This window comes from Gossypium raimondii, chromosome 6, assembly GCF_025698545.1.
Source record: "Gossypium raimondii isolate GPD5lz chromosome 6, ASM2569854v1, whole genome shotgun sequence".
Taxonomy (NCBI): Eukaryota; Viridiplantae; Streptophyta; class Magnoliopsida; order Malvales; family Malvaceae; genus Gossypium; species Gossypium raimondii.
The window spans coordinates 21402434-21474522 of NC_068570.1; the positions used below are offsets into that span (position 1 = coordinate 21402434).

Consider the following 72089-nt stretch of genomic DNA (forward strand, 5'->3'; position numbering starts at 1 on the left):
AAAATCATTTCCAACTTTTCCAGCGTTTGATTGGCGGAAAACATTTTCCATTTGGAAAATGAACTCCAAAACAAGGGAAAATGGGTTACATTTTAGGGAAAATGTCTTACCCTTTCAATTTCCGTAAGACATTTTCCGTGCTCTCCTCTCTATTGCCTCCTTCATTCCTTCCTTCATTTCCGGTAGAAAACTGTTTCTGTTTATCGATTTTCCAGTAACTTGTTTTTTTAATTATTCAATACTTGTTTTTTTAACACAATTACAAATAATTTATTTGATATTAGTTTTTTTCAATTTATAACGATTAATATTGTAGCTTAATAATTGAGTATTATTATAAATAAATCATTGCAATATATGTAAAAATAATTTAAAATATAAAAATTTATTAATATATATTAATATATGTAAAAAGAACTTTTCCGAAAAATATTTTCAGGAAATCTACCAGCAGAAAATATTTTACACAGATTCAATCAAACACCATAAAATATTTTCCAGTAAATCATTTTACAGAAAAGTAAAATATTTTCCAGAAATCATTTTACGGAAAACATTTTACTGGCAATCAAACAGACCCTTAGTTTAAAAGAAACCTTGAAGTTATAATATTTTTCATAAAATAATTTTACCAAAAATCAATCAACAAAGGAGAAAAACATACAATGTAAGGATTATATAAATTTCTTTGCATAATGATTACCCATAATGCGCAGGCCTCAATTGAATACTAAAATAACAGCAGCTCTAGAAGGCAATCGACAACAACTTGAGTAGCAAATTTGAGTGATCGGCTGTTGCGTTGATTGTTGCTTGAAAGGGGCAAGGCTTGGTGAAAGGGAAAATTTTTTGAATTATGGAGAAAAAAATAAAAGAGAATCGTATTGATAACATGTTATAAAATAAATAGATAGAGAGTAAAGAACAAAGAAAATGGGAGAGCAAAAGAGAAAGCGCATTTTATTGATCAATCAAAATATTTACACAGCTTCTCCAAAGTCTCAATTTATAGGCATAAGAAGTATAAATGAAGTAAAACTCTACTTCTAATGACTATAAAAATTGAAAGTACATCAAAACTTATCTTGATTTTGATGGACATCCACTTAATAAGATATTCATAACAATAACAACATTATTTGTTGGATTAAATTTTGAGGATACCTCCTTATTTAGTAATTTATGCGGATTTAGTTTCTCTACTTTTATTTGCTTAAAGTTGGTCCCTTTATTTTTTGATTTGCTCACTTTTAGTCCCTCCATTAACTTTGTTAAAAAATCAGGTACAACCACAATTTTAGCCTCTCAACCTTTACAACTTTTCTCAATTTGGCTCCTACTTTTTTTTTTGCTTTAATAATTTAAAAAATTATAGAATTTTTAAAAAATTATAATTTTTCTCATATGTGCCAACAAATTAAAGATAGAAAGAAAAAAAAAAACCTAAACATACTATTAATTAAGAGATTTCAACTTGTAATTCTCATTTAACAACACTAAGTACAGTATATATTACTTTAAAAATAATAGGATATCATTAGGTGATTACGATACATATTTTTTTTTAAAAATATCAAGATAAATCACAAAAAAAGAACAATAAATTTAAAATGAAAAACACTTCAAAAGTTAAAATTGAGGTAGGAGTTTAGTTTGGGTGGGAATTTGAATTCGAATGGGCTTGGAAGTAAATTTAAAAAATTTTGATAGTAAAAGGGACTTTAAATCTGGTTTATAAAAGCGAGGGGAAACCAACAGTTTAAAAACATACAAAAAGACATTCCAAACAAATATATGTTCTTTTATTGAAAATGTCTTTTCACTTTTTTTTTTCTTTTTTCAGTTTGCATGTATTATTTCATCGAGCACAAAAAAAATTAAAGGCCCCTTTAACCTTTTTAAAAAATAATTTTAACCCTTCATTTAATTTTTTGACTCTTTTAACCCTTAAACTTGTATTTTTTTCAAATCACCCCAAAATGGATGGAAAGTTATTAACTTTGCTAGTGTGGCATACACATGGATTGCCACATAGATAACACATCAACATTTAATTAATTTTTAAAATATTAAAAATATTTTTAAGATTTTTAAGAATTTTAATGATTTTAATTTTAAAATAGTTTTTATAATTTTTCAATTTTTTTAAAAATTTTAAAAATTAATTAAATATTGACATGTCATCCACGTGTATGTAACGTCAACAAAATTAGAAAAGCGTTAACTTCTTCATTTATTTTTGGGTGTTTCGACAAAAAAAAAGTTTAAGAGCTACAAAAGACGAAAAAATAAATGAAGAGCTAAAATGACTTTTTTTTGTAAAGTTTGAGGGCCAAATAAATCATTTTGCCAAAATTAAATAAAGTTCTTGAATTTTTTTTTTTTTTGAAAATCAGAAACAAGAATTAAAACTTTTTTACTTTGCACAAAAATCGGAGAACAACCTTCAATAAAAGTGTTGCTTCATCATATTTCAAGACCTTTACACCAAAGAAGGTTGTGGGACATAAATACTTTTTTTCCTCTCTTCTTTTTGAGTTTCAATTTTTTTACAAAAATGAAAAGTGAAGGTTTTGTTTGTTAGTTTCAATTATTAGGGGAAGTCAGGGGAGTTGAGAGAATATGAAAGAAGAAAGTGGGAAGAGTTGAAAGAGAGGAACTTTTACAAAATTTATTACTAAGAAAATTAGTTTTTCAATAGTGTAAAAATAAACTTATAATTAATTGAATAATGATTTCTAATGTAGTGTTGGTTAATATTAAGTTTCAAAGTTTTTTATTATTACTATAACTAAATAGGCCTATCACAATACTTTTTTTTTTACTTAAGACAACAAAAAAAAGTTGGCATAGGTCATCCCGACGTTTCTCCCAACGCCTCCAAAAATGTTGTCTTTAGTGCCGTTGGCATAGTTGCCACGACGCTTTTGAAAAAGGGTTGGCATAATTCAACATAAGCCGATCTTTTATTGAATGGTTGGCAAAGACCTAGTCAAGGCCGACCTTTAGAAAATGTTGGCATATGAGGAAATAGACAACGAAAAAAAAGCTAGGATAGACTCGTCTAAAGCAACCTTAAAGAGGTTAGGATAGACCCGTTTAAGGCAACCGTAAAAAGGTTGAGATGGACCAGTCTAAGGCAACCTTAAAAAGGTTTGGATAATCCTGTCTAAGGCAACCTTAAAAAGGTTTGGATAGACCTTGTTTGCACCAACACCTTACATAGTTGGCTCAAGTGTCATGTTATTTATGACTTTTTTCCCAACTTTTGAAGAGTTATTTGTTGGAAAATGTGTTCATATTGTAGTAAACAGATACTTGTTTTTTATTTATTTTAATAATGAATAAATAAAATTAATTTCACATTTCACTATTATGACTTTTGTATTTATATCTTTTATATTTTGCATGTATAGCGAAATTGTGATAAGGAAATATTAGTTCATTGATCGTCTAAAGTTCAAACTGAAGATAAGTGGCATTGTAAAGAACGTTTACATTGCGAAAAAGACAACTTACTTCAGTAGATAATCTAAATGAGTCCGTAATCCCATAAAAGAATCGAAGTGAGCATTTGATTCAAATACTGAGAAGGATTATTATGTTGTCTACAACTCCAATTGGGGAGATGGCTAGTCTTGGCTATCGACGCAGTTGACTCCACGAGTAGAGACATAGATGTATTCATTGGAAGAATGATACATTGGATTAGACCCAAGATGAATTAATTTAGTTGTGACGTTCATGGTGTGATTTACCTAAATCCTGAGTTAGCCATTGACCATGCGTATACAACTTATGTGCTTTGGTATAAGTGGAGATTTATGCTCTAAAGATGATCGAGCCCATAGCCGTATCTTGGGTACATGACTTGTGTATGGCATGGCTTTACTAGAAACAGTAGAATTCATAGCTCAATTAAAGAGTTAAAAATATCCTCTCATTGGCATTGTGTGGATTGATAAATATGGAACATGGCCACGGGTTGCTTGTTCTCAAGTGAGCAATTTATCACAGTCATTTGTTGACAATGGTCATATTAATCATTAAACTACACAATGGTGAAAATGAGATAAAATAGGATTGTATTGAGTGAACGAATTTAACACAAAGGAATCAAGGATATCATATGAGGGTAACATACACATAACGAGGTCATTGGAAAAAGCAATTGCATGAATGCTTTCGTAAAGAGTATACAATAAGGAGTTTTCAATCATGGTACTTCTTGTGGACTGACTCCATGGTTAAGTAATTGTGAATTATCAAAACGATGCTTCTGGACATAATTGCAATCACTAAAGCCTAATTGTATGCATCCGATTAGTCCCTGCGCTAGCTCAACAAAAGCTCGATCAGACCGCATTTGAATCATAATAAAATTCTACAACTTTGGGAATAATTTAATTGAGTCGATTTATTCGATGTGGAATTAAATTAAATGATCATGAGAATTATTCAACTAGAGAATTTCATTAAAGAATTTTCTTGAAAAATTAATTTGACAAATCTAAATGATTTTTGGAAAAATTAATTTTGATCAAGTAAAGTTAAATTAATCAAATCTGTTAAAATTAATATGATATTTTTGGAAGTTAATTTTCAAGTCAGACAATTGGCCTAATGGGTAGTTGAACTTGAAAATTGGATCTGAGATCGAAAATTGGGCCTGGGAGCCCAAAACCGAGACTAAGACCCAAAAATTGGTCGAACTGGGTCTGATATCTAAAGTCGGGTCAATAGTACAATTAGTGGCTAAACCAGACCGGTCGAGTCATCACAGGCCCAAATCGAACCGGAAGCAGCTGAACCGGCTTAGGTTGTCGTAAAGGTGTCGCACCTACATCACGGGACATGGCGGTGCTAGTGGTTGTGACGATGGCATCTCGGTGGACAGCAGCGGTTGGTCATCAGTGGTTGAGTAGTGGAAGAGTTACACTCTTACTGGGACTCTACCAGAGAATTTGATTTCAGATTAATTATTCCAACAAAAATATTATTTTAATAGTTTAATATTAAATTAAATTAAATACTTATCTTAATAATATTTTATTAATTTAATATTAAAGTGATTATCTTAATATTAAATTTAATGTTTATCTTTTAGATAAACATTCTATTATTTTAACAAGATTTAACATTAACTTTAATCAAATATTTATATTATATTAATTTAATATTAAAGTGATTAATTTTAATTATAGTTGAACTCTCTAAACTCTCCCTATATAAAGAGAGCTTTGGGTCATTATTTACACACACTTGAATTTAAGATAAAGTTGTAGAGAGAAATTTCTCTGAAGAGATTATTCTAGAGAAGATTTTTTTTTTGATTTACAACTTGACCCTAAAGTTTAGAGAAATTAAAAAATTACCCCATTGATAATTTTTGTGAAAAAGTTTTTCATTCAAAGTGAGCCCACACTAGGAAAACGTGAGCTTGAGGATAGCGGAGAAGACTGCTCGGTCCAAACGTTCATCCTAGACGAATCGAAAATATACAATTTTGATTAAGTGTTTATTACTTTAGATATCACAACCAAGATCTTGTTTTGAAAAAATTTTTAAAACTTTAGTTTTTCCCTAAATTTATTTTTTGTTGCATTTTCTAAACCCATTTTTCCAACAATTAGTATCATGAGCCAAGTTGTGTTCTATCTATAAGTATAAACAGATAATCAAAATAAGTTTCTCTTCTCCTTAAATGATTTGATTACATAGAAAGTGGTATTCTTTATATCTTATGCATGTTTTGAGTTATATATGTGAATGGATGTGATATTATATATTTGTTATATAATTGTTTTTTGCCAAGGTTGTGGTTCTTAGGAAATAGACCGTGGACTATCATCTCCACGTAGGGCTATTTTTAAAAAAATTCATAGAATTCTTGTGAGCCAAAAATGGACATAGGACTTAAATGTAATTTTTCCCAAAAGAGTCCATGACGAGAAAAAGATGCGATGCGGAAGAAGTCCCAAGGAATGCCTTGTGGTGAAAATTTATGTAATTTTATTTTTCCATTTATTTTCTAGAAATAGAACCATGAAAACATTGGCTGACAATTTTATTTTAATTACCTATCTCATTATATATCTCTTTTATAATTGTTTCTAATATTTATATTATGTAATGCTATAATTGTGATATTTATATGAGATGATCCACAGTTGATCGATTAAAAATAAGAAGTGTGGTAATGAGAAAATACATGTGTTGTATTGTTCTATTCATTTCTTTAGGTTATTTGATAACAGTGCAAAGTGTGGTAAACAAAAGGTGCATGTCCAGAATTGGCTCTAGCTAGGAAAGGCTTGGTTTTTAAGCGGTCAAATTTGACTCACCTCGTTTTCTTGGGACCCTACCTGGTGCACAGTTTGCATTCACTTCTTCGGTTTTTCCCTTAAAAGAAAAACTGTGGAGAATCAAAATTATTTGTTTTAAGATTGATTGATTGATTCTTATGAATGGATATTATAAAATTTTCATAGTCTGCCATGCATATATTGGAAGCATGTCATTTAGATTAGGTAAGAATGTCACTAGGACTATTGTATGATCATTATTGAAATTTGGGATAAAAAAATCTTGCATGTTTTTAAAATATTGAATGGGAGATGGTCCTTGAACAACTAGTCATGCATGACTTTTTCATGTGGGTTCACTAGATGGGATTTCCTTACATGATAAAGTTTCGAGTAGATTCCTACCCTTGCCGCACCCCAAGGTAATCTTTGTCATGTGGGTTCATTAGATGAGATTTCTTTTTAAAGACAACTAGTCATGCATGACTTTCTAAGAGATTTTCCTAAGATGACTCACAAATGAGAGCTTGTTCATGTTGGGTGCTGAGTTAATCGTTACTCACTCAAGATCATCTCTTATTAAATAGTTTCCCAAGAAACAATATTTAAGCTAGAGATGATGGTCAAACGTTAAATGGTCGTTAGTTTGTGTGGAGTCTTGAGAATTAAGTTTCACGAACTGATTGGATGTAATCCATGTTCTTGCTAGTTAATCATGGGACCTCAAGGCGACATGGTTGATGGGTGTGATAATGATTGTAGCAACAAAAAAAATTCAAGATTTTAATACAAGACGCATGCATCATACTGCATTCTTGATATGTTACTTAAACGAAAAATAACTGCTTAATACAAATATAGTAATTAGTGAATCTTTATTTTTTTCAGTTCAAATATGTCTCCTACTCCTATTATTAGCATTCTTACTGAGAATAAATTAAATGAGGATAACTTTCGAGAATGGAAACGAAACTTGCTGATAGTTTTCAACTGTGAGAAACACAAATTCATTCTTGCTGAAACGTGCTCTCATGAAGTTCAGCGCAAAGCGAGAAATCACTGCAGAGATTCTGACTCGATTGCTCGATGTTATATGTTAGCGAGCATGAGTAGTGTGTTGCAAAAGCAACACGAGAATTTTAGTACTGCTAAAGAGATCGTGACAAATTTTGAGGATTTACTTGGAGGCCAAGTCGCATTGGCTCGACAATCCGCTATTACAAATTTAATGAATTCTAAACAAAAATTGACTTTTGAAGAGCTTATTTTGGCAAAATATAAGCAAATTTGTATGTGTTGGGTTTGGAAAAGTTTGACGCAATATTAATTAAACAGTTAATTAACATAAATGGATCATATTAATACAAAATTACCACTAAATAATGCACTTATTAATTTATAGAAAAAATCCTAATAAAAGTAGTCAACACGTTGAAAACATGTTGTCAGCTTGTTGTCCATTACATCACTTAGTAATTTCATTCAGTGAATGTGTTGCCAAAATGTTGTCAACTTGTTTTCAATGACATCAAAATATTCTGGGACAATTGCATTCTTCAACTGCTATAACATATATGTACCTTGGAATAGTCGACATGCTGAAAGGCTAGAAAGGAAAACAAAATGAAGATAGAAGCCAAATGCCACCAATTTCACATATTATTATATATCACATTAACTAACATCAAAATGGTCTCAAAAGTACAATAGACTCACTATTCTATTATAATCTACCTCCTACATCTGAAACTTTTTTATTTTTAAGGATAGGAAAAACAGACTAAAAGGGATTTAAGAGGGTTAATTCAAGTATACCATATAGCCTAACAATTCATTTTGTTTACTACCTACTTGTAATATATGCAGTCTTCTCTCTTTTCACCATTCTTGCTTCCCAATTCTTCACTATATTTGATAAGTGATAAAAATAACATATTTTAGTCTCATTCTTAATGCGTGTTTGGTTGATTAGTCTATATAAAATGGTGAATTTTTGTAACGCCCTGATTTATTAAATTTTGTTTGTACAAATTTCATAATAATTAAGTATCTATATCAGTGGTCAAGTGCCTTAATTTTGTGTTTAAGTTCTTGGGTTCAAATTTGATTTGGGAAATTTCAATCATTTTTGGGTCCTAGCTTTGTCCTTGTTGGTTAGACTTAAATAATATTTTTGATCAACTCATGTCAGAATGAGCCTGCTAGTTTAAGTGGTAAGGTGTTAGCTTGTCTTGAAATCTTATGATCAAGTCTCAGCGTGAGTGAAGTGTCAATATTTTAGCTTTTGTTGGTGAAATTGCTGGATAGTAGAATTTGGGTGTGTTTGAGTTAAATAATAAGTCTGATAAGTTTTCAAAATAGGGTGGTTATTATCTTTTATTTTATTTTATCATAATTTATTTGTTTAATTTTGGTTTCAAATTCAAAAGAGTAGGGTGGTTAGGCACATTTCCTCTCTTTCCATGTTTCACTCAACTTTTATTTTATTTTATCTAAATTAATTCTTTTCTTTTCCTCCTTTCAAGCCTACTAAACATCTTTCATCCATCCAATTTCCACGTTTTTTTTCTTTAATTATGTTTACCTTTCTTGTTGAGTTCTTCGGCGTAGATACTCGATTTTTTTCTTTTTGCATTCAATAAATTGCTTGGAGCTGTAATTCTTGATCTGTTGACTACAAGTTGTGGTGGGTAAGCTTTCTTTTTGTTCGTTCTTATAAGTTTATAGGTTGTAAATATTTTTAGATGATGGGGTTATGAAGTTGTGTTTTGGGGTTCCTATTAATTTTGATATGTTTTTGGGGGAAGATCAAGAGGTGATCGGTGCTCCTCTTGCGATTTAAGTGGCGTATGGTTGCAATTCGTTGGCAGTAAGTGTACGTGTGCATTGTTTGGGTTTGAGAGGCTAAGTTCAAGATCAATTCGTGTTTGAATTGTAAATCGATTACTAAATTAATCGTTGGGATATTGTTTTTAGGTACTGGCAATCACATGGTTACGTTCGTATCAAAGTCGAACTTGGTGTGTAACGTGAAACTCGAAAAATAGTGACTGGCGAAATCAAAAATTGGGGTCTGTTCACGCCACACAGTCGTGTGATATGCCCTGTGCAAGGTCGTGTGTCACACAGGGGCTAGGCTACTTTGGGCCATGTGGGCCACACAGGCATGTTCGGACCGTGTGATCCCACACGAGTAAGTCATTTTGGGTCGTGTGGGCCACACGGGCGTGTGAGCCCAAATTTTAGAATTTTTCCCTATGGTCGTGCATGTCGTCCCGATAGACTGTGGGTCTTCCATGGGGTCGATATATGTGGTATAAGCCCTAAAGCATGAGATCTATCACTCTGTTAGATTGAATTCTAAAGCAGGAGATCTGTCACTCTGTTAGATTGAATTTGACGTAAATAACGTCTATATGAATATTACGTAATATGATATGTATGATCTGTTCTGTTATGTATAAGAATGTGTAATATATGTTATATGAGCATGCATGATATATTAATTCTGATATCTATTGTTACTGTCTGTATTTGGTTATGGAGCGGGATATGTGTTATGTGGAGGAAGTATTCTATGTGAGGCGATATCTCGCCAATATACTGACAGCACTGCTGCGATTATTCTGAAAAGTGTCGTATAGACACTATATGGTGTGTAGGGCTAGGTGGGTGTTTTTATACCCCACGTGATGTGTTGGGATAGTCGAAGTTGGAGTGTAGAGGATGGGGGTAGGACTATGCATATCTGTATCTGTAGGATTTTGTTATAAATTTGATGCTGTAAAGGATTTATGCATGTATATGTTCTGTCATGCAATTGAATCTAAATTTATGTTTCTATTGAGCTACACGCTGAGTTTTAAAAATCACCTTCTGTTTGTCTTTTACTTTCAAGTAATCCTCAGACTTAGGTGGGTCGATGCGACGGGAGCTCGAATATGCCACGATTGCATAACACATTATTTACATAATTTTCTTAATTAATATTTTGGTTATAAGAGTTTTGAAATTATGGGACTTTCTGGACATTTGTGTTTTTAATTCTGATTTGGATTTTAATTTCGGATATCTTGCGATGACGTTTGATAAAATGATTTTTGAAAACAATCATTTTTCTAGAATTAATTATTTTAAAGGAAATAAACTCGGTTTTTCAAAATACAACGATTTAAGCACTTCCACTTCATATTATTTGATTTACTTGAAAATGTAAACAATTGACGGTTTTAACTGATAAGTATAACAAAACATTTTTTTTAAATAAGTGGACTCTTTTATAAACAAAAACATACGATGTTTTCAATATGATAAGGTCAGATTTATAATTCTTCTTCGTAACATTCCCAGATTCGGCCATAACGTCTAGGTTGGGTTTGAGGTGTAACATTTAATGGTATTAAAGTCAAGTTGTAAAACTCAGGTTGTGAATTTTGGGTTCAAAATTTATAAAAACTGTATTTTCGAGCAAAGTTTATTTTTGAAATCTAAAAATTAAGTTTGTGGTATATCAAGTCTCTGGCGCCGATCGTATAAGCACTTCTAATTTAGATATCCCTTAGTTAGAGAACTCTGAAATGATTAAAACTGCATTGAATTCGTTAGATACTAAAAACTTCTGAGACTATTGAAACTTTTGATAATTATTTGAAGCATAAAATACTTGCTAATAAACACTGAAACTGATGCATAAAACTCGGTAATGTAGTTAAACTTGAACACGATGAGTGCTCGTGGAACGCGTGGTCATCGTACTCGTGGGCGCGGCGGGCGCCGTAGAGTGACTTGTGCTGAGTCATCCTCGATGGGCAGTATGCCTAATCTGGGTACGAGTGAGACACTACCAACGCCTACTGTTTAGACCAGGTCTCACAGTCGCTCAGCTGGGGACGGTGCATTGTCCCAAGCCATGCTAAGAGTATTAGAGAGGGTCGCTAAACCCCATTCTGGTTCTAGGAGCTACAGGTCAGTAACAACTCTGGTTTAATGGAGCTTAGTTATTTTGGGGTGTCAGTAGAGTCGTCCCGTCCGTGGCTGAATACTGGTTGAAAGCCACTGGGAGGATAATAAATGACATTGACTGCACATTGGGGAGAAATTGAAGGGCGCAGTATCTCTGCTTTGCGATGAGGCGTATAAGTGGTGGTTAACGGTTGAGAAGGGTACTCAGCCAGATCAGATTAATTGAGAATATTTCAAGGGAGAGGGAAGAATAAGAGGGATTCAGAGCCCTCTAGTTCTGTTCAGAGGCTTAAGAAACGGGCCAGATCTGATGGGCCTTTTAGAGTTGGAGTTCCAGTTGCTCCTACTATGGCTCAGCCGTGCAGTGATTCTGGTAGACGCCACCCGGGCGAGTGTTAGAGGAGGTTGGGAGCGTGTTTGCGATGTGGGTCAGTGGAATACCATATTAGAGATTTCCCATAACGTTCTAATCAGATGCAAGCTACAACGTCAGGTTTTCCTCAACCTCCGAAGGCAGTTCAGTAGCTGTATAGGGGTCGTGCTTCGGCCGAGGGTGGTAATGGTATAAGTAGAAGACAGAGAGCACCGGGCAGAGGTGCTAATCAGACTGAGGCGACACAGCCTGCATTTGTTTATGCTGCTGGATGTCGTGAGGACAGAGACACCGCTAATAGGATTACAGGTTTGTTTTTTATATTTGAGGCCCCTTATTTTGCACTGATAGGCATAGGGTCAACACATTCCTATGAAGCTAGTTTTATTTCTATAAACTTGGAGATTCCTGTTGGTATCACTTCTAGTGAGATTTTTGTACTAAGTCTGTTGGAAATCTGTTCGAGTGAATAAACTGTATGGGAATGTACCGTTCAAAGTACAAGGGGTTGTGTTCTCGGCTAATTTGATGGAGCTACCGTTCAGAGAATTTGATCTAATTTTGGGAATGAACTGGCTTGTGAAGCATCGAGTCAGTTTGCAAGTTGAAGATCTAAATACTTATTTAGCTAACTTTCTAGGGATTTGTGACACATTTAAGATCAATGGTGCTACTAATGACGCCATACGCTTGCGGTTGTTCTCATTCTCTTTGATGAGTAAGGCAAAATAGTGGTTAAATTTATTTCCACAAGGTTCTATCACTATTTGGGCTCAAATGACTGAGAAGTTTTTGTTAAAATATTTTCTATCGGCTAAAATAACTAAGTTGAGGAATGACATCTCTTCTTTAGTTCAATTTGATATTAGGACTCTTTATGATACATGAGAGAGATTTAAGGAATTGTTGAGAAGGAGTCCTCACCATGGACTACCTTTGTGGCTCCAAGCTCAAACTTTTTAAAATGGTTTGAACCCCTCAACTAGATAAATGATTGATGCAATATCTAGCAGAACATTGAATAACAAAACACCTGAGGCAACACAAGAATTTATTGAGAAGATGGTACTGAATAATTATCGGTGTCAAGTTACGAGAGTAAAACCTGTCAAGGCAGCCAGATTTTTTGATATTGATGCAATTTCTATGTTAGCAAATTAGGTTGAAGCTCTTCGTAAGAAAATTGATGGTTTTTTTTTGTGAAAAGGTGAATCCAATGGTGCCATGTCCAATGATGCCATGTGATGTGAATGGAGTGGGGATGATTAATTCAGAATATTCACCCTTCAACTCTAACATAGAGCATGAGTAAGTCGACTTTATGGGTAATAATTCTAGACTTTAAAATAACCCCAATAGCAATAGTTATAATGCAGGTTGGAAGAACCATCCAAATTTCTCTTGGGGTGGTTAAAAAAATCAAAGGTCACAACCCCCTCCAGGTTTTCACCAACCTTATCAACAAGAAAAGAAATCGAACCTTGAGGAGATGTTAGCTAAATTTATGTCGGTGTTAGAAACTCGATTTAAAAACCTAAATTTATGTCGGTGTTAGAAACTCGATTGCAAAACACTGAGACAGCTCTGAAAAGTCAACAATCATCAATTCATTGACACGAAAATCAGATTGGACAGCTTGCTAAACTGGTTTCGGAAAGACAGTAAGATATCTTACCTAATAACACTGAACCCAACCCAAAAGAGCATGTGAAGGCAGTTACATTGAGGAATGGAAAAGTGTTTTGTGATCCTGAAAAGAAGCTAAAACAAGAAACTGATGAAAGAGATGATGGGGTGGCAAAAACCAAAAAAATTCAAACACCGGTGCTTAAAGAATACAAGCCACCAATCTCATATCAAACAAAGTTGAAGAAGACTGCATGGATGAACAATTTTTTGAAATTTTGGTACAATTACATATTAACTTACCTTTTGTTGAAGCTCTTTCATAGATGACCACGTATGCAAAATTTTTAAAGGAGCTATTAACAAATAGAAAGAAGTTGGAAGAGCTGTCCACTATGGAACTCAATGAGGAGTATTCAGCCATTCTCCAAAATTAAACTTCTAGATGGTGGACTTATTTATCCTATATCTGATAGTACTTAGGTGAGTCCTATCCAGGTTATTCCTAAGAAAAGAGGCATGACTGTTGTAGCTAATGAAAAGAACAATTCTTTGCGATATTAGAGTCCTGTGCAGGTTGTTCCTAATAGTACTTGGGTGATGAGTATATTAAAAGGATGAGTTATTGCCGAATGAGGATGAGTTATTGCCCGAAAAATTTCTTGATAGTACTTGGGTGATAGTCCTTCTTAATGAGTATATTAAAGGGATCAGTACTTTGGTTACACAAAAGACTAAAAGCCGAATGAGAAGGATGAGTTATTGCATAGAAAATTTTAATGGTTAGAAAGATCAGTCCTTCTTTTTGCACCCACAAGATTTTAATGGAAGATGAGTATAAGCCATGTGTGCAAGCTTAGAGGAGGTTAAATCCCAACATGAAGGAAGTTGACAAGGTTGAGGTAATTAAACTTCTAGAGTTGGACCTATTTATCCTATATCTAATAGTACTTCGGCAAGTCATGTGAAGATTGTTCCTAGGAAATGAGGCATGACTATTATGGCTAATGAGAAGAACAACTCTTTGCATTAATTGATTCTGAAGGCCCTTGATTTACAAATATTGCGAATTACTTGGTTACTAGCACTTTACCAAAAGGTTTAACTCATCATCAAAAGAAGCGATTCTTTACTAATGTGAAAAACTATGTTTTGAAGGATCCTTTTCTTTTTCGCGTGTGTGCAGATCAGGTAATTCAAAGATGTATTACGGTACCAGAAGTGAGTAAATTTTTTGACCATTGTCATCCGAGATCGACAGGATGACATTACAGTGGGATTAGTACAGCACATAAAGTACTTGAATCAGGTTTTTATGGGCTCACACTGTTTAAATATTCTAACAAGTATGTTTCTTCTTGTGATAGATGCCAAAGGACAAATAATATTTCCAAACATGATGAAATGCCTCAAACTTACATGCTTTCTTGTGAAATTTTTTACATTTGGGGTATTGATTTCATGGGAACATTTCCTAGTTCTTATGGTAATAAAAACATACTGGTAGCGGTAACTTATTTGTCGAAATAGGTTGAAACTCAAGCTTTACCAACTAAAAATGCTGAGGTGGTAGTTAGATTTCTTAAAAAACTTTTCTTTTTGGAACACATCAAGCAATCATTAGCCACAGGGGTACACATTTTTGTAACAATCAATTTGATAAAATCTTTAAGAAATACGATGTACATCATAGAATAACTACCCTATATCACCTTTAAACTAGTGGTCAAGTTGAAGTGTCAAACCGAGAATTGAAACACATCCTATAGAAGGTCATATAGAAAAATAGGAATGACTGGGAATTAAAATTAGATAATGCTTTATGGGCTTATAGGACTACGTATAAAACACCCATAGGAACATCTCCTTACAGACTTGTTTATGGGAAGGGTTGTCACTTGCCACTAGAACTTAAACATAAAGCATTTTGGGCAATAAAATTTTTTCATTACGATCCTAAACTTGTAGGTGAAAAGAGAAAGTAGTAAATAAATGAGTAAGAGGAATGGCAAGCAAATGCTTACGACAGATCGAGATTATACAAAGAATCAACAAAGCGACGCCACGAAGCTTGTTTAAAGCAGCCCAAACAATTCACAGTTGGCGATTAAGTGCTTTTATATAAATCAAGGCTCAAATTGTTTCCTGGAAAGCTAAAATCGAAATGGTCCGGCCCATTTGTGGTAAAAACTATTTTTCTATACAGTACAATAGAGGTAACACATCCTGAATACGACACATTCAAGGTAAATGGTAACCGACTCAAATCTTATCTTGCTAGTGATATTAATCACGAGATAGAGGAACTCCAGCTCTAAAATTTGAATTAACAGTAAGCGTGAAAGGGAAAGTCGAGCTTAGACTTTAAATAAGCGCTTATTGGGAGGCAACCCAAGTGTTCTTATTTTTTTAGTTTACTTTCATGTTATTTAAAAAATTAATAAATAAATAAAAAGTGAACACACGGTTTGAGGTGTTCCATATGGCCGGGACACACGAGTGTGTCAGAGGCCGCGTAGGTATTGGAGTTAATTTTTTTCAATTTAATTCGAGACACACGGCATCAGAGAATGACACGACCTGGAGACACAGTCATGTGAGACACACAGCCTCGCACACGGGCGTGGGAAAAACGAAGAATCATCGTACACAGCCTAGACACACAGGAGTGCTCAAGCCGTGTTGATACTAGGAGTATTTTTATTTTCTTTTTGAAGCAGCACACGGGCTAAGATGACCTACACGGCCTATAGACATAGCCGTGGGAATCCTAGAACTTAATTCTTTTAGATTTCGAATTACATACAGCTGATAAGGAACACACGGGCGAGAGACACGGGTCTATACACGATCGTGTCCCCCTTAAAAAATCTAAAACCCTAGTTTTCTAATTTACTTTTGCCTTTTACGCCGTTGACTCTTTTATTCGGCCACTGCTTCCCTCTTTTCTCCCTCTATTCAGCCACCGTTCCCTTAAGCCTCATCGATTTCCGCCGTCCCTTCCCTTTTCCACCCCAACCAGTCATCTCCTCTCGTCGATCTCGTCTCCCTGTCGAACAGTCCTTCCCTATTCACATCCTTCCCTCTCCATCACCATTCGCCGGACCCCTTTCCCTCATTAACCTACCCTAGATCTAAGCCACGTATAGCCCTCCCCCTTCCCCTTTTCCTCTCATCTGAACCAACTCACCGGCCATAAACACCTCCTCATTTATCTCTCCCGCACATCACCATTAACACTAGTTTCTCCAGTTCACCTCCGCTCCTTCCCCATCCTCTTCTTTTTGCTCAGTCTCCCCCATTCTCGTCGTCGTCAAACCCTTAGATTGTCACACCTTCATCGTTGTCGGCGACCACCCAAAACCCCATCGTTTGGCCCCTAACCTTTTACTTTTTGTTTTATTTATTATTATTATTATTTATTCTTATTCTTATTAGTCTATTGATTATTGTTTTAATAAGTATTAGTTTTTATTTTATTTAATTTAAATCTAAATTTATTTATTGGTTATTATTATTAATACTATGAATATTAATAGTCTGTTTAGTAGTACTAGTTATAGGTTGTTTATTATTAATATTCGTTTTATTATTTTGTTCTTTATTAGTATATTTTCTTTTCAGTTAGTTGGTTAGATTAGTTAATTTATCTTTTCCTACTTAATATTAGTTTTAGTTTTAGTTTCGTATTAGTAGTCATTCTTAGTTATAAACTGTGATTTGGATCTCGTCATGAGATGGGTTGGTTGTTGATTTGTGTCTCTATTGTTTTGTACTCTATTTATTTGTTTGTTTATTATCTGCTTTTTCAGACACATCATGAGTAACACTCACACCAAATCCAAAGTCGTCACCCCCGCTTCAAAAAAGTGAAAGACTCTGGGCACGACCTCATCCTCGAGCCCCACCTCCGACGCACGCCATCTATGTCTCCAGTTTCTCCCGGGTCCTTGAGGACCAATATCAGCATCACCGGCAGCAACCCTTGGAATTGGGTTGTTGTATCGATTGGGCAACTTTACAAGAGATTAACTTAGTCGACAGAGTGCAAGCATTGATGAGATATTCCATGTGATCGACTTTTCTCCATCGTCGAGCCTACCTACAGTATGCAATGTTACGATATGATGAGTCATGCACCGTCTCTTTTTGATTGGGTGGTACGACATATTATTTGAGCATTCCATGTTTTGGAGCGGCCCTCGATATTTACACTGATGAGTTTATGTGCACTACAGGGTTCTCCAACTTATATCGACATGTTCATAACTCGGCGCATCTTTGTTGGTCCGATATAGCAAAGATAGCGACACCTTATAACCCGAGCCAGTCGAAGGTCACATGCCTACCTCCTACCCTCTGTTACATCCATGCTCTTCTCGGACATGCACTGACAGGATGTACTAAGAGTATTGGGATCGTGAGCACGACTGATGCATATTTTCTTTAGTGCATGAAAGAGTGACGTACCATTGACGTTGCCTACTTCATAGCCCTCGTTTGTTTCCATCAAACTGACCGTAGTAGGAAGGGTCCTATCTGCTTGGGGCCTTACATGACTAGACTGACACGTTATTTTGGACTACTCAACACTTTGGAGCAGACATCCTCTTACACACTAGTTGGGCAGATAACCCCACAAGGCCTATCTATCATTAGTCACATGAGGATGATTCCACAACAACATGGAGTGGGTCCTACTCACTATACTTTATTCCATTCTGACCCTCAAGACGAGCCCAAGTACTTCCATGATGATGATGCTCCTCGAAACAAAGAGTCAGCTCGTTCCCCATCTCCACCAAGTCACCCTAGTATTGGTCCTTCCATGCCTTTCGATGATATTTCTGACCGGTTTGATTATTTTGAGTAGAAATATTTTCACCAGTTTGACTGCCTCGAGCAGCAACAGATTGAGAGGATCGATCGTTTCGGGCAGTTACATTATGAGCACATCAAACAATAGTTTGCACGTTTCAACGTTTGCTCCAAAAAATACACTTCATTTAGACTTGCTTACATTTCCAGTTTTTTCCAATTCAGACGAAATCATCTAAATTCAGGGCAGTTTCAATTACCTTCCTCTCTTATGATATTATGTTTCTTCTGTGATTATATATGTTTTTCCATTGAAGATAATGTCCATCTTAAGTGCGGGGAGGTTGTTTGTATATTTGTGATAAAATTCTTGAATTATTTGCTGTGATTAAGTAATTTTCTCATACCCTCTATTAAAGTGAATTATTTTTATTTTGGAATTTTTATTGATGTTGTTTTGGATTTGTGGATTTTTGTACATTGCGTGATTTATACTTTAAGACATGAGAAAGTTAAGCATGATAAATTATTTTTCAGAAATTATTATTTTAGGTTGTCTCCTGAATTGAAATATTATTTTAAAATTTTAAATTTGCAAGTTTAACATCAAAACCATAATTTTTGTAAGCTTTTGAGCCTATAGAGCATATATTTTTATTCATGCTCTTTTTATTTTTGGTTGTGAGTATGTCAACTTGATTTGTTATTCTAAAACTTGTTTTGATTATGCATGTCGAGATCACAATATTGATTTGATATACTGAGATGATAGAGGCACTTAGGATTTAATCCATTTAAACTTTAACCACCTTAATTGTTGCATTAACCCATAGTAAATCCCATTGATCCTAACTTTTTTTTTATTAATTCGTTAATGTTAACCCATAACTCATACTATGTTGTAAAATTATGCTTTTATTTACTCCTTTTTTGTCAAGATTTGATTTGGTTACTTACCTAACTATGTTTCATTATTCAATTGTTGCTTTTTTCTTGTTATAATAAAAATCAAAATAAAGAAAATACTTGATTGAGCTTGAATAATTAGTTTCATATTCTATTGAAAAGTTCATTTTTATTATTTATCTTTTGTTGATGCGAATTCTTTTAATTCAACATTTGAATTTTTTTCTAATTTGGCAACTTATCAACTTTATTCTCTATTATAACCAACTTTTCTAACCTTTTCCATACCAGAAGCCCCATTACAAGCTTATGGTAAAAACATTTCTCATTCGACTGTTGAGTGCACAATATTTGAATCTTAAACACTTTGAGGGCTTTGAGTGATCTTTAGTGAGGATGTCAATTCTTGTTGATTTTGAATTTAAGGTAATTATTTAGATAAGGGGAGACACCTGCGTTTTTGTGCTTTAAAAATTTCGGCTTGGACTACTTGATTCTTTAGTGTCCTTTTAGTTGAATTTCTAATGCATGATTGTTTTTAAATTATCTTGAAACATTATTGATGAAAATGAAAAATTGGGAAAAGTTAACTTGAATGTGGGTTGATAATTTTGCTTGAGGAAAGCAAATGCTTAAGTGTGGGGATATTTGATAAGTGATAAAAATAATATGTTCTAGCATCATTCTTAATGCATTTTTGGATGATTAGTCTATGTAAAATAGTGGATTTTATTCTCCTAATCCTTTAAATTCATGTTTCTATACTTAGGAGAGCATTTTGGAGCAAAATGAACGAAAATTAGAAAATCAAAGCAAGTTTTAAGAGCCACACGAGCTGAGTCATTCCAGACGAGCTTGACACATGGCCCTGTGGAAATCACGAATCGCACTCCAAACCTGCGAGAAAATTCTTTTTTTAGGTTTTTCGAGCATTTTAAGACCTATTTATGACAAAGATAAGAAAAGGGGAGTAAGTCGTCATAGAATATTAAAGAAAACAACTCAAAAAACACCGTTGAAACTAACTCTAAAGCAGATTTCCATCAAGATTGAAGATCTCCTTTTGATTTCTTTGAAGTTTATTATGAGTTTCTTTATTTCTTGTGGTTATACTGTTTTTGAGATGTTTTTATTTGCTATCATGAACTAATTATTTGATTAGTTTATTATGATTTTCTATTATTTGATTTCTATTTTTAGACAATAAATACTTGGATCTTGTTCAAAAATTATGTGTGTTTAATCCTTGGTTTAATATTTCTAGACTATTAATCCATGTTTGATATGCTTGAATCAGAGGAAGAATAGACCCTGTTTAAGAGGATATCTAACGTAATTGAGTGGAGTTGCAAGCAATCCTAGAAATAAGACAACATAAATCTACCGAATTAGAGTCAAATCTAATAGGGGGATTCATAGATCAAGTTAATGTGACAATAGGGGTTTTAATTAGAAATAAATTTCAATTAATCAACTTAGAGCCAGTTGCTCTTAATCTTGAAGAGATATATTAGCATAATTTAGGGATTTCTACAGATCAAGAAACTAAGTGAAGAAATTGCGTAATTTAGATTGATAATGACTCATGAAATCTAGGTGGATTCTTTCCTAGGTATTGTCTCGCTTCTTTATTGTTAGTCGTTTATTTTCTTGATTTGTTCTTTATCGTGTTCTTTAGTTAATTAATTTAGTTAATTTTAGTTTTAATCAATCACTCCAATTTTTCGGTTAAAATAATAGAAAGATAGTAATCACTAGTACTTTTAGTCTTCGTGGGAACAATATTTATGCTCACTGTAGTTATACTATTAATTGATAGGTGCACTTGCATTAGTCAGATTTTTGGTTGGTTTACAACTGCATCAATATTTAGCGTTATCCCTCGAGCCCCAAGCTTGTTGTAAGCCAATTGCATACCTCATTCATCTCTTTAGGGATTGTGTAAAGACCAATCCTGCACAAACCAGATCAAAAACTTAAAACTTGCCTGGTTTTGTGAATTAACAATAAACCAGTTGAAGTTGGACATATTTAACTAATTTAAATATGTAATATAAGTATTCTCAACTTACTACTCTTTATTATGCATAAAAAATTTCCTACCTTGTATAAGATACAAAATAAAAGCAGAATCAACTAAAAGAAACAAGTGAATAAACAAATAAGTGCTAATAACATAATAAAAATATTTAAAAGGATAAAGAAAACAATAGTTACCTGAACATAAAGAAAAGGATCACACACATTAGTAATCACTTAATATCTCACCTTTATTTGGCAAAGCAGTTTATAGCATACAAATTGTTAATGATAAAAAAGGGTTCATGTTTCCTGTCTTTACCTATTTGAGACACTGTCTACTCTGCTTATTTCAGGGTTCTTTTACAAATTGAAAATGAAAGATTTACCCATTCAAAATTTCCATCAACCAATTAGAGATAGACATTCTACGCAGAATAAATGAATCACCTTGATACTATACTGGCTAAATAAAAGATATCACCAAGCTTCAATTTAGCAATAACTTGAAGTCGACTGGTAGAGAAGAATCAAAAAAGAAAAAAACCATGATAAACTCTTAGTACAATTGTCATAGCCCATTTTCAGTGAAATCAGAACAGTGGTTTCGGGACCACAAATTCGAGTCAAAAAGAAAATTTATTTTAATATTATTGCATGGACTGCATTATGATAGGAAAAATGCATGAAAATTTCGATAAGAAAATTTTACCGATTTCATGTTTAATTGTTAGAAATAATCAAATTGTATAAAATGCAAAAGTTGAATTCTAGTAGCTAGAAGGATTAAACAACTATAGAATTCAAAACTTGAGGTCCTTATATGGCAATTAGACCATTAAATGTGTTAGTAGATAAGCATGCTTAGTTATCAATGCAAAATTAAATAAAGAAAATGATGAAATTGGAAAGAAAAACATGATAGGATGATAAATAATAAAATAAAAGAAAATATCATTTTATCATCATCTTCCCAATTTACTTTTATGGAAACCCTAGCTAAGAGAAAGTGAGTTCAAGCAAGTTGTTTTGACACAATTAGGTATGAATTCTTATCTCGTTTTAGTAATTTTATATTTTCGAGATCGTATTAACTTAATCTAGTTAATTTGGGGATCAATTTTCAAAGTTATCAAAGTATTAAAATTTTTTATGGATGAGTATGCTGAAATTTTGAAATTTATAGTAGAAAATGAAAGGTTGTTGATAGATAAACAACTTTTGTAAATGAAATTTTCATGAAATTGTGATTTAGGGACTAAATTGAAAAGATTTAAAATTTATGGAAATTTTATTATTTTGTGAAATACATGGATAGTTATTGTTATATGAAAAATTCGGTAGGCTTAGAATAAGGATTAAATTGCATGAATTTCATTTTTCAAGCCTAGGGACGAAATTGAAATTAATCAAAAGTATAGGGTAAAATGGTACTATTTTCTAAGATGTAAATTGAATTGAATTGAATATGAAATGTGTTAAATTGATGTTAAATTCATTTATATAGATCCGAAATATCAAATAAGGAGTTAAATCGAGGAAAAGAAAAAATGTTACATTAGTAGAAAATCATATATGAGCAAGTGTTGAGGTAAGTTCGTGTAACTAATTTGTGTATATTTATATGTTTGAATTGAATGTTGTGTATATGTGAATTGTATAAATGCTATGAAATATGATTTTGATTACATGTTCGATAATGCCCGATAAGTAATGAGTCCCGTTTGAATAAATGAAATTCGATTGATACAAGATTTCCCGTATTGGTTCTGGTCCTATATAAGTTGTGGACACACCATAGATCGGAAGAGCGTCCTGCTATAAGCCCTCTCGAGCTTCCTGTTATATGGTTCCTGCAAGCATCCCAAAAGGTATTGATTCTGCATGTGTTGCGGACATACCGCAGCTCTTTATGAGCGTCCCGATATAAGGCTCTGAATGAGCTTCCTGATATGGCTCGTTTGAACTTCCTGATATATGAATATCCGGAGCTTCCTGATAATAGCTCTTCGGAGTTACCTGTTAAGCTCACATGAGTTTTCTGTTTCAAACTCTTATGAGTTTCCTGTTATAGCTCGGATAAGCTCTTTGTTACATGGCTCACATTAGCATCCTGTTATATGGCTCGAGAGAGTACTTCCTGATTATATACTCTAATGAGTACTCCTAAATATGAATTGACGGATTACAGTTATGTGAACTTCGAGTGTACTACATGTGTGTTCATTGGTATTTCAGAAAAATTCAACGGGCAAACTTATGACATGGTTAAATTGCAATTGAAATGATTTGTCATGGAAATGTATATGTTATGTGGAAATATGACATGAAAAACATATGTATATGAAAGTTATTACATAATGAGCTCATTCTTGTTCTTGATATTTGTGTGAATTACTTAACTAACATGATTAGTGAAATTGTGTGTTTTAGGCTTTAAGCCAAATTGCTTCGATGCCAATTATATGTTTATTTTAATGAAAATAAATGGTAAGTTAATTCCAGTTATACGAACTTTCTAAGCATTTTATGCTTACTTTGTTTTATTTTCTCTGTTTTATAATACTTGAAAGCTCGTGAAGGTTGGAACTTGGTCAGACACACATCACACTATCCCTTGGACTTCTTGCCATCTAAAGCAATCTAAATTTTGGTATAATGGCATGTATAAGCTAAGTTAGGCATAATGATGAAATATTTTGGTTGTAACTAGCCATTGGAATGGCTAGTGTAAGGCATATTTTAATGTAATTATATAAAGCCTTATCAAGTTTGGTGTGTGGTAAAACGGTGATATGATGGGAAGTATACAAACCTATTGATGAATGGTTTAGAATTAGCATAATTGATAAAGTATGCTTATAAGTGTAAATATGTTTTTGGTAAGTTTAAAACACTTGCATATATGAGATAATATATCATGCATAAAATTTAGTATTAGCATTGATTTGAGGGTTATGAATTGGCTTGTGAATGTGTTTGGATGATCTTGTAGGTGAAAGGCAAATGGGGTGAAAAAAGTGGCCTGAAAATGGCCTATTTTTCATCCACACGGGCATGTGTCTCAGCCATGTGTGACACACGGCCATGCGCATGGGCGTGTGAATTGGCCGTGTGTCCCCTACACCTAATTTTCAAAAATTAAATTGTCCACACGGCCTAGCACATGAGCGTGTGACTAGCCGTGTGACCCAAGCTAGAGAGTTACATGGGGATGGACATGGACTGGGACACGGTCGTGTGCCTCACATTGGATGCCCACACGGCTTGGGACAGGGGCGTGTCACTCACACTGCCTGGCCACACGGGCATGTGTCCTCTGCACCTAAGGAAAATTTTTTAAATTTCACAAAAAATTCTTTGAGTACCCGATCTAGTCTCGACTTGTTTCCAATGCATAATTTGGGACTCGAGGGCCTATATAAGGGACATTATGATTGATTAGGTTAGATTTCGGATATGAATAGTAAATGATATGATTTGATTATATTTGATGTGTAACTGGTAATGCTCCATAACCATGTTTTGGCGACAGATATGGGTTAGGGGTGTTTCAACAATAGGAAAACATATAAGGGAGATGGAATGAGTTAATATTTATAAAACCTTGGAATTGAAACCTTCTTAATTGTACAACAATTACACTTTAGGTCTAAAACCAACAAAAATGTCTATGTGCAAATGGCATGAAAAATATAAAATTGATGATATAAAAAAGGTAAATGGAATGAAAAATATAGATAAAAAAATAGCCAACGCGCATAAAAATGGCATGTAATTTTGTTAAATAAATTTTGAAACTGTGAAAATCTCAAATTTGAGATCTGAAAAAAGAAAAACAATGGCATAAACAATTAAGAAGGCATGAAAAATGAAAAAAAAAGAAAAGAAATGACTTACTAGATTTTGAAGCAAGAAGACTCACAAAAAAAAAAAAGATAACCTAGGTCACTTGAGGAATCACCATCGTCGCACAGAAGATAGCCTAGGTGTCAATAATTACGTACAAATTATTCACAAGATATCAGCTTCAATCCAATGCCAAAATTTAGCTAGAAATCTAATCATAACAAATACCTTCCTCTTCTACAAATTCCAAACCATTGATCCAAAGGAAGAATATATGCAAACATATCTCTAACTCGAAAAAAGAAAAAAAAATGAAAGAAAGAAAATGCTCAAAATCACATTTCAAGATCGTCGCTTATTGATAACAAAATTTAAAATATAAGTGAAACTTAAAAGAAAATGATTATACTTGATAATCAACCTCTTTTGTGAAATAAGTAATTTGAGCTCTTGAGCTGACAATTATTGACGATTATGATTTTTTTATATGATATAGAGAGGGAAAAGAACGAAATGAGAAATAAAAGAAGAGAAAAAGTTGAAATGGTGGGGAAAGGAGCATGGCTTACGGCTGTAGCAAGTTACAATTCAGGCATGCAAGAGCTGACATTATCGAGAATTAAGCAGCACCATCGACATCCTCATTCAAATAATAAAAATCATGAAACAGATCCTCATTACCTATTAGGGATTTGATTTTGGGGAAAATTGGAAATGGTCGAATAGGGTAGACTGATAGTTTTAGGAATTTGATCTTGGGGGGAAATTGGAAATGGATTGGTGGCAAATGGGAAAACAATTTAGCTGTTTAGGAAGGGGAAAATCTAAAACGACGTAGTTCAAAAAGGTTGGGATAAATCATGAGCAGACAAAGGCAACACAAAAAAGGTTGAGTTAAATAAAATATTTTTCAGCACATAAAAAAAGTTGGGAAAGGTATAACAAAAGCTAGCATAGTGTTGGACAAAATTGACACTTATTTAAGCATTGTCTTAGGCATGCATATCCCGAACCTTATACCAAGAGTTGGCCAAATCGTATATAAGCAAGTCTATCCCGACACTTAGGAAAGTGTTGGCCCAAAAGTGTTGTCTTAAGATTATTTTGTTGTAGTGTTAATTTATTGACTCATTTCAAAAATTTTATAAAATTTTTGATTAGTTTATATCTTTTTATAATTTTTAATATATAATTATATCTTTTATATTTTATAACTTTTTATAAGGAAAAAAAAAGAGTTTGTCATATTGGTAGAAACTGTAAAGGTTGATGGGCTAAATCGTGATTATACTTATTTTTAATAGAGTTAACGAAAAAATTAATGAATGGAAAAAAATAGACAACCAAAACATAAAGGGAACAATTTTGAGCAAATAAAAATATAGGCATTAAATCCTCACAAATTACTAAGGTTGCTTTTTGAAAGAATTTCTATGAATACAGCTATCAATTTGAACTTGATTGATGTATGTATGTATGTATAAACACTAATTTCACCATGCCTTTTACTGTTTATTGTATTATTAAATTGATTTTAAAATAATAATTTATTAATATATGTGATAATAAGAAGTAATATTTGTAATGACCTAATTTTCAGAGTGTCGAATAGTGATTTGAGATCACTAAATTTGATGAAAAATTTAGAAAAATTTATTAATTAATAATTATAAGTTAAGCGTGATTTTAGAAATATTTTTGAATTAGTGAATTTTATGATTTAAAAGAAATTATTAGGTAAATTGGGTTAAAACGAGGTATCGAGACCTCAATATTATAATCGAGCCGTAAATATTTTTATAAATATTTACGGAGTGTCATTAGGTAGTATTAAAGTTTTGTTAAGAAATTTTAACGTTTCGATGGTTAATTGAAATAGAGATAAAAGTTTAATTAAAGATTAAAGAAAAGTTAAAAGGATCAAATAGAAAATTATACCTTTTTCTAAAGTTGAGACTAAGTAGATTTTTTTGTAAAATCTAAAGTTAAAATATATTATTATAATAATATTGCTTAAAAGTATATTATATTATATTATATTATATTATATTATATTATATTATAAAAGAAATAAAAGATAGAAAAGAGAATAGAAACAGAATTGAAAAACGAAACAGAGAAGGAGAAAGGAGAAAGAAAAAAAAAAAAAAGGAGATTGGGGTTTTGAGGTTGAAACTTAATTTGGTAAGTCAATTTAATTCATTTTCTTATAATTTTGAGTTTTGGAATCCTAGAACAAAATACTACTTGATTTAAGTTAAAATTTTGAAAGTTAGTAAATTTTTAGATGTTGTTCATGTTGAATTAATTGATGAATTAGGGTTAAATTGATTGAATTTCAAGTTAGAAGTTAGTAAAGGGTTGATTTGTAAAATAAAACATAATTTTTGAATTAATAGGGACTAAATTGAGAGAATTTCAAAATTAGAGATTTATGGTGAAATTAGAGAATTAAATTAGTTTAAAGTGGGAATGGAATGAAAATATGAAATTAGTTTTGAGAATGAAAATTAGTCTCGGTTCAGGGACTAAATTGGAATTTAGGCAAATATTGAGTAAAAATTAAAATATTTAATGTGAGATTGAATGGTGTTGTATTGATGATTTTTAATTGTTTTAATTCCGTAGCAATCCTCGTACCGAAATTCTCGACTAAAAAGGAGAAAAATATAGTCGACGAGAAATAGCTCGGAATTCCTGGTTTGTATTTCTATAATCTGAATCTAATTATTAATTGTTGTATTTTTAATTAAATGTTATGGTAAGTGATTGATGTGAGAATTTTTTTTTTTTTTTTTTTACAATTGAAATGGATTGTCTTGATATGTGATGAAATTATATTGGTTGAATTAAAGTGGAATATATATTATGAATATATATGTGTAAATGTGAAATTGTGCAAATATGATAATTGAATTATTTTTTATATGTATAAATTTCAGCCTTAATGCCTAAGTAGATAAAATTTAGAACTACTGGGATATTAGTGGCATGCCATTAAGGAACTTTAGCGCACTATCTGATTATTAGCACGTTGGTGCTCTCTGATTATTAGCACGTTGGTGCTCTCTGATTACTAGCACGTCAGTGCTCTCCGTTTAGCACATCTATGCTCTCTGTATAGCACTTTAGTGCTCTCTGTTCATTAGTGCATAATAATGCACCTCTGTATTTGTTCCGTATATCCGGCGTGTTCTATAAAATCTACTTTGGGCTTAGAATAAGAATATGAGATAGTAAACTGAAAATAGAATGTGAAATATATTGTAAATACATGGAATACACGAGTTATATACTCATAAATTGATTGTGGAATGGATAGTGCCATTGTTTAAATGATACGTGAATAAATTATGGAAATGTATTATATATAGCAAGTGATGAAAATTGAGTATTGTGTGATTTTAAATGTTCAATTGTGCTTAACATTTTATTATACATATTTTATTGTTTTATTTTTAAATATTCGGATTATAGAAATGCCACTGAGTTTTTACTCAGCGTACGGTTTTGTTTTCCGTGCGCGGGTTAAGTACTTAAGTTTGATCGCTGATTCAGCATCCAACAACGATCCCGAACATAGATATGGTGATGTTTATTTCTTTGTGTTGGCATGTACCTAGAGTGTCTAAATATTAGTTATTTTATTGTTTGATTGTAAATGAAGTTATAAGATCTATTTTGGAGAGTTTATAATTTAGATTAAAATGATGCTTTGATGACTTGTTTTGATGATATAAAATGTTTGAGATTTCTGTCTATTTGATCTGTAATCTCCAGTAATGCTCCGTAACCTGGTTCTGGCGAGGGATACGGGGGTGTTAAAATATTAATTAAATTTTATTCATTAAATATAATTAAATAAATTAAAAATAATAAAAACTTCAATATAAATATTGCATATATTATTAATAATAACAAAAGTAATCTAATCGTCTATATAAATTTTTTTCTTTCACGTTTATTTTCCAATAAATAGGATAAAATATTATTGATACAAAACAACATAAATATGATCATAATTATTTTATTAATAGTGTTTTTATATAAAATATAAAATAATTTTAATTATATTTTATTATTTTATTGTTAGTGTTAGTGTTATAATTATTAACACTTAATTAGACTTTGCATTTATTTTAAATTACACTTATTATTTTAAATTGGATATCACTTAAATCAATGTTATGGTTATATATGAATTATAACTAATGTTTAGTACTATAAATAAATGCACTAGCTATTGGCAAATATTGCACCAAGTTAACGAATCAAGAATACGAGTTAAATAGTTTGAGACATGTTGGAAATTGTCATTAATGATATTTCTTTTCATATAGCGTATCCCTCAAGATTCAACAAACACTTCAATTATAAAACATGAACAAGAATCAACAATAGACGACAACAGAAAATACTCCGCAAACTCAAAAGGGGAAAATAAGAGCGAGAGGAGAATGATTTTTAAGGTGTGTTTAGAGTGTAAATGAATCATGATATATATAGGATTTTTATTGATAAAAATAACAACAGTACGTAGATTTGGTTTAGCCAAAAATAGTTTAGAAAAGATTCAATGAATCTGAACTTGGCTAAATGTAGCTTTACAAATAAAAAGGTAGACGCCACAATATATCACACACAAGAAAATTCACTAATTTACATTACATTGGCCATTTGAGCCCAATTCTCATGCACAAGAAAACTATTTGTCTATTCATTCTATATGTATAATTTTTTTTGACCTAACATTCCACATCAACATACAACCACATGGCAGTTTTTGATGGCTTTCGTTTATCACATCATGAGGTTATCAACCAAATTGCTTGACAGACGATTTTCGTTAATGGAAAAGGTTAATTAATTTTTTTATTTTTTTCATAAACACTCAATTGCTTTTTTTTATTTTATTTTTTATTGAGGATTTTTTAACCTTTAATCATAAATTTATTTTTAATAAAAATTACATTTTATGTTAATATAATACAGTAATTAAACTTACCAAAAGTTATAGCAGACGAAGTGACAGCAACTTTTTATTATCATATAAAACTATATCTCTTTAAGATAATTTAGTATTATATTATTAGTTATTAAAATAGAAGACCTAACCAACAAGTATAGGTACAATTGTAAAGCGGAATCGTAAAATAGACATGAAAATATAAAAGAATTTTAATACATAAAATCGTTAAATATATTTAACAAAAATATAATTTAATAAATTTTAAAATAATAAAATCCAATCTCAATTTTATTCTTTAGAAAATATCATCTTATCCCATCAGTGATTTATTTGGTTTCAATTTCTTAGTAGATTTTTATCTACATTCAAGTTTTTCCTGTAAATATGATGAAATACTCTTAATATATAATTAAACTAGAAAATAAATCCTAATTATAATTAATAGAATCAATGAAAATGTGTTTTAAATAGATAAGTCCCCATATTTACGCACGAAATATTTATGAATCATTATCAATATTTTATTATTATGAAGATTAAAAGTACTACACTTGTGATATAATTGTGCATTTTTTAGTAAATATTGTAAAATATTATTATATTAAAGTTTAAACTAAATTAAATCGTAATATTTTATAGGTAATCTACATCACAAGTCACTTTAAAATAGTATCATTTTTATTTTGGTTAGTTTAAATTTTTATCAATTTAATCTTTTAATTAAGATAATTATTTAAATTAATTACTACTGTTAAAAATTTCGCTAGTTCACTAGCTGCGTAGAATCTTTTTGACTTTTAACTAAAGTTAACTACCTTTATATAATTAGTTCAAAAACACTTCAAAAAAAATGGAAGTGTTTGCAAGAAAGGGTTCTTAAGTAGGGTAATTGTTCAACATTCAAATTGTAATGTCAACCAAAACGCAAAAGCAATGCATAATCGACAATGATGTGCATAAGTCAAAACTCATAATAGAGAACATGAATGGAATAACTAAATTCTGAAGAATAATCAAATACAAGTGAAGTGTTATTGGAATAACAATAAAAAGCCACAAACTAGCAGCAGCCATTGTAAGCGTGGAAAATGATGGTTATGAAATTTTCATCTCTGTACATACAACATTCTCTGCAACCTACTCTCTCGTCCATGCCATTTTTATTTCACAACTCCAAATACCGATAACAATTTTCTACTTAATATAGAATTCTCCTCTTTTAATCCTCTCTCTCTTTTTTCCACCATCTTCAATAATAGTCATGGAAGATGTCAATCCTATGGTAGACGTTCTTTTCGCATGAATATCTTCAATGAGCAATGAGAATTGCTCCCCAAGGAGAAAGAATAGTTGTTTTTTTGGTGATAATGAGGCGCAAATAAGAAGAAGAAAAATAAGCCGTGATGATAGCCAAATACAATTTTGTGAACAATTTTTTTTTTTGAAGAAGGTTATGAGAGGAGGAAATTTCTCAAAAGAATCAATAGAAAGGTGGAGGAGGAGGTGAAGTGTACGACACTAAAATTATTGGTGGCAATGGTCCCTCATACACAGGAGCTGGAGGTGGTGATGATGATGGTAATGAACTGGTGGTGGTGAGGAATATGTTACAACGGGTGGCGGTGGTGCAGGTGATGGAAAATACTTTAAAAAATAAGCCAAAACCAACAATTTGTAAAGCTGAATTACATGATTTAATCATTAAAAATACTTTAAAAACCTTGAAGTTGCTTCATACAAAAGAGGGGGTGTTTGTTTGAGTAGTGGCTCCCATAAGCCCCGGCTAGACTTGAGAACAGCAGCCCAAGGAGGAAAGATGAAGCACCTAAAAACCCAGAAAAAGAATCATGTTTGGATTCCAATAATACCCAGAAAGAATAAAACAAAAATTCAAACTTTATGCGAAAAATTAAACAAATTACCACGTCCATTGGGATTCAACTCTATGCATCATCCGATTCATTCTTGGGTTTTTTGGTTCTCTAAAACTGTAAAAACTTAATGATTCATTATCTTTTTTTTCTTTTCCTTAAGTGGGGGTGTTTAAGTTTGCTTAAAAATTTGGGTAAATTCAGAAAAAAAATTCACTCTTTTGTATGAAGTTATCTTGAAAGATTTTTAATTTTTTATGATTAAATCATGTAATTCATGGTAATTTAGTTTTGGAGTTGTTGGTTTTTGCTTAATTTCAATCTGTAGTTTAAAGGAAAATTAGGGTTTTTTTTGTTTTATTAGAGCTTAGAACCATAATCAAATGATTTAAATTACCACAATGTATAAATATTAAGTACTAAATTTATTATTATATCAATTTTAAAACGGTTATATCTTTTTTTATTTAGTTAACATAATTAGATAAATGTGATTAAATGAGTAACCAAAAATAAACTTAAGAATAATTAAATGAGTTACAGTGCAATTTACCTATGGATACAGGTAGAAGATAAAATGATGCAGATATGAGATACATATCCCATAAAATAAAAAAGAGTAGAATATTTTGTGATATGATGGAATATATGGTATTTATTATCCCATAAAATATGGAATCATGTTTTTTCTGTTAGCAAACAAAGTTTGAGTATTATATACTTTGCTATAATAATTGAGAAATACACCCATATTGCTATTATATTTTATTATTAAAATATTAAAATAATCAAATAAACTTAATCGTTTTTATTTACAGTTCAACTTCAAGCAAAATATTTTAATTACGAATCATAAAAAGTTTCAAAATATAATTTTGTTAAACAGTAAATGTTAACCCCATTAAAATTTAGCTTTATTCGTGATTCTTTTAATTATATATGGGCTAAATTGTTCTATTAATTATAAAAATAATTTAATCGATCCTGAAAAAACTTGCCAATTACATTGATCACTTAAATATATATACTATTAATAAAACTCCTTAACGACTATTGTTATTATTTTGATTTTTTTTATATTTTTCTTACTTTTATATAATTTTAAATAAAAAACTAAATTAGCATATCTAAGAATTGAACCCATGTTTAATGAATTTATAAACAAATTACTTACCACTACACCAATAATAATTTTAGAGTAAAGTTTACAAAATTAACTTTTAACATAAAATGTTTTCTCTCACCAAATTTATATGTTATTTTAATACAATTTTATTCTAAATACGTGATTTTTACATACATACACATATGATAGGATTTCTAGTGTTTATTATGCACCTTGCATTTGTAATGAAACTAATGATCGACATTATCAAGACATATGTACACATATATATATTTGTATACATATTTCATATGACATTCGCTTAATTAAGACGGAGAAATATTGCACTATTATTAAGTATGCTCATCAACATGTATGTTATTATTTATCGGTTGAGTACTCGATAGAAAGAATCATGTGCATGATTAGACTCGAACTTATTTTATATAGTATATACAACACTTATGGGTGAAATGCTAGATGTTAAAGGGCACAAGTTCAAGTCCAACTATGTATAATGTGTATAGTTTACCTTAATAGGCATCCGACAAAACGCTTTTATCTCATAAACTCATCATCATCACCTCTTCAAAAACTTGAATTTTTAAAAAAATCAAAACTCAACACTTAAGCTTTTCATTGAAAATAATGCAACATGGTTTTTGTTAATATATTTTGTTGGGTAGATACTTTTTGTTAATATTTAATTGTAATTTTATTAAATATAAGAGTAGAATTTCATAAAAGAAAAGTTTGTAAAATTAGAATTTTAACGTTAAACTTATTAGAGTTGATGGAAATAAATCAAAATCTATATTTAACTTATAACTTTTATTTATTTGGTATATTTGCAGTAAAAATTTGGATGGTTCTTAATTGCTCTCCCTTTACAATTTTGGAATTTATATTTAATCCAAAAGAGTTGTTTTGTGTTGCAAGTTGTAACGAGAAGATTGCTGGTTTTAATTCTGTGAGATAATTAATTAATTAATTAAGGGCACTTTGGAGAATTCGCTTGAAGTTTTATAGCCAACCCTAGTCGCTAGTCTTTCTTAGTGGACAGTGGCAGACCACGCGAGAGAGACCTCGGAGTCCGAGGTGATATACCAATCTCACGCGATTATTTTCAACGTGCACTCAACAACTGCTTGGGAAACATCTGCTTATACAATGTAAAAATTACACGTTTAATCATTTATGTTTAAAATGTTACGTTTTAGTCACTTACGTTATCGTGTTGTAATATTTTAATCACTAAGTATTAATTGCCGTTAACTAGAGTAAATTGACTTGGCACATTAAATCATCTTTTCAAAAAAAAATTTTAAGTTAAATTATATAATTAGTCCCTATATTTTTTCGTTTTAAGCAATTTAATTTTTTCTTTTATGTTCTTTGAACTTTCCTTCTTTTTTCTTTTTTTCTTTTTCCATTCTCTTATCCTTCTCCCTCTGTTTTCCTCCATTATCCATTTCTTTTAACGTAGTTTTTCTATGTTTTCCATTTGTTAAAACTAATCCCTGTACTTTTTTTTGAACAATTTAATTTTTCTCTTTACTTTCCTTTTCTTCTTCCCCTTTATTTTTCTCTCTTCTCATATTCTTCACTGTAGAAACATGATCTTTACCCACAAAATAAACTAAGTCCTTGTTTCTTTCACACGATTCCTAAATTGAATTTTAATGGAAACCGAATATCGATCATTCTTAATCAAATCTTGATTTGAATATAACCTAATTTTGAAACTAAAAATAGATCTAACTAATCAATTAAAAAAAACACATATCCTCTAAACATAAATTAAATTCTTTATATTCAAAACAATTTTTTCCCTTTTCCAAACTTTTATAGAATCGTGTAGATTATTCCTTTCATTTTCTTCTATTTTCTGAAGAATACAATTAAGCAAACGATAAAATTGATCTAAACTTTCTTGGATATTCCCCAACAAGCTTAATTGAAAGCCGAACATGGATAAACGAAAGGGAGAAAGGGAACATGGAACCAAATTGGTTTGGGTAAAGTTGAGGGTAAGTTTCGTACGGTGGTCGTTTTAATCATTGAGAGTGTACAGCTCGTTTGAAAATTTCGTGAAACAACGTAGCTTCAAGAGGGCGAGAATGTTGTAGGTAAGATAGATAAGGTGGTCGTGGGGGTTAGTTAAGAGGTTAAGGGAATGGATTCGAGAAACTTTGTTGAGGGTAGACTGCCACAAGTTATGACTGGCGAGGTCTTCGAGTGAGGAGAGCTTATGGACTAGGTTATTGAGAGATCCAAATTGATTCGTTAAAGCGATAATGGATGATGGATGATGGATGATGAGGGATCGTAATTATGGGGTGAGAATATTCGAAGTAAGTTTTATTTTTGTTTTAGCTTTTGCATTTTCTTTTTTCGTAAACATAAAAAAAATTTAACAATGGAAAGCATAGAAAAACTACGTTAAAAGAGATGGAGAATGGAGAAAAAAAAAGGGAGAAACAGAAGAGAATGGAAAATAAAAACAAAAAAAATGAAAGTTAAAAGAACATAAAAGAAAAAATTAAAATTTTCAAAACGAAAAAATATGGGGACCAATTATATAATTTAACCTAATTTTTTGTTTGAAATGATGATTTAATGTACCATATCACCATCTTTACACGTTAACGACAATTGACTAAAATATTACAACACATTAACATAAGTAACTAAAACGTAACATGTTAAATATAAGTGACTAAAATGTAACCTAAGGTACAAAAAAGTGATTATTTTGGTAGTTTACCCTTTTGTATTGGTTTAATATATTTATCATATCGTTTTAAAATACTTTATATATTAATATATATTCAATTATTGAAATTTTTAATGTAAAAATAGGTAGAAATTTTAAATTTACATCAAACTTGACATTCATGGTCTACATGAATAGATTATGAAATATAACAGTTGAATAATATATACTATATTAGTGTATCTCTCCCATTATTATAATAGATTCGTTTTTTTAATTTCCAAGTTAACACTTTAATAAAAATAATTAATTAACAGCGTTAATATATTTATATTAACTAATAATAAGCATCAAACTATATTAAATTAAAATATAAACAGTAAAGCATATTTTTTAACATAGTGAAGGAACTAAACTCATCATTTAAGTTTTGTAATATGATTGGAAATAATTCAAAATATGCTGCTAATAAGATTTGAGATTTAATTTAAAATTAAATCTTTTAAATTTTTAAAAAATTGATATAATCTTTGACATGCTATTTTTTTCAGAATTTGTTTACTAAGGGTTTCAAAAGATATATATTTGTATTAATTCTTTTAGGAAGTATCAGATTAAATTTTAAATTATATTGCAGCTTAATACATATTAAACTTATTTAAAATTTAACCATATAATAATTTTTGAAATAAATATATTAAAATACATGCTTATTTAAAACAACATTAGTGGCAAAAATAATATAATGTAAGCATGAGAGCTTAGATTCGATCCTAAATAGTTTCATTCCTCTTCCCAATGATCAAAAATAAAATAAAATCTACTTATATTTTATTTGACTTAAACGAGATAATCTCAAAAATTAAAAATACATTTCTAATAAAGTAATTATGAATCAAACATATTAATATAATTTTCTCATAATTTTAATAAAATAACTAAAATTACTCATATATCTTAAATATGGAACTTCATTCAATTACAAAATCCGCCACATATTTTGACTTTACAAATGCTTTCATGTTCATTTAAATGAACTTTGGTTCACGCGCTTCTAGTGGGTTGTTGGAAAAAGGAGTTTTGGCTTTCAACATCACATAAGTAGAAATTTCAAAACTCAACAATCTTTAATCCCTAAATTTGATGGCATTTTCAATTTGGTCCTTATATTCTTTTACACATTAGTTTTAAATTTTGGTAAATTTTATTCTTAATTTTGTATTCTATTAAGATATGGTGATGTGACACATCATCACTTAAATTCTTTCAAAAAATTGTATAAATTTTAAAATACAAAATATAATCTCAAAGTGTAATATCATTATTCCTTAACATAATCCAAATTTAGTAAAACGAAAAATTTGTCAAACTCTAAAGTTTATTGTGGATTAAAAAAATTTAGGGACCAATCTGGAAAAATTGACAAATTCATGTACTAAATATTGCTTTATCCCAACTCCAAAACAATACCAAAACAAAACTACAAAAGCTATGCATACAGAGCTCCTCTCTATATTTAGTAAATCCAAACCCCAAAGCAAAAAGAAAAAAAAAGAGAAACTCGTCCCTTCATCTTCAATCTCATTCATCATCAAAGCAAAAAAAAAAACCCTAATTATGCAGCCTTGTAGTCGTGAAATGCAAGCAATGAACTCTCTCTTAAACCCGACCCAACAAATCCCTCTCCAAGACCTTCAAATCAACGGTAACAGACACCACCATCAACAGATCCACGTCCCATCATCATCGCAGTTCCAGTATCCCACACCCACTTCAACAACCCACCATGACGACAGCTTCTTAGAACAGATACTCTCCTCCACCACGTCCTTCCCGTGGTCCGACGAAACGGGTCCTCCCAACCCCGAGGATAACAATAACGCCGGCTTCAACTACGATGAGATGGTTCTAGCTTCCAAGCTTCGACAGCATCAAATCAACGGCGGAGCTGCTGGTAACCCTTTTGCCGCTATGAAGATGATGTTGATGATGCAACAACAACAACAGCAACAGCAGATGATGTTAGCGGGAAGACCCACGGTTGCCTCCGCCGCCGCCGGAGGCGGAATCACCACCAATCATCAGGTTCACATTAGCTTTCACTTAGGGTAATATAAATATTGGCATGTATATTACAATGAGTGATTTTATATATAATATGTTGCAGGGTGGAGAGGGTTCCATGCAAGCTTTGTATAATGTTTTTGGCGATGGATCTTTGCATGGAACTATGCAGGCGAAAAGCTTTGTGGGGGCTAATTCAGCAACAGAGATGACCCAAAGTCAGGGAAGTGGTCCGACGGCCGGAGAAGCGGTGACGGCGCCGGAAAAGCCTAAACAAAGAGTTAGGGCAAGGAGGGGTCAAGCTACTGACCCCCACAGTATCGCCGAAAGAGTAAGAGAAACATTTCTTAAATCAGTTTTTTTTCAAGAAATCAAATGGATTTAAAATGATTTGTTTTGCAGCTACGTAGAGTTAGAATTGCAGAGAGAATGAAAGCTCTTCAAGAACTGGTTCCCAACGCCAACAAGGTACAGTTTCATTTTTTTTTTAAATGATTAGGAGCTTCAATGGCTCCGGTCACCGGCTCTCATTTGGTCAATTCCATCTTACGCGTAAGCTGGACAGGTGTCGATAGTAGGATAAATAAATCGTCACAGTGCAGTGTCTTTAATATTGCTCTCTGACTCTTTTATTTTAATTATATATAAACCATCCGGTTTTGGGAAAGGCCTAAAGAAACAAATCAATAATTGCAATTAATTAATTTGGTGAAATTATGGCTTAGTCCCTCCATTATGTTCAAATTTACAGATTTTCGCCATTAGCAAGTTTGGTTAAAACGTAGGCATTGATTTGATTTCTTCAGAAATAATCCTTTTGATGCTAAAAAAAGTTAATGTGGGCATAGTTTTTAAGGAAAACTCACTTTTAAACGGATAATTAATTATGCTAATTATTTAGCCACTGATATTATGAAAAAGGGAGTAAATTAAAATATTCAATTTGAACAAAGTGGAAGACCTAAAAATAGGATTAAACCCATTAATTTAAACAAAAAGGAGTGTGTAATTAAAATTTGAATATTTAAACTGACTAATTAGTATTTTAATGGATGTGGGATTTGGATTTGACAGACAGATAAAGCTTCAATGCTTGATGAGATCATCGACTATGTCAAATTCCTCCAGCTCCAAGTGAAGGTTTAAATTTTTTTCTATTAATTATGATTCCTGTCAGTCTGTCTTGGTTGACATGTTTTATTTAATGTGTTTATTAATCATTATTTTTTAAAAATCCAATTTGTTGTATGGGCATCTCTGAATTCCATTTCTTTTGCTTTTTCCAGGTTCTGAGTATGAGCAGATTGGGTGGTGCTGCTGCTGTTGCTCCCCTTGTTTCTGAGGTAATTAATCTCATGACTAAAATTTACGCTAATTCATTTTGTTAAAAAAATTTGAGAAATTTTTACATGTGACTATGATGAAAAATGTTCAAGTATCTTGTCTTGTTCTTGTTTAAATCATTCCTTGTCTGAAATCCGACCATATCTCAATCACATAAAAACGACAAAAACAAAAGTAGCACGCGTGCCATCACTTTTATAGATTCCTTTTCATTTTTGGTCATATTTCGGTTTTGGTCCCTTTATTATTTTAAAATTTTAGTTTTAACTCTTATACTTTAATCCTATTTAATTTAATAATGTTGCTTCATCAAGAGAAGTATTTGAAGTGCTATTTGTTTGGAGTGAACTGACCTCGATAGCTCAAGTGGTAGCATAATTACCCATAAGTATCTTATATGCTGTAAACCTTACTCAAAATTTTTTAAACATGTTGTTTCTCCATAAAATTAGGAGACAAAACCCCGATCGGGGAGAATATTTGCTCTCTTTTGAACACTTCATTAAGCGCTTTAATCTACTTTAAATTTCTTTAAAAACTTGAAGCCTTTTATGAGAATAGTTAGCGGTATTAATAATTTAGGTTAGCTAATAACAATACAATGATTGAACTATGTCAATTAAAACATAAATTTTAACAAAGTAGAGGGACCAAAGCCAAATTTTGACCTTTCTTTTTCAGTGATAAAGACAATTATAAAAGTTGTACGACTTTTTGTTCCTTTTGAAGGGAGGTGGCGATTGTATTCAAACAAGTGCCAATGGTGGGTCCCATCCACGAAATTCCAACGGTGACCAAACGCCGTCGGCCAACGACAGACTGACGATGACGGAGCACCAAGTGGCCAAGCTTATGGAAGAGGACATGGGCTCCGCCATGCAGTATCTGCAAGAGAAGGGTCTGTGCCTCATGCCGATCTCTCTCGCCACCGCCATCTCAAGCGCCACGTCTCGTTCAAGGAACCCCATGATCAACCATGAAAACCCGACCAACGGCAGCCACCTTTTGATTCAATCAAGCGGCGGCGATGGACCTTCCTCGCCTAGCATGTCGGTGTTGACAGTCCAGTCAGCCACCATGGGTAACGGTGGTCTTGAAGGTGGCGCAGCGTCGGTTTCCAAGCCCTGATAACGGCGGTGAGGGACATATGTAGAGAGGAATTGAAGGGAAACAGCTTTTAGTCTATGAGAATAAGGCGGTCTTCTTCCCATGTATTTTCTTAAAAGTACGAAACGACGCCGTATTTGACGTAGACTTATAGGCTAACCCCTAAGACTGACCTCATCCAATCAACAAACAATTACGTAGAGGGAACAAGTTTTAGTATTATAATGAAATGGGGTTTAATTTCTTTGTATTTCAATCTTTTTTCTTTATTTCTTTGCCTTGTTAGAAGAAATATTATTCAGAAAGTAACTAACAATTATATTATATAAAAAAAATTAGGGTGAAATCAAAATCTAAAATGTTTTGCTGCCCACTTCTTTTATTTTAGGAAAGCAAATCACCCAAAAACTCAACTCCCTCTTAAGTCTTCAAATAAAAGAGAGAATGATGGAGTCAAATACGTGGACTAACTTTTTGCCTTCTTTCTCCTAATCCAGTTACGTTAAGGCAACAACTCTATTTTTTTCTTCTCCAATTTTACTATCATTTCGCACACTGGGTTTTATTTAATCTATCCTACTTTCTACTATTTTTATTTCTCCCATTTTTAAATTTTAATTTTTATTTAATAGTAATAATTAATTTGTTTCATAAATTTTCTTGTTATGCATCAAGTTATAAACTTAATTCATTTTTTATTTAATCATTCTTAATACTGATATTTTTAAATTTTGAAAATTTCAATATTGATGCAAACAACAATAATTTAAATACATTAACTTATTTGTGAGTGACATGTGAAAATAAAACAACTTAATCAATTTCATAATTATCATGTACTCTAGATTGAAGTTTCAAAATCGAAAATATAAATACTAAAAATAATGCGGAATTTAACCTATATATATTATCATAGACAATTATAGTGTATAATTTTAAATATTGATAGTAAAGCAGATATATTATTAAATGTTTTAAAAGGAAAATATATATATATATCTAAATTGGTATTATCATCAAATTCATAACAATGTATAGAATTCTTTTAATTTTAACCCAAACTTGAAAACTCAATCCATTGAGCTTGAATTTAAATTCGACTCAACATAATTTGATAATAAAAAAAGTCAACAACCCAAACTCGTCAAACTCTAATGAACTTAAAAATAACCCTAACAAAAAATGACTTAAACCCAAAATGTCTCAAACTTGAAATGATCAAAACTCAAAATAACTTAAACTTAAAATGGCTCGAACAAATATCCTGAAATTACTCGAAATTGAGTGTAAAACTTGAAATGAATCCATCAAAAAAACTTGAATGATCAATACCCAAAATGGCTTACACCCAAAAGAATACAAACCCAAAACTAATTTGAACCCAAAATCATCTCAACTCCCAATTGTTGAGGGGGATCGACTCCTTCGAGAGAAGACTTCAAAGTGTTTTCCACCAGGCAATTGATGTTGCCCTCAACAATCGAAGGTATTGTCCTGTGTCGGGGGTTCTGTCTCTCAACTCCGCAGAAAGCCTTGTGTGTTCATGTAGTAGAAACGCCTCAGTTGGTGGAGGAGATACACGCCTGAAGGTGAAGTCGAATATTAATTGTGAAAGATGCGCGCGCGGGGGATTGAACCCCTCTCCCCTATCGACACAGAATAATACCTTTGATTATTGAGGACAACATTGATTATCTAACAAATAACATTTTAAAAACTTCTCTTGAAAAGTTAATCCCCTCAACTTCGATTTAACCCAATTTAAAACCAAAATAACCCAAATTCAGGCATTAGGACCACGGCAGAAGTAGGGGTTGGGCTAGGTTTCCTTTGCACGTTTTGGCTCAACAATTCACAGTCCCCAACACCATGAGACCACCTTTCATTATTGATATGGGTTAAATTTTACTATTATTCTATAGTATGCGTAAGTTATAGATTTAGTCATTATACTTTAATTTGATCATATTTAATTCATGTACTTTTTGAATTTTAAAATTTTAGTAATCACTAAATTGTAGTTGTTAAGTTTATTATTTCCAAAATCTTTTGCAACAAATATATTATCATATGTGTAATGCAATGTCAACTTATTATTTTCACATATTATTAAAAAAAGTCAATTAATGAATTTAACGACGGTAATTTGTGTTAAGACAAAAAACTTCAGAATTCCAAAAGTACAAGAACTAAGAATGTTCAAAATAGAGACTAAATCTACAATTTTATGTATAGTACAGATTAATAGCAAAATTTAACCAGTCAATTTAATTGCTTGAATCAAGACTAGACTCTTAAATTTTGAAAAACATAACAACTAAATCCATAATTTACGCATAACACAGAGATTGATAACAAAAACTTTTACCTATTATCTGTTGTATACTTAATCTAAGCTTTAAGTTGGCCTCCCCTCTTCTCCCTTTGTTTAAACGGAACAATAACAATTTTAGTCATTCATAATTGTCAATAGTTCAATCTGATCCCTTCTAAAATATATATTTCTTTTTTAACTTTGAGTTCCCAAAAATTTTATAATTTTATTTTAACTCCAGCAGGCCTCATCCCTGAGTTGTGAAAAATTTCTGGAAACAATGCTAAATGAACATTGGTTTCAATGTTACCCTGAAATGGTAGGTAACCTAGTTTTAAATAGCTGGGGAATCGTCCCTCAAATCATTTAGCTTAATGGTTACACTGTTACTGGTTACCTAAACCTACTCCACATTGACTTAATCACCCTGCAAGCATGTCTTGGAGCTTAAATATCAATTTCAGCAGATTTTATCCATATTTATAGAATAAAATTATAAATCCACATGAGCCACATGGGGGTCTCAAGAGACATGAACTCCACTCTTTTTTTCAATGCAATCTTTGCATGCATCTAATTGAATCGTTTTCATATCAATTTAATAAATAATTTAGGTATGAAATATTAATATACGTGTGTACTTATCACATAAATAATTTGAGTTTTATGTGTTTAAAAAAAGTTTTAGTAAAATTAAAATTATTTTTTTAACATACTAGATTCAAGTTATCGGTACATATATTTATATTTTTAGTCAATATCTTAAATATATTCAACATCTTTAAGATAACATTTAACACTAGGGTAATAAAAGAAAAAATCCTCATATTTTAAAAACTCAATTATAATATTTTAGAGTTTAAAAGCAATTAAGTGATTGGGAATTCCATGTATTCTTATTTCTTCCACAACTACATTCAATGGATTAGCGGTCTTGAGAACATCATCACCCCTTTCCCAAGAACTACTTTTATGATATATATCATGAAATTTAATGCTATGCCTGCATATGTCCAAACATAGTATTACATGACAGATAGATTCATAGATTTCATCTTTAACAAAATTTTATACTCATTTTACATGATAAATTAAATATTGAAAAAATAAACAGTTGAAAATTTAATTATTAAATTTATTTGATATGTTACTTAAGATTAATTATGGAATGTAATTAGATTATTTGATAAACATATATTTTAAATTTTAAAATATACTCTATATTTTGTTTTTAATTTTAAGTATTTCACCTTATTTAAATTAAATTGTTTTATAATATAATAATATTAAAATAAATAAAATAACTTTTATCTTCTTATTGTTTTTATTTTTTATAGAAAAGATTTATCAAATTATTTTAATTTTATAACCATTGAAAATCCTTAGTGGGTCATCACATCTTTAGGCCCATGTTTATATGGAGCTTGACCAACTATTGAAATAAAGGTTCATAGGGATATACAAATACAATGAGTGGATTGGGTTTAAAATACCGAAAACTTGTTTAACTCACCTCTCCTGAATAATAACCGATTTTAGGAAAAACCAGATTAAAAACAATTAAGTATGGTTATAGAAGTTGGTATTAATATTATTATTGGTATAGGAAACCATGGATTAAAGCGTAATGCTGACACATATTTATCCTTTTATTTAAAGTTAAAGTTAAGAAAGAATTGTGGGTAATTTTCGTTAAAAAAAATTCCTTTTTTTCCCAACAGAAGACTTGTATGCAAGTGGGGCGGCTTTGCGAGCGTTGGACAATGCAGTGCAGGCTTGTATCAACACCATACACACTGCAAGTAATGGAGTACTGCTGTACCCTTCTCACTGCCTAGATAGCTATAGTTTTCATTCTCTCTTAAAATGCGTGCATGCCGTGAGTGCAATATCAAATATGGAAATACTTTTGCAGTCTGCTGATCCAGAAAAAACCCTTCTCCTTCTGTTTTTAAATGAACTTGATTTTCATTTTTAAAAGCCTTCTTCGACCCTTTCAACCTAAATAAACTGAAATTTCAAAATACATTATTGACCCAATAGGGCATTTAAATGGCTGGTCATGCAAGGATTCCATCAGGGCTTACAATTGGTGGAATGCATTCATATTGGACTTTATCTTCAATTAATATTAAATTGAAAAGGGAGGTCACAATCTTGAGAAAAACACATCTGAGTTTGTTCTTTGAATGAGTGCTTATGGTTATGTTTGATGCATATCATGCAATTCACCAATAAATAATGGACTAGTTGATAAATCTTTTAAGAAAATTGAGAAATTAATGTTTCATATATCCAATAAAATTTTATAAAATAATATCTATTAACTCTTAATTCAAAATTTGGTCCTCCTCACCTACTCAGGTTTTATTATAAAGTTAACATGATTTTTACCTTGAAAATGCGGTAAGTAAAGCATTCAGTGTCAGTGGGGTTTAGCTTTAACTTTACTTTTGTTGATTTCTAAGGATTCTGGTAATCAATTTATGTGCAAATATTCTTTTACACAGCACTTACCAGTTGGCATTATGAGGAAACAAACTTGTTTTGGTTAATGCTGTTTTTTCATTGTTCAAATTGATTGGTGGCTCCTTCATATTAGACAAGTAGGCAATTTTCCCTGTGTTGGAATTTGAACACCAAGTTGCAGTTATACTAACACTTGATTTTGAAGTAGATATAAATGATCAAAGATGGGATCCTGAACTGATTTAGCATGAATAATTAGAGACACATACATCATAATGAAAACCTACATCATCATCATCATCATATGTAAGTCCCTAAAGTAGCCACATTTCCCACTTTTCTTATAACCTTTTGAAGTCACCATTGCCTCTCCTTTCTTCATATCTTTTTCTTGTTTTTTTGGTTCTCACAGCTTTGAGAATATAGTATTTACATAAACGATGTCTCCATTGATTAGTGCTTTATGCTTCAAAAGGAAACATTGACTGTACTAGAACTAGACAAGTCCTGTATATGTATTTATCAGATTTCAGTTTATTGTTGTATTAAAGGGGGAGCGGGGGATGCTAACGACTGTTGCTTATCTAAATGAATCTGAAGTCGAGATAAGTTGGATCTCTAAATGAGAAGTAAAGTTTTTTCAATGTTATTTTCTCCATTCACAAGACTCAAACACAAGACGACATTGAAATTCATATTACTCAATTTAATCCAAAATGCGTACAGATTATTTGCCAAAAATGTTATTAGGTAAAAGTGGTTATATTTACGCACAAACACACACAAATGTATATATATGATAATATATATTGTATCTCAAACAATATAAGAGTTCTAGTTGTGACATTAGGCATTGATGGAGGGTGCCGATAATATTATAGTTATAACGCTGGTGTTAGAAGTGCTAATAAAAGGGACTTAATCTCTATTCAAAAGATTATTGACAATTTTATGTATCGATATTATATATTTTAAAACAAATATAAATTTGATGGATTCCTTTTAAGTGTTTCCATGCAAATTGTGAGTAATTTGCTAATTCGCTATTTGCATGAAAGCTAAGGTATTGTAACACATAGTATCATTTAAATAATGCATGATTGTTGATTTGATGCACAATATCATATATCAATTTTAGTTTATGTGGTTGTATACATTTTAATTTAGTTTTCAACTATCATTAACACCCTTATCAATGTGATAACAAATAATAAATTCCCAGGTTTTGCCTAGTGGTCAAAAATTGTTCACTAATAAAACTCATTTAGTTTTGAGCCTTCGAGGAAGTAAGTGGTGAGCTTTTATTCAGACAACTCCTTTTAAATGTAGTGTGTGGTATGAGTATATCCCCATCATATTTGTTTAAAATTCTTTTAAGTATACAATTAAATTAAAATTAAAATTAAAATTTTATTCTAGATAAAAATAATTTAGGATTATATATCAAAATTTGTGTAATTTTGATTTTCTTTTTAATATGGTGTCTTGGCTATTCTAACATATTCTTTGTTGATTGTGAATAACATGTTTATTTGTCTGTTGTGGCTTAGGTTGAGAATGAAAGATTCAGTTTTGAGGCCCAAATCATCAACTTTTACCCCAAGCACCTATTTCTGATAATTAAGGGTGGATTTGTTTTTGATAATTTGATTATCAAACACAACACGGCTTCTTTGTGAGTTTCATATGAAAACATACTACAGGTGATAATAAATTTGTTGCATAAAAATGGAAAATAGCATAATTTAACTTGAAAATTTTTAACGTTAAAAAATTAAAAAAATTTAATGATTATTATTTGATATTATTGAAATTTCAAAATTCAAAAAATAAAAAAATAAAAAAATTAAATTAAAATATATTTGTAACGCCTCAAATTCTGAACAATTGTTTGATAAATTTTGCCTATAAATAAGCATTTGTTTCTATGGTTAAGTGCTCTACTTATGTTTTTGAGATTGGGGGTTTGAGTTTTCTCTCTTGAATTTTTCTATTTATTTTGGTTTAATCCCTATCCTTGAATTCTTAATTTAATTTTATTTCTACATTAATTTGTGTTAAGAATGAGCTTGTTGGTTCAATGATTAAGCTTCTGTATTTCCCTAGATTCTGTGTTTGAGTCCTCACCTGGTTAATGTGGAGGAATAATTTTTTGTTATGTTGTTAAGTTGGTTATTATTTTTTTATTTTGAATTTTTAATCAACTTAGTTGTTTCCGTTCCATCTTTCTTTCCAATTTTTTTCTTTCCTTCTCTTTCATTTCTCTATCGTTTCCTTCTATATTACTCCTCTTTTGCTTTTAATTTTTTCCCGTTAATCTTGCTACTACTCTATTGAAGGAGTTGCATATTTTGTTGTGTTCGATTGAAAAGTATCAATGTAAGTTTTATGGTTGAAATTCTGTAAATGTTACTCCCACTCGTTGTCAATTTGAGTGTTTCCACTTGTTTGTTCTATATCTCTTTTTGAATGTTCAATTGATTCTATTTTAGGCGAAGACCTTGAGAATAATGATTTCTCCAACGTTAGGAGTTCGTGAATTGCTGTAGTGTGCTTGGTAAGTGTTTGAATTTATGAATTATTCTCCTTCATTTCTCTATCATTTCTTTCTAGATTACTCCTCTTTTGCTTTTATTTTTTTCCATTAATCTTAATACTCTGTTGAAGGACTTATTTATTTTGTCGTGTTCGACTGAAAAGTATCAGTGTAAGTTTTATGGTTGAAATTCTGTGAATGTTACTCTCGCTCGTTGTTGTCAATTTGGGTGTTTCCGCTTGTTTGTTCTATATATATTTTTGAATGTTCAATTGGTTCTATTTTAGGCGAAGACCTTGAGAATAACGATTTCTCCAATGTTAGGAGTCCGTGAATTGTTGTAACGCTCGTGGAAAGTGTTTGAATTTATGAGTTGAGTTTTGATGTTAAAGCTTTCGATGTTTCTTGGGTTTCGTATGTGAATTATAGCATTTTAATTGCAAATAGTTGTTTATTTGGGCATTGGATTGTCGTTTTTAGGCTTTGGATTCACTTTGATCACTTCTACATCGAAATCGTGTCTGGTGTGTAACAGAAACCCGATTTTCTACAAGTTTCGAATGCTAGAAAACAGGCTTAACTGACCTTTCTCGCAATGTTAACATTCTTTACAATGCCACTTATCTTCAGTTTGAACTTTAGACAATCAATGAGCTAATATTTGCTCGTCAAAATTTTGCTATGCATGCAAAATATAAAAGACATAAATACAAAAGACATAATAGTGAAATGTGAAATTTACTTTATTTATTTATTCATCGTTCAAATAAATAGAAAATAGTTACATGTTTACTACAATATGGTCACATTTCCCAACAGAGGGACCGTGAGAAAGGTCAGGTTAAGCTTAAGAGGGATTCGGGTCCCTTTAGTTCTGCCCAGCACCCGAAAAAGTGAGCTAGATTTGAAGGGCTTCTGAGGATTGAGGCTTCAGTTGCACCAACTAAGATTGAGGTTTGTAGCGATTGTGGTAGACACCATCTGGGCAAGTGCTGGAGGAAGTTGGGAGCCTGTCTGCGTTGTAGGTCGATGGAGCACCATGTTAGGGACTGTTCCCTTCATTCTGATCAGGTGCAAGCTCCAGCTCCGGGTTCAACTCAGTCAAAAAGGGACGTTTAGATTAGTTTGTAGTAGTCTCCATCAATGATATTTTAATTTATTCTAAGACTAAGAGTGAGCATGACGAGCATTTTTTGATAGTTCTACAGATATTTTACGAGAAAAAGTTGTCTGCTAAGTTTAGCGAGTGTGAGTTTTGGTTGCAAGAAGTTACTTTTCCAAGGCATATTGTGTCTGCCGAGGGGATCCCATTTGATTCTAAGAAAGTTGAGGCTATGATCAAGTGGAAATAGGCGAAGAATGTGTCTGAGATACGGAATTTCCTTGGTTTGGCAGGTTACTATCGGAGGTTTGTTGCTTAAAAAAATGCACCATTTGTGTGGCCTGATGAGTAGCAAGTGAGCTTCAAGAAACTCAAGTCTATTTTAACGCAGACATATGTTCTGGTACAGCCTGAATTTGGTAAATATTTCATAATTTATAGCGATGTTTTGCACGTCGGTTTGGGGTGCGTCTTAATGCAAGATGTTATGATTGTGATTTATGCTTCTCTACAGCTTAAGTTACACGAAGGCAATTATTCCATGCATGACCTTGAGTTGGCTGCAGTTGTCTTTGCTCTGAAAATCTAAAGGCACCATTGTATGATGAGATGTGTATCATCTACACTGATTATTAGAGCCTCAAGTATTTGCTAGGTCGGAAGTAGTTGAATATCAGGAAACGTAGATGAGTTGAGTTGCTTAAGGAGTATAACGACACGATAGAGTATCATCCTAGTAAGGCCAACGTTGTGGCTGATGCTCTTAGTCGTAGAGCGATGACTGATCTGAAAGCAATGTTTTCTCATTTGAGTTTGTTTAACTATAGTAGTCATCTAGCTGAGTTACAGATTAAACTGACCTGGGTTGATCAGATTCGATTTAAACAGATGAATGATGAGTCTCTGGTTTCTCATTTTCGTCAAGTTGAGGACAGTAGGACTTTTGATTTTGGATTAAATAGCGATGAGATTTTGTGTTTCAGAGGTCGGATCTGTGTACCTAACGATGTTGAGTTTAGGAAGTCAATTCTGCGGGAAGCGCATAGTAACCCTTACGCTATGCATCCCGATGGGAATAAGATGTATAGGGATCTTCGAGAATTATACTGGTGGCCTAGGTTGAAACGAGAGGTAACTGCCTTTATTTCTCATTGTCTAACGTGTTAGAAGGTTAAGGATGGACATTAACTGGCATCAAGTCTGCTACACTCGGTTAAAATTCCCTTTCGGAAGTGGGAGCATGTGACCATAGACTTCGTTAGTGGGTTGCCATTGGCACCCACTAAAAAGGATTCAATTTCGATCATTATAGATTGATTGACTAAATCTGCTCATTTTCTTCCGATCAAGACTAACTATTCTCTTAAAAAATTGGCTAAACTGTATGTTTATGATATTGTAAGGCTACACAGAGTGCTGGTTTCAATTATTTCTTATCGAGACCTGCGCTTCACATCTCAATTTTTGAAAAAACTTCACGAGGCATTAGGCACCCGATTGGATTTCAGTACTGTGTACCACCCTCAGACTGATGAGCAGTCAGAGCAAGTTATTCAGATTATGGAAGATATGTTGCATAGTTGGAAAGACTATCTGCTGCTAGCTAAGTTTGCGTATTACAATAGCTTTCAGTCTAGTATTCAGTTAGTACCCTTATGAGACTTTGTATTGTCGTAAATGATATACCCCTCCTTGTTGGAGTGAGTTTGGTGAACGCCGAGTATTGGGTCTCGAACTAGTTTCCGAAACTGAGAACATTGTTAGATTGATTTGAGATCGTCTTAAAGCAGTTTGTGATTGATAGAAATCATTTGCAGACTTAAAAAGGCGAGATATGGAGTATTCTTTGGGTGATCAGGTATTCCTGAAAGTTTCTCCATGGAAAAAGGTTATTCAATTCAGTTGTAAAGGCAAGTTGAGCCCGAGATTAATCAGACCTTTTCGTATTCTAAAACATATTGAACATGTCACTTATCAACTAGAGCTACCTCTTGAAATAGACTGGATTCATGATGTGTTCCACGTCTCTATGTGGAAATGGTATCAGTCTGACCCCTCTCATATTATTCATGTTGAGGAGATTGAGGTGAGATAGAATCTGATGTTTTAGGAGGAACATGTTCAAATTCTGAACAATTGTTTGATAAATTCTTCCAATACATAAGTATCTATTTCTGTGGTTAAGTGCTTTGCTTATGTGTTTGAGATCTGGGTTCAAGTCTTCTCTATTGAATTTATCCGTTTATTTTAGTTTAATCCCTATCCTTGAACTCTTAATTAAAGTTTATTTTAATGAGTGTCAAGAATAAGCCTCTTGGTTCAATGGTTAAGCTTCTATATTTCCCTAGATTCTATGGTCAAGTCCCCGTGTGGTTGATGTGGAGGAATAATTTTTGTGTTATGTCGTTAAGATGGTTATTATTTTTTATTTAATTTATTTATTTTTGTTTCTTCTTTCTTTCTATTTTTTTCTTTCCTTCTCCTTCCTTTCTTTATCGTTTCCTTTTAGATTACTCCTCTTTTGCTTTTAATTTCTTTCCGTTAATCTTACTACTACTCTATTGAAAGAGTTGCGTATTTTGTCGTGTTCAACTAGAAAGAATCAATGTAAGTTTTTTGGTTGAAATTCTGTGGATATTACTCTCGCTTGTTGTCAATTTGGGTGTTTTTACTTGTTTGTTCTATATCTCTTTTTGAATGTTCAATTGGTTCTATTTAAGGCGAAGGCATTGAGAATAATGAGTTCTCCAACGTTAGGAGTCTGTGAATTGTTGTAGCGCGCGTGGTAACTATTTAAATTTATGAGTTGAGTTTTGATGTCAAAGCTTTCGACGTGTCTTGGGTTTCGTATGTGAATTCAAGGTTTTAATTATGAATAGTTGTTTATTTGGGTATTGGATTACCGTTTTTAGGCTTTGGTTTCACTTCGACCGCTTCTACGTCGGAATCACACCAGGTGTGTAATTAAAACCCAATTTTCCACAAGTTTCAAACGCCGAAAAATATGGTTGTTGACGTTACACGACTGTGCTCCAGACCGTGTGGTAGGCCTTGTGAGTCACACGGTCATATGTTAGGCCATGTAACTCACTGTTTGTGAATTAGAGTCACATGGGTCAGGGACATGGGCATGTGTCCAAGCCGTGTGACTCATTGTTTGTGAATTAGAGTCACACGTGCCAGGGACACGGGCGTGTGTACAAGTCATAAAACTCACTGTTTTAGAATTAAAGTCACATGAGCCAGGGACACAGGTGTGTGTCCAGGCCGTATGAGAGATATTTTGTGTTTTGAGTCACACGGGTGTGTGCTAGACAGTGTAACTCACTATTTTGAGCGCCACAGCCACATTCTAGGCTGTGTGATAGGCCGTGTGTGGCAATAAGTGAGCCACACGGGCATATGCTTGGCCGTGTGGACCATACGGGCCAACCTTTTAGGTCATGTAAATCCACATGATTGGGTGGGCCAAAATCTTAAATTTTTCGTTAGGACTGTAAACATCGTTCCAATCGAACGCAGGCCTACCGTAGGGTCTATATGATCCAATTTAGGTTATAAAACCATTAATTTATAATCTATTTTTGTGTAAATTGTTATCATATATATATCATCAAGTTGTAGAATAGCGAGTAATTATGTTTTGTATTAACTAAGTATAAATCTAAATCTGTAACACCGTATGCTTATGTCTGTATTTGTAAATCTACATCTGCATTGGGGTTGGGATTGAATAAGAAGGAAGTTGTAAGCAGTTTAATAATCTACCATGGCTAAGCCACATATGTATATCCAATTCTGACGACTTGTCACTTTCTGATCTGGTCGCTAGTCTGCGACATTTTGAACGTGACATATAGTCACTATGTGGGGTGTAGGGATGAATGGATACTTGATACCCCTTTTGGAGTGTAGGGTTGGACGGAGATAGTATGTAGCGGATGGGGGTAGGAAATCTGCATTTTGCATTTATCGTAGTCTGTATTTGTAACTAAAATATTTTGTTTTGTTTTTGGATCTGATTTTGAGAACTGTTTGAACAATGAAACTGAAGATCTGTTTTATAGTTTATGTTAAATAAAAACTATAAGTTACACACTGAGCTTATCAACTCATTTTGTCTGTTTGAATGATTTTCAAGTAATTCATCGACTTAGGTAGCTCGACATGGCGGGAGCTCGGTCATAGTGTGTTTTAACTTGGATTTTAGATTTTAAGTTTGAATTTCTACGTGGTTTCAAATGCTTAAATGATTTCTGACTATTAAACTTAAAATAGTTAAAAGTGGGATTTTCTGTTATATTTTGATGTGGTTTTCCAAATTTGGTCTTAATGGCTAAACCGGGTATGGGGTGTCACAATTGTAAACAAATGTTTCTTAGGATTTTTTTTAAAGGTTATATTAAATGCAATAGAGGATTTTTAATGCATTAAAAAAATCCATTAAAAATTTCTCTGGTTTAACCAATTAGGTGTTAATCAACTTACCATAGATGGATTTGATTAGTTAGGTGAATTTAATTTAATTCAATTGGAATTTAAAAAAAATTATATCGATAATTCTAAGTTTTTGCATTTATTTTGATAAAATGTACTCTCTCTTTTCTACTTTTAAACATTATTTGATAATGTTTTAAAATCTTCTTTCTAAATATTTCTAATATATATATATATATATATATGTTTTATACTAAATAAAATAACTAATACATGTTTTGAAAAATAACATTTTATATAAAAATTTTAAGTTATTTTAACAAATTTAGATATAAAATATTTATTTTTACCTTATAAAAAATTAAAATAAATTCTAAATTAAAGAAAAATAGAATTTTATTCAATTCAAATAATCATGATTTTTAACTTGCATTTCAAAAACCGTATGAATATAGTTTGAGTTAAATTTTTAATTTTTTACTCAACCCTATGTTATATTAAGCTGATTAAGCTGATTTCTTTTGCTATTTGTGGAACTATGCATTGCATTTCGACCAAAATAGTGTGTGACGTAGCAACGAAAGCTCTTCGTCGCAACGAGAAGTTGACATCATGACAAGAAGAAAGCCTTCGTCCTGACGACACGATCTTTCTTCGTCACGATGTGGCAACATGCTCCTTAAGTTTCTTGATTTTCTTCTCTTAGTTAAACTTTGTTTTAGTTTCCTTTTTTAACTCCGATTAATCTAGAGTTATTCTAGTCATAAATACTATGAATTTCCGCTTATAAATAGGCCTTAGTTACTCTAGGTTTTACATAACAAAAATATTTAGATTCAGAGAATTTTGTTCTTTATTTTTAAAGGTTTTTCTTTTTGGGTTTTGGGTTTTTTTATTCTCTCCTTCTCTTGTACTCTTATATTATTATAGTGAAATCTCCTTTTGCTTGTGGCTTTTTATCCTTTTTTGAGGAGTTTTTCCACGTTAAATTTGTATGTTGATCTTTTCAGTCTTTTAGTTATTTTTCTTGTTCGTTGCATACATGAGTTACTTCCCTACAAATTGGTATCAGAGCTAGTTTGATTTTTGTATTTAACACGTTTAGAGATGCCAACATCAATTTTGGGGATTAAAATTTCAAGGGATTGACGTTCCAAAAGATTATTTTTATCGCAACAAAGGTGCATCAAGAAGATCATTGAGTGATTTGAAATACAAGATTCAAAATTGGTAAATACTTCCTTAGCTGCACATTTTTAATTTCAATTTCAGATTCCCTCCCAAAACGAAGAAAAAGAGAGGTACACGTCAAAAGTACCTTACTCGAGCGCAGCCGAAAGTTTGATGTATGCAAGGTATGCACTAGTCCAGGTATTTCACATGTTTTTTGTGTTGTTAGTAGATACATGGCTAAATCGGGTAAGCTATGCGGCATACAGTTAAATGGATATTCAAATATTTGCGAGGTACTTCTAACATGTGCTCAGAGTTCGGAAAAAGCCAAAAAAGGTTAGTTAGATATGTTGATTCGGATTATGCAGGAGGCTTAGATCGAATGAGGTCTCTCACAGGTTATCTATTTGCTTTTAGAAATTGTGCCATTGTTGGAAAGATACACTTCAAGCTACAGTGGCCTTATCGTCTACTGAAGCAGAATACATGGCAATCACTAAAGCTGTAAACAAAGCAATTTGGTTAAGAGACTTGTTTAGTGAACTGGTTAATGAAAAAGGGGCAACTGTCGTATATTGTGATAGTCAAAGTGTCATACATCTCACAAAAAATCGAGTGCACTATGAAAGGACGAAGCACATAGACATTCGTTATCACTTTGTTTGAGAGGTGATCATTCAAGGGGATGTTCAGATCCATAAAATCAGCACAGAACACAATCCAATAGACACGTTGAAAAAAATACTTCCAATTTCAAAGTTCGAGCATTGATTGGACTTGATAAGTATCCGACGAAGATCAGATTAGGCCCATAATAGGGCTTGGCAAAGGAGTAAAGTCAAATACGAATCAAGATGGAGATTTGTGGAAGTATGCATCGCATTCCGACCAAAACAGTGTGTGACGTCGCAAAAAAAAGAAGCTCTTCATAAATATAAAAAATAAAACATAAATAGAAGTTTATTTATGTTTTAGTTAAAAATATTTATTATACAAAACATGAAAAACAGTTAGCCTAGACCAATTTATAATCAATAATCGATCGTAACATATTTTAACTAGTTACAAAATCAAATTAATCATGATAATCAATTCAATCAAATCAACTTAATTAAAAATTATCAGTTAAATCAATTAAGGGTGTTTTTACTATTGTGTTCTACAAATGTTTTTCAATCCAAAAGGTAATGATAACTTTTCACGTCAAAATTGCGTTTTAAACTAGCTTCCACATTTAACCAAAAAAGGTTAACATATATTTTGCTTCCTAAATTTGTCCATTTGTAATCAATTGGACCTACCTAAATTTGCATTCTATCACATAGCTTGGTACTTCTACACTAACGTTGTTCGTATGTGAATGAAAAGGCACTAATAGTCAATTTGGTGGTAACACATGACAGTCTCTCAGTATGCTACATGGAAAATATAAATAAGAATAAAAAATATTTTAAAAAATATAAATTAAAAAATATATAATTTTCTTAGCATCAAGAATGAACCTAGACAAATTATTATCTAGAATATCTGAATCTAGACAATCATTTGTCCAGATTCATTTCAAATGTGTTTTACTAATTTTATATATCTTTATTTTTTGTATAAAATATCAGCTTTTAGGTTATTATTATTTTAAAAATATATAAAATATAAATTTATTAAACTATATACAATTAAAAATATATAAAAAGCCTATAACTATATATAAATATATAATATATAATTTTATTAAAAATAAAAATATATAAAAACTAAAACTTTATGAATATATAAATTTACTAAAAGCACGCCTAGAATGAATCGGAAAATGATTATTTTAATACATTTGAATCAAGACAACCATTTGTCCAATTTCATTTTGATCGAAAACTTTTTTATACTTTTTATTATGTTATATATTTTATTTTTAAAATAAATATATTTTAGTTTTAAAATAATAACATAATAGTATGATATTTTATAAAAAGTTTAAATATATAAAATTACTAAAAAAATCTAGAGTGAATCTAGAGAAATGGTTGTCCATATTTAAATTTATATGGACAACCATTTATCCGAATGAGCACACTGAGAAGTTGTCACGTGTCAACATTGGACTGATTATTAATGTCACGCCAGCACAAACTAACAACATTAGTAGAAAGATGCCAAACTTTGTGACAAAATAAAAGTTAGGTACAAATAGGTACAAATGGACAAGTTCAGGGGGGAAATATATTAACCCAACCACAATATTGAAAATTCTAGTTTTGACTTTTAAAAAACCATTTTCTATGTCAAATTGTAAATTTGTCTCTCATTAACTATAAATTCTAAAGATGGTTTATATTTTCAAATTGATTATTTGTTAATACCAAAATAATAATAACATGGCATAATAATAGTAGTAGTAGTAGTAGTAATAATAATAATAATAATAATAATAATAATAATAATAATAATAATAATAATAATAATAATGGCTAAATATAAAATTAGTACATGAACTTATCAACTTCTCCCAAATTGTTACTTATGGTTTTTTTGTCCCAGATTAATACCCAAATTTTTTTTCTACCAACTATATTGGTACCCAAGCCTAATGTTGTTACTTTTTTGCAGATGTGGAAGCATTGGCCACTCATGCAATGTCACGTGTCATCCTTTTTGTACATATTTTTATTTGTATTTTTTTTCATTTTCCCTCATTTTATTCCATTTTTCTTTTCTTCTTTTTCGTTTTACTACCTCGGACGTCACACTATTTTCTTCATCTTTCTTCTTCACTGTCTTCTTCATCTCCCATTTCCAAGCTTCATGGTTTTTGAAATTTTTTTAAGGGTAAAATTGGTCATCAAGAATTTTGGGAAGCATGCAACAATTAATAAATAAACACAAAAACAAATTAAGAAAGGTTCAAGAAGGTTGATTTTTACCAACATTTGGTGCATGCCCGTTAGCTGCAACAAATTTTAGCGTCCCATTTTCAGAAACCCCAATTCTCCCACAATCCCATTGTTGTTCTTGGAATCATCTTAATCTTGTAAAGTATTAAAATCAGTCTCTAAACATGACACCCTCTTATCCATCTCCTTGAATCTCTTCCTCAGTATTTCCAACTCAGTTTAAGCTTTGGCTTTCTCATTTTCAAGCTTGCAATTCTTGATTCTCAAATCGATAATTTCGTGTTCTTTCTCATACATACTCTTCACTCATTTTGACAATCTATTACACCTTTCTTCAACGAACTTTCCTGTTCCCCTCAAAATTATTCAATTTATGTGCAAGTATACACAATCGTTAACAAGTAATAAACTAGTGAGTAAGAGTTATTGTCTCTACACGATTATTTATGCAAATCAAGTATTGCAAAATTAATACTTAACAAATTGGTCGGTGATTAAAATAAATTAAATGTGATGAATTTTCTAACTTATACTAAAACTATCCTAAGTATAAACACGGAAGAAATAAGTATGCAAGTTTTTAAGAGTAACCACAATAGTATGCATGTGTTAGAATAATTTTCTTCCTAACTTAAAATTATTTAAACAATGTTAAGAGATGTTACTGAGATTCTGTGACATATTGATAATTTACTAACCTTGATTTTACGAGTGCTTGCTTCTCTCTAATACCTAAGTTTAACCTTTTGTCTGCATATTTCTATATCTATTTTAACTTCAAGGTTACCTTCCCATGCATCGTTTAAGGAATCACACTTATTAAAATATTAAGCTTTTCTAGCATATGTCTATGTCAATTAATTTAGTGTTTTAATAAGCATGAATCGATTATGTGAGGTAAAATTAATATTTCTATCTTGAAATAGTTTAATCACATAAATCCTAAAGTTATGCAAGGTAATAAAATTCTTTCATTATTATTATTAATTTGACCTAATTTCATCTTAAAAATATCAACATTCACCATTTAGATATTGTGTCAATTAATTACAATCTGCTTCGATTTAATAATTGATTCAATTGCATCCTGCATTTATAATGCACGAATAATATGTTCATGATTTTATTTGAATGAATAAATAGATCAAATGCACAGAACACCTCTTAACAGAATTAAATAATCTAAGCTACGGAATTTAAATCATTCTAACACCAACAAAATTAAGCAACCTTGATTATATTAAAATCATAAAACTTAGTTGCAATCATGTTCCTTGAATTGAAAAAAAAAAAGATTGAAGGGATGAGAAATGCTAAGCTATTTTCGGTGGTTCTCCGAGGCACAGCTCACTTTGCTCCTCTTTCATTCCTCCCTTCTTGCTATGACAACAAAGCTGAAAACTCTTAATATGGTCGAATGGGGGTTCTCTCAAGCCTTGCAAACTCTCTTGAACAAAATGGAAAATGGGAAGTGAAAAGAGAGAAAAGAGATAGTGAGTGAGGAATAAATGAAATTGGTGAATGTCTAGGGGCATTTATACTTATAAGGAGCCCATTTGGTTTACTAAAAATAGAATGTCAAAACCTCCCTTTTTCTTTCATACAGGGTCGACCCCTTGAGTTGAGGAAGGAAGATGGATGACTTTGCTAAATTTAGTTAGTCAAAGCTTGAATCATGGGAAGGAGTTGAACGATCACATGGGGAAGTTTTTGTGGCTGATTTCTGATTTATTAACAAGTCTTGGGTGCCTAATTTACTTATTTTATGGATATTTGGGCTTCCATAGCCGAATTGGGCTCTTTTCCTCCCATAGTAGATAGTTTGGGTCTCAAATTAAGCAGCAAGCTTATCCACTTCAATGATACAATTATGAGCTAGGTCAAATTGAATTTAGAAGTCCAATAAATGATTTTAGGGCGTCTCATGCTAATAATCCATCAACCCACATCTGCATGGCCTTTGCCGCTGAAAATTCTACAACATCGAACATCGAATAGGTGGGCTTTAAGACTAACTTTTCTCTTATTGCACCAAATTGCGTCAAATTGGAAAAAAATATTTCAAATTGGAATGTAAATAAGTAAAATTACAAATTTATCTTTAATTTTATTCTATTTTACAAATTTTTAGTAAAAATACAAAATTTGCAATTAAAATAACTGAATTTGCATGAATTATAAGTCGAATGTGCTATAAATGTCTATATAATTTTAGTTCTCACACCTTAAACTTAATCGAATGTGTTATAAATGTCTATATAATTTTGAGTTATCACACCCTAAAATTAATTCATTGTTCGTCCCAAGTAATGAAATATGCTAACTTACATTACAACTCAAGGAGTCACTTTTGTAAAATCCCTTCAAACAAAATAAACCTTTATCATAGTCATGTGTTTACAAAACTAAGCTCAAGAATAGAAAAAATGATATGCTAACAAAAATATGTACTAAATATCTTCCCTTAACAAATGCGAGCTAAAATTTCCCCAATCAAATTCTATTTCCTTCGATTAAATTAGGTAATAATCCTAAAGTTTAACTATGCCTTCATATGTTAAACTAAGTAATTCCTCTCCACTAATGGAGTTAGCACAGAAGTATAACTAAATAAGTCTCTATTATGGTTGTAACGTAGCTAAGATTTGGCTAAAACCTTACTCTCAATAGGTCAAAGTAGGAAAAAATATAGATAATTTTTATGCTAAAACCTTAGACTCAACTTACCTCGGACCTTCCAAATACAATTATCCCCAAGAACACCAACTTTTTTGAGTATGAGTACATATGTTCACTATACATCTTTTTCAACAATTGGATTTTCTTAAGCAACCAGTGTTGCTTTCTTGAACATAAAACTCAACATTTTGTGCATTTTAGCACTTCTCTTTAACTCCCTAAAACTTAATCACAAAAATATTCTAGATGTATCGAGTCTAAGATTCGGGACAAGAAGAGATAAATTTAAAGGAAAGGTGGCTTATTAATGTAAGGTTTAGAAGAAAATCAGGCCATATTGCTAAAAGTAGGGTTTAAAGGGAGAATTGTTACTAGGGTTGGTTTGAAAGGCTCAAATGATCCAACAAAAATTTGCCTAAATCATTTTCAAATTATCATGCCTCCTAGGATTTCGCCTCAAGGAAATTACTAAATCAATTCTAAATGCTTAAACTTTCATGCATTCTTATTTTTTATAAGGAATTAAAATTTTTCATGGCAACCCTTATACACAATTACTAAGTTTAGCATTTCTGTCATAATTAAGCTAACATAAAAATAATTGAACTAATAGAGTTTTATACATACTAAAGCTAACATAATTAAGTAAAAGTTAATTTTTTTTAGCAATATTTTACTTAAACATGACTTGATAGAAAAAAATTAATTTTCGTAAAAAGATCCCTAAAAAATTTATTTTTGGTCCCCCACTAAGGAGAAACAATGTCCTCATTGTTTAAAACATAAAATAAAAGGGACAAATATAAAGAAGTGAATGGAAACTATGTTGTAACAGCCTATTTTTTAGTGGTGTCAGAAACAGTGGTTTCGGGACTAGAAATCCGACGAGTGAGTCCGTAAATATTATTATTTAATACTTAGTAGTCTAATATTATATTATATTAAATTTTGATTTGATAATTTTTTGTGATTGAATTAATATTTAAGTACAAGAGGTTTGTTCCTAAAGTCAAGTGGTTTTAGAAAATAAAGTATCGGGACCTCATTTCTATAAATCGAGTTAAATATTTATGGAGCAATTATATAGGTATATTGAAATTTGGTTAAAAATTTTGATATTTTGATAGTCAACTAAGGAAAAGGACTAAATTATAAAGGTTTAAAAGTTAATTGCCATAGGTTTATTTGTATTAAATAGTTATAAAAGTATGAGATGAAGGTTTTAGTGCAAATAGACCTTAATGTGTTGGTTAGTGAGTGGAAAAATAAGAAATATGATGTGTTAAATGTTTTAATTAAAATATTATATGTTGAAATATTAATAAATGAATAAAAAAGTCATTATCATCACCTTTTTAATTATCATGGTTTTGAACCGAAAATCATTTTTTGAAGAACATAAAAGCTTTGGTCAAGCTTTGTGGGTGTGCATGTAAGTGCAATTTTATCTCGTTTCTTGTAATTTTTATGTTTTTGTTATCGTTGCAACTAGGTCCAACTAACCCGTGTGTTAAATTACAAAACTGTTAAATGTTTTGACATGTGCCATTGTTGAATTTGTGAGATTTTTCAAGTTTTGTGATAGTTTTGTAAACTTGATAATTAAATAGGACTGTTTTGTAAAATGATTTTAGTTAAATTTAAAGTTTAAGGATTAAGTTGTTAAAATGGTAAAATTATATGAAATTATTGTAAAATTTGCTAAATATGGGTTAAATAAGGATTATAGGAAATTCGACTAGCATGATTTGGGATTAAATGTGGTTAATTTGAAAGTTTGGGTTTAGGGACTAATTGAATAAAAAGTAAAAGTTTAGGGTAAATGTGTAAAATGGCGATGAAGAGTCAAATATATGAATTTTAGTATTTTTATGATATTGAATTGGTTAATTGAATAAAATTATTATTATCTAGATCATGAAACAAACAAATGGATAGACAAACGTGAAAAGAAGAAAATTGTTGATTAGACTTTAGAGTCATGTTAGCTACAAAATCGGTTTAGGTAAGTTCGTATAATAATTGAATTGGTTTAGTTGTTGTTTTTGAATTATTAAATATCTAAGTATGTTGTACTTAAATTTGCTTGCATAGTAAATATTTAATTGTGGAATTGGATCAAATTGAAATGAATTTATAATTGAGGGTCATGATTGGAAATATGGAAAGTATATACTTGAATTCATGTGACAAAGAAATGCTTAAATAATTATATGATATGTTAATTATTATTTATGTTACGAGTGAATTAAATTGATTGATATATGTTAATTAGTAAATTGAACGGAATTGCATTATTGGATAAATCGATACTATGTCTGATAAATAAGAATTATATGGATGCATGCTCGTAATGGTATAATGTGAAGAAAGTTAATTGAAATGGACATGGTATATAACCTATATGAACCTTGTGAACACTTAGGATACAAATGATATGTCATTAGGGGTTATTACAGTTTCGGGTGCTGGTATTGGATGCCCTACTGATAACTGAGGTCCTGCATTTGTTGCGAATTATTCACAACTCATGTGAACAGCATCGTGTAGCCTAATATCCCGACTCACAGTTTGTGTGAGTAGACCCATTTCATAGCTCATGTGAGCATTTATAGATATGGCTCGTAAGAGCAGTTACAATTACGGTTATAAGCACACTTTGTGTAAGCATGGTTCTCGCGTATCCAATGTTATTTCATTTGGTCCATCGGGTGTTAAATGTATAAAATGATTCGAAATACACGAAACAGTTTTATGGAATTAAACATTGAATGGATAAATTTATATGATTTATTGAAACGAAATGTGGTATACAGAATGACTATGTGTTATGTATGTAAATGAAATGGTTATATTGAATGATTACATGAAATGGTTATGTGAATTGGTTATGTGAAAATATATGCGTGAATTGGGGAAATGGATATAGATATTTGAAATGAAATGTGTGCTAACTAAATATGTGATGGTTGGTTTATATACCTAATGTGTTATTCATGTATAAGTTTGATAACATGATAAAGTTATACATTTTACATATGAACCCACTAACCTTGTAAGACTTGTAATGTGTATAGGTGATTAACGAACTCACGATCATGATATTGAATTATCTTGTAGGATGTTTAAAATTACATACTTTAGAGTAAGTAAAAGTTTAAGTTTATTACGAACTTATTAAGCTTTACGTAAGGTTACCTCGTGTTGGTTTTTCTTCCTTGTAAATCGTCGAATTTTAGCTATCGATTGGATTGCTTCTAAAAACCACACTATTCGGTAACTTATTTGGCAACTAATTGTTCACTTTGGCTCAATTATTAGTGGCATGTAAATAAGGCTTTGGAATGTGTATGTTATGATCATTTTGGTTATATTTTGTGTCATTTGAAATATGTATGTGTGTTTGATGGAAATCCTTATTGATGATTTGGTTGGATTTGTATTTGATAACATAAAAGTATGGTTTGTTTGATTTTAAGTGCATGATTTTTCACAAGGTTCACGAATGTTACATGGTCTGATGACACAGTCGTGTAACCCTATTTTTAAATTATACACGGGCGTGTAGCATGGTACCACATGGTCTCAACCATGTCACATGGTCGTGTGACCCCTATTTATATTATTTTCCTCATTTTTCTCTATTTTGTTTCAAATTAGTCCTTGTTTCTAAATTGATTTTTTTAAGTTTCGTAGGCTCGATTTAAGTTTTGTTTTTGCATGAATGCTATGATTATTGATAGGACATTGATTTTTGAATTGTGTTTAAATACTATCATATGTTTTAATCATCGTAATATCCCGTGACCCTATTTTGACGACGAAAATGGGTTAGGGGTGTTACATGTGCACTAGGTAGGATCTCAAGAAAGGGAGGTGTGTCAAATATGACAACTTAAATACCAAGCCTTTCCTTGACATATCCAATATTAGACATGCTCATTTTCATTACCACACTTCTCATTTTTCGTGGATTCAAAAACTAATGTGTAAGTTTGCTCAATTTTATTTATAATTGCAACTTAATATTTATTATGCTAAAAATGTAAAAAAAGTAGTAGAGAGAAAATGAAATAAATGGCAATTGAAAATATAAAATAACGACTAAGAAAAGTTAAGAGAACTCCCTTAATTTTATTCAGAATCGTCAGTAACCGAGGTGATGTCAAAGGGTCATCTATCATACCAAACATACTCATCTAGGAAGCAATCATACTCTTACCAAGCAAATCTGTCCAACATCTAATTAGGGAAAGAAAATCGAAAATGATCTTTCCTGGTGGCCTCATTCATGCAAATCCTTTAACCTGCAACTCAAATACCTGAAATAATCCATCTAATACCCTTCTTGTGTCTCTCCAAAACCACAAGTGACTCTTCTTCTTAATTCTTAGTGAACTCAACTAAAATAGTGACAAGTAAAGTCGAAGATAGACCCAAATAATCATATTTTAAAAGAGAAGGCTATAAACCCCCAAACCTAACCTAGACGTTATAACTAGATTCTGAAGATTACATAAGCCACTGAAATGGAAAAGTAAAACGTTCAAATTCTTTTAAAACTCCTAGTCTAACTAATTTTAGAAAAAAAACTTGTGCAATTCCTGAGTTAAAATAAAACATCAGATAATTAAGTCGGCTAAGAATAGAATTCATATTATTATGTAATGTGTTATTTTTAAAAACTCAATTGATTTGTTTCTATTTTGATGATTTGTTTTACAAAGATTCATTCTCTATTACACAGTGGAAAAATCGTGAAATTAGAAATTTTATATTTGAAATCCATATTTCACTTGAATTAAAATCAGTTTATATGTTTGAATATCAATACCATGCATGCAAGTAAAATCCCAAATTACGCAACCCATAATCCAAAACCAAACTCATGCCACATTTCAAATAAAACATTATAGTCCCAAAAATAATATGATAATAAATTTAAAAACAAATAGTTTATTTATAAATGTCCGAGACAAGCCCTTCGAATGTCGCGTCCGATCCTAACTTTAAGGATTATCTAAAAGGAGAAAATTAAGGGTTGAGCTTTAAGAAGCTTAGTATGAATCTAAGAGTAACAATTCAAACATAAAGACATTCTCAAAAAAATGATAAGCCATCCATACGAAGCCAACAACAATATATAACAAATCATCAATCAGTGATCAAAACAAAATTTGTAATAAACATGACAATTATAAACCAATGTATGAGCATGTGTATGATCAAATGATACAATGCAAAGTGTCAACAGAACAGATTCTACCCCTATCCACTACACACCATCTCCGTTCCCCAACACACCAATTAGGGTAATTAGAAACCCTTCCAACCCAACACATCAAAATCGTGGTCTTTAGCCACCAGAAATTATGTAGACAAGTTGCCAGATTTATTGTGAAAATACCACCAGAAACAAATAATGCAGTTTAACTGCCAAATCAAAATTTGTGAGTAAACCACCAGAACCGCAGATCGTAGTTTGCCAGAACTTCTTCCAAATCATACATAATCATATCCCTCCCCTATGTACATGCAACGTCATATTTATCAAAGTAACAAAATCAAGCTTGGAAAAAAAATACAATATGGTACAGTGGCATGTCATTATATGCGACCAAGAAATAAAGAACAATGACATAATACAATTATGCATATCGTAGATAAAAAAAATCAGCAACACGCTTAACATGCAATTCATAAATCAATATCGGTTTGCATTTGAACATTCAAAGCATATCATATCGTGCATTCAATTAACCCATATCAGACATACAATCAGTCCAACACATACATATCCAATTAACAAACCTAAGATCTTTTAACATAAAATATCTTTTTAATACTTACCCAGCTTGACACTCCATTAACATCACTAGGTCATTCATCTATATCCCAAAAACCAGCAACTAACATGTTGTATTAATCAATTATATTAACAGAATAACACTAAATACACAATAGAATGACCCACACCTGATTTATGTAGAGGATAGGTTAGGGGCAGTAAATAACGGTTGTCGAATATTGATGGAATTAGTTGCGAGTCGCCAAAAGGTTGCTGAGAAGTGTTGTTATTGTTGTCAACTAGTGGCACACAGGGAGCGACAGATTACAATGGCTACCAATTGCATGAGACAAGATGTGATGACTATCGATTACATGTGATAGGATGCAATTGTTGCTGCTGCTATGTGGTGTTGGGACGTACGGGTGGTGCGGTGGTGGTTTGGTGGTGGTAAATGTTAAAAGTGGTGGTGCAGAAGATGAAAAAATAGTGGCTCAAAAATAAAAGAAATCAAAATGGAAGAGGAAGGAGGAGTGAATGGCAGAGAAGTTTCAGCAACCAAACAAAAAATGAACGTGAGAAAAAAAAGTGGAGACTGTATAGGAGAGAGGACGACACCATGAGAGATTTTTGGGGATAATACTTCATATACATATTTTAAAATATAAAAAATAAACAAACTAAATCCCACCTAATCCGATTTTGATATTATCTCAATCAGGTTGTTTTGAATTTGAGTTTGACCATCTTTCAGACTGCATAGACAACAAAGGAAAGGAGAAGCAAAAAAATAAAATTAATACAACTTTGAGCACGACGGAATTTGAACTCAGGTTGCAAAGGAGAACGGAGAATGCTTTAACCATTGAACCAACAAGCTCATTCTTGTCAACAAACATACTAAAATTAAAGATAAGCTAGACATGCCAAGCCATATATTGGGGCAAAAATAATAAAAATAGTGCGAGGGAAATGATTCTAACTTGGGTTTCAACGACCATTTCACTAACACTTAACCAACAGACTAGTAACTCATTTATTTTCTAGAAACGCACAAATAATTTTAAAAATAAAAGTGTGACCACTACCTCTCGATTCACAAACTTGATTCTACTAACCCTCTGATTTTTGGGATATTACAGAGGCAAAATCTCCAATTCCAATTCAATTGGCTCTTCAATCAGTGCCTTTGGTTGTGTGTACTCCTGAGTTGATAACGTAAATGATTCGAGTGGAACTTTATGAGAAAATCCCTTCGAATTAGCTTCTAACAAAGCCAAACATCATTGTCTTTATCATCACTTGATGAGTCCGCTAGTAGAATACATTCTAACGAATCGTCTAAAGAATTAAGTTCCAATTATGTAAAAGTTAGTGATTCTATCTCGAAAATAGCAAAGCATTCTGTAGCTACATTTGAGGATTTAATTGCATTGAAGACATAACAAGTCACCTTGTCATCCAAAATTTCCTTAAATTGAGTATCTTTTTGTTTCTTTTGGAATCGTTGAGGATATGGAGGTGGTGGGGTTTTGATCTTGACCTGTTTGTGGGAACAAACTTGTGTACTCTAGGAATTCCAACATCCGATTAAATTTCCTCATTTTTCTGAGTAATAGCAAGTTTACCTCTAAGTAGGAATTTAATTAGTGGTCAGGTAGCGAAATAACGACTGTTATATATCTATCGGGTTATTTGAAAATGCACGGTAGATTCAAAAAGATTAGTGTATTTGTGTTATTTATAATATTTGTGATATTATTAGTATTTTTGTAATATTATTATTAATGATATTCTTTTTTTATTTTTTTATTAGAATCGAAAAGTTTAATTAGAATGGAAAAGTAAAATAAAAGTTAAAAAAATAAAAAAAAATATTGCATTTAGACAATCATACAATATGTGGTAGTTTGAATTCTAATTAATGTTTTTTCTTCCTAAATTATTTATTTATTTCATATAGCATATAGAAGCAAATTGATTTCATATAGAAAGTATAGATAGATTACTATGTATTGACTAAACCAATGACTATTCATGATTCCATAATTGAATCAATACTCCAAACTAGAGGAATGTTATAGTAAAACTTCGTTTGAAACGATGTGGTAGAAAGCAACATGTAACTGGAAGGACATGAGCAGTTGTGGATGTCAAAACCCATTACTTTCTGTTATGTAGAAATGAAGGTGCTTCTTGCTCGACATTCTTTGTTCTATCATAATCCGTCTTTTTGTTGGGTTGTAATGTAAATAACCCATGACCTCTCAGAATTAGAATAAAAAGAAATGCAGTGGTCTCTAGTTTGTTCCACTATCCTCCTCGATAAATCATTAGGATTCGTTTTCAATAGAATCCTTCGCATTCATGGGTTCCGTCGTCCCATCACTCTCGATTAATGCTTAGGTCTGAATTCTCCAATGGAGCCTTAATTTAATATTTCTATTTATTTAATAACATAAAAATAAAACATGTTCTTAAGTCAACCTTCTCAGTCTTTATTGACTTAAGTTAAGGCTCTTGATTTTTTTTCTTCAATGAACAGATGTTCATCTAATTATTGATGAAATCACTACTATCGAAAATATCACATCAAGAGCGGTGGATTGCGGTTGCAAGTTAACGTGTAACAGCCAATTGTGGTAATAGCGAGCCGTTATTCCTGTTATTGTTTCGTTACAGTAAAATTTAAAAAATTCCAACCCCTGTAAAACAAAATTAACAGAAATATAATAAGACAAAGGGAATATATTCTTCACCTGCAAAATCATATAATTTTTAATCAAAAAAGAAAAAGCAGTCCAAAAATAGAAAAATATGAACCGATTATCGACTTATTGGTACAACAAATTTGTTCAAAAAACAGAAAAAAACAATCCAAACTCTAAACTTTCACTCCCAGGTTTCACTGTCCAAACTCCAAACCAAACAAAATCACACCACAATTACAAAAATCTCTAGACAAAACCTCATTTGCACATTCAAAAATTCGTAATTTTCAAGTAAGTACCTTTTTTTTGTCTTGATTCTTGCTTCTTTTTGTTGTAACATGCAAAGATTGATGAGAATTTTTTGACAAAATATTTTACAAACCATATTTATATTTTCGGGTATTTTGGTAGGAATCAATGATAGCCTAGGCAAAGTTTAAAGAAATTGGGGAAAAAATGGAGAAAGAAGGGGCAAATTTTGCAAAGAAAACCTAAAACTTAAACCCTAATTTTTTTCCTCTTTTGTTTTTGGCTCTCTCCCTCACGATAGAAGAAGAGGAAGGGGGTTGGGGATTTGGAGAACTTTTTGTTTAAATTTTTATTTTTTGGGTTTTGGGTGACTGGGTAATAATGGGTTATGGTGGGTTATTGGTTTTTTAAAAATAAATTATGGATTATGCAATAAATTGAAATTTTCAATGTTTGTTATTTTTACTTTTTTTGTATTATATTGTTGATAATATAAGTAATGAATTGCTTATATTTCTAAATATAATTTTATGTTTCTTGTATACAAATAAAATAAAGCATGCCACCACGTGAAGAGTTCCCGACTAAAGGATTGGAGGGTGCACCAAGTAATGATATAGGTTGGCACTTTGGAACTTCAGTGCCAAATACGAAAGGAAATCTCATATATAAACTTTGTGGTAAAGTTGTGAAAGGAGGAATAACAAGATTTAAAGAACACATTGCTTATAAAACCGACAATGTTGCACTATGCCCTAATGTTATTGATATGTGATACTTTATTATTATTTTTAAATGTTATTATCAATTTATCAATAAAAATTATACATAATTGATAATAATATAAAGTGTGAATTATTTTTATTTTATTAACAGGTTTCATTAGAGAAAGTGTGATGAATATACTGAAAGAAAGCAACATAAAGAAAATAGAAAAAAAAGGAGAACAGATGAATTCTTATCCCAATTAAGAGGAGAAGAGGATGAACACAAGGAATTCATTGATGAGGTTTCTGCTATAAGGCAAGCAACTCGAGAAAGTATCCAATCACAACACCAGTGGCATAAAGAGGAAGAATTCAGAAGAAGTACTAGTGGTTGGAGTAACATTTATGAAGAAAGGTAATCTTCTCATGGATCAGCTGGAGAATATCATGGAGAAAGAACAAGTAAATCCATCCTAAGTGAGTCTGAGTTTAACTTAAGGGAGCTATACCTGAATTAGCTAGAAGCAAAAGCTCAAAGTAACCAAAGATCAGTGGCTCTTTTTTAAAAACTTTACGCAAGAAGATAGGTTAAGCGGTATCTAAAATTTTAATATATGAACGACTTCCTTTTCAATTATGAAGCTCTCCATGATTGTATAACTTAATTCAAGCTTCAATTGAAGTTGGATAAGGTGTAAAGCTCCCAACACCTTATGAGGTTTCAGATGTGTATTTGGAGTTAGAGTATCAACGAGTTCTAGATTAGGTAAATGGACTAAAGACTCATTGGAAATAATTAGGTGCAACTCTAATGTGTGATAGTTGGACGAAAAATTTGAATCAAATGCACATCATTAATTTCCTTGTTTATTGCAATAAAGGAATTATTTTTTAGAAATTTGTGGATGTCTCGAGTGTTCGTAGTAGATATGCTGAATTCTACAACAGTTTGTTAGATTCAATTGTAGAAGAAATTGGAGAAAGTTACATTGTTCAATTAGTGACTAATAATGAGGCAGCAATGAAAGTCACTGGAAAAAATTAATGTTGAAAAGAAAGCATCTATATTGGACCTCATGTGTAGCTCACTGTTTAGATTTATGTCTTGAATATATTGGGAAAAAGCCTAGTGTAGCAAAAGTGCTAGATGAGGCTAAGAAAGTGACTTGCTTTATATACAATCACATTGGGACTATTGATTTGAGGAAGAAGTATACACAAGGGAAGCAAATACTTCGACCCGCTCTTACTCGATTTGCAACTCATTTCATTCAACTTGAAGAGATAACAAGACAAAAGCAAGGTCTGAGAGAAATGTTTAATTCAAAGGTCAGTATTTTATAATTAGTTCATATAATCACTTAAATATAGCAACCTTTAATGATTTTATTAGTTCCAAATAATTTAAATTATATTATTTTAAAATTTTTATTATGAATATATAGGAATTTAAAGAATTAAAATGGGGACAGCAAAAGTCAAGGCTTGCTTATGAAGCCAAAAAAATTGTTTTGGGAAAAGACTTTTGGAAAAAAGGCCAATGACCTCATAAAAGTTTACGATCCCCTAGTAAAAGTATTGAGACTTGTGAATGGTGATGAAAAACCAACAATGGGCTTCATTTATGAGGCTGTTGATAAAGCTAAACGAGCAATTCAACAAGATTGTTGATATTTCACCGAGTACAAAAAGATTATTGACAATAGATGGAATTTTATGCATTTCGACTTGTATTCAGCTGGTAAGACAAAATGTTTCATGTAATTAAGAACTATTTTTATATTTTAAGCTTTAGATTATTATTATTTGATGATATTCTTATAAATTATGTTTAGTTTATTTTCTCAATCCTTAATTTCAATTTGGGGTGGAGCATTTTGAGAGTCTACTAATATAAACATTAGAAGGTACAAGATCGATAATTGAAACATTAGAACCTTCTCTTCATACTCAAGTCGAATAGTTAATCATGTTAGTTTTAAGTACTATTATTTGTAACTTGGTTACATAATTTTAAATGGAATTTTTTTCATGTTTACTCTATCTTTTATTTATGCAATTATTACTATTTAGAGATAAACATGAGACATTTGGTACTCCACAAGCACAAAGAGCTTGGAAGCAAATGAATTGGGTAAATAGTTAATTAAATTATTTAATTTAATTTATATTATTTAATTATATTGTACATTTTGAAGTTATTTTGAAATTTGAATAATAGTATGCAGGTGAGTGGTGGATAATATACGACACATGTGTTCCTGAGTTACAAAGATTAGAAATTAAAGTGCTTAGTCAAACAATCAAATTGCGAACGAAATTGGAGCACATTTAGTTATATTCACATCAAGGCAAGAAATAGGTTGAAGAATAAAAACTTGAGAAACTAGTGTTTACGTGCTATAATATGAAGCTTCAAATAAGACATGAAAAAAGAATGAGCATTGATGATATAAACGCTAGCTTTAATCCTATTAGCCCTGATCATATCTTTGAAGATGTTGATCCACTATCAGAATGGCTTCAAGAGAAAGAGAATTCATTGTTAGATGGTGAAAATGTCAGTGTGTTGCTAGTGGATACCTCTGATGTTGATCAATCTCAATAACAAAATTTGTCTCATTCAAGTTCTAATGCAACCCCAATTTAGAGTGGCGATAGACCTGATGGTGGTGGTTTAAGTCTAATTGATGAAGATGATGGACATAATGGTGATAGAGGTGAGATTAGGTCTTCTAGCCTGTATGGAGGAGAATATGGGGTTGGTAACACTAATGGACATTTCTGTGATATATCAGAATTTGACAGAAATATGTTTCCTGAACCTAGGAGAGGTAGAAGTGAACCTAGAGCTCCATCAAAAGGAAAAGGTAAGAAGCATACTTCTGCAGGCTCTTCATTTGGTAGGAGATTGAGTTTTAATAACCATGGGTATAGTGATTCATCGACTAATACTCAAGGTTTTTATGTACCGAAACAACCTTCATATTTTCAACCTTCACATG

The 72089-nt window shown here is 31.5% G+C and overlaps 1 protein-coding gene and 1 non-coding gene across 3 annotated transcripts; one reads left to right on the top strand and one right to left on the bottom strand.

Moving 5' to 3' along the window:
- Positions 1 to 12465: 12465 nt before the first annotated feature.
- Positions 12466 to 12572, bottom strand: LOC128042190 (small nucleolar RNA R71). Its single transcript, XR_008197395.1, has one exon. It is a non-coding gene; the product is annotated as a small nucleolar RNA R71 (small nucleolar RNA).
- A 24460-nt stretch (positions 12573 to 37032) lies between these two features.
- Positions 37033 to 40284, top strand: LOC105773780 (bHLH transcription factor RHL1). Of its 2 annotated transcripts, XM_012595894.2 has the most exons (6): positions 37034 to 37604; positions 37687 to 37914; positions 37986 to 38051; positions 38658 to 38723; positions 38870 to 38926; positions 39657 to 40284. In XM_012595894.2, exons 1-6 carry the CDS (start codon positions 37137 to 37139, stop codon positions 40053 to 40055), a joined length of 1284 nt encoding a protein of 427 aa, XP_012451348.2. In that variant the 5' UTR covers positions 37034 to 37136; the 3' UTR covers positions 40056 to 40284. The 2 variants fall into 2 exon arrangements, with proteins under 2 accessions (XP_052488572.1, XP_012451348.2); XM_052632612.1 differs by lacking the exon at positions 38658 to 38723 and having other exon boundaries at positions 37033 to 37604.
- The last annotated feature ends 31805 nt before the right edge of the window (positions 40285 to 72089 follow it).

Bases quoted from the DNA above. Each gene is read 5' to 3' on its own strand.
- LOC105773780 (XM_012595894.2), top strand. From the start codon at position 37,137: ATGCAGCCTTGTAGTCGTGAAATGCAAGCAATGAACTCTCTCTTAAAC. The intron at 37,605-37,686 runs GTTCACATTAGC...AATATGTTGCAG, and splicing joins GAATCACCACCAATCATCAG to GGTGGAGAGGGTTCCATGCA. The intron at 37,915-37,985 runs GTAAGAGAAACA...TTTGTTTTGCAG, and splicing joins CCCACAGTATCGCCGAAAGA to CTACGTAGAGTTAGAATTGC.